This window comes from Heteronotia binoei, chromosome 14 (assembly GCF_032191835.1).
Source record: "Heteronotia binoei isolate CCM8104 ecotype False Entrance Well chromosome 14, APGP_CSIRO_Hbin_v1, whole genome shotgun sequence".
NCBI classification, from domain to species: Eukaryota; Metazoa; Chordata; class Lepidosauria; order Squamata; family Gekkonidae; genus Heteronotia; species Heteronotia binoei.
Window position 1 is genome coordinate 32362569 of NC_083236.1, and position 60948 is coordinate 32423516.

The following is a 60948-nucleotide window of genomic DNA, read 5'->3' on the forward strand; positions in this document are numbered from 1 at the left end:
AAAAATGTGTGCGCCAAAGGCTAAAAAACTGTGAGCTAGCTCACACTAAGTCAGCTTAGATGGAACATTGGTCCTAGCACAGATGCACATGAAGCTGACTTCTACTGAATTGGACCCTCCATCCACCTAGTCAAGTATTATCTGCTCAAACTGACAGCAGCTCTCCAAGATCCTGGGGATTGAACCTGGGACCTTCTGCATGCCAGGCAGAGGGTCTGAGCCACAGTCCTTTGTGAGACCATGAGTGGCTTGCTGCACAATTTTTAAAAAGAGGGCTGGCAGCAAGTGCATAGACAAGGAAGACAGTCTCTTCTGGATCCCCAGGAAGAGGGAGGTGTTGTTGGATGGGATGGGGGGTTCCTTTGCCCCCAAATCCCACTGCTCAAGGCTATTGCCTCAGTTGGCCTTGTGACAGAACCAGCCCTTCAGGTCTGGGATGGGAGCAGTTCAAAAGCTTGGGATTGGCTCTCCTCCGTGTGCCCTGCTGGTTTCCATGGAGATAATGTTTCTGCAGTTGTAGAATGGAGTCCCTTTGCCACAGCTCCCTGCTGGTTGTCCACAGTGAGGAATCAGCTGTGTAGCTCTTTATCCTTTCTGACTTCATAGGCTTATCTTAGAAAAGAAAAGAGCCTGTCAGAATTCACAGGCTCAGCTTCGCAATAAGAGAATCACCAGGTGGTTTGTGCAAATAAAGACATTCTGCGAGGGGATTGACTGTGGCTTTTCTCAGCATTCCATCTCCCCACCAGCTCTTGCGACACCCCCCCCCCCCCAATCCCTTTTCCCCTTGTGCTTGGCAGAGAGCATTCTGGCTGGGAGGGTGGGGTGTCTCCCCAGTCAGTTCCTGCTTCCCAGCAACAAAATACAGTGGTGCTTTTGTGCCTGTTGCCTTTGAAATGCCTTCCTTTCGCCTGGCAGAGAGGAGAAAGCACAAGCGTGGCCACATGAGGCTGTCTGCAGGTCCTAGTTCATTAATGATTGTGTAGACAGTGGCAGGGCAGCAGGAGCTGTTGCACCTATTGAAATCCTCACCAATCTAATTGTTGGAGGAGGGAGTGTTTACAATTAGCGTCTCCACTAGGGTTGCCAGGTCTGGGTTAGAAAATACCTGGAGACTTTGGGGGGTAAGTCTGGGAGAAGGTGGGGTTTGGGGAGGGGAGGGGCCTCATCATGGCACAGTGCCATAGACCCCACCCTTCAAAGCAGCTATTTTCTCCAGGGAGCTGATCTCTGCCAGCTGGAGATCAGTTGTAAAAGCAGGAGATCTCCAGGCCCCACCTGGAGGCTGGCATCCCTAGGACTCCACCCACCCCAGTTGCGGTTTGCCCAGTGGGAAACAACAACAGATGCCCATAGAAGACAGTAAGTCTGAAAATCATGGGAAGACCATGGGCTAGATGGAAGAGCGCACATGGTGCAGTTCTAGATTTGTAGCTCAGTGGCAGAGGATCTGCTTTGCATGCAGAAGGTTGGTGGTTCAGTCCTTGGGATTCCCAGTTTAAAAATGGATCTTGGAAGAGATGGCTAGGGAAGAGTCCTGAACAGGTCATTTTTTGTAGAGAAAGCCCAGCAGGAACTCATTTGCATATTAGGCCCCCTGACATCACCATTATTTCACACAGGGCATTTTTTGTATAAAAATCGCAGCAGGAACTCATTTACAAATTAAGCCACACCCCCTGGCACCAAGCCAGCCGGAACTGTGTTCCAGTGTGTGCCTGTTCAAAAAAAGCCCTGGTCCTGAAACTGGTAAAGTAGTGTCAGTTGAAGCAGACAAATATGAGGGGTAAATATTTGACGAGCTGAACCAGATTTTTATGTTCTTCAGAGCCTTTTCTGTGTCTTTAACAGTTGCAAAGAAAGACTTCTGTACTTTTAGTAACTATGTTGAACAGGGAGTTGCGAGAGGTGACCTTGTAATACAGATAGTACATGGGAAGAACAGTGAGTGACCCTCCTCCCAGGGCCCTTTGCATAACATTTAAGATAAAGCACATTGAGGCTAGGCTTTTAAGTTCCTTCCTAGCAAATGGCCATAGATCTTGCCACTGTCTTGCCATTCTGCTGAGCAAAGTCTGAAGCCTCCTTTCCACCTGAGGAACTGTCCTCCAGTACTGTAGGGCCACTTAAGTTGGAGGAGGACTCTTTAGCTGGGAGGAATTTCAGCCAGCCTAAGGTGGGGGCCATGCCGAGAAGTCCTTCTGAACGACATGGGACTCAATTCTGCTTACACCTGTTCAAGAACAGGCAACTGTAAATGCCTACGAGCACACAAAATTGCTTTATGCTGAATCAGACCACCAGTCTGTCTCGGTAGATATTCTCTGCTCTGACTGGCAGCAGCTCCCAGGCTGTTCAGACAAGGATCTTTTCTATCACCCACTGCCTGATCCTTTTAATTGGAGGTGCCAGGGGTTGAACCTGGGACCTTCTGCATGCTTAGTACGTTCTCTGCCCCTGAGCCTTTGGCCTCAGCTCCCAAATGCTAACACAGCAGCTACAATCTTGTCCACATTTATGTAGGAGCAAGGCTTTTTTTCTTTTAGCAGGAATGCAGTTCTGGCAGGTTTGGCATTAGGGGTGGGGCCTAATATGCAAATGAGTTCCTGCTGGGCTTTTTCTACAAAGAAGCCCTGCATTTAGACATCATGATATATCATTCTTTGAGTGAACCCCAGTTAAATGTGACATCTGAAATGAGATGGTCCAAACAGGTGGGTTGGTTGGCCTAAGGGTTGTTGCTGTTTTGTGAGTCATGGTTTGTACTGTGGCTTCTTACAGCAGGAGTGGCCAGTGATAGCTCTCCAGCTATGCTGGCTGGGGCTGATGGTAGTTGTAGGCAAAAAACACCTGGAGAGTTACTGTTGGCCACTCCTGTCTTACAACATCAGAATTCATGAACCACAGTTTGTGTAGCACCACCCCCCCTTGTGGTCACATGCCCTGTCTACTCTCCTCTTCCCCCTTGCAGTTTCTTACTCTCTACAGTTGTTCTGTGCCATTTTGGATAGCTGTGGCCACCCAAATGGTGCCTGACCTCTGGCAGTAGGCATTTTGTAAATTCCCTGCCAGTTTTTTCCTGGCGTGGATCTGGCAATCTCCAATTGATCTAGCTGTTCGCTCTTAGTGCTTAGTGACACATTACAAAGTCCATTGGGGAACAACATGAAGACTTTGCATCAGATATGGGATGGGAGTTTTCTTCCTCCCACGCACACACTGACCTTTACCTGCTTGTGACAAAATTGGGCAGGGGAAAACTGCTTTAGCCTCCCCACTCCACATCCTGCTACTGTTTTCACCTTTGCAAAGCACCCCATGGAGCTGCTTTTAAAAATCAAGTTATTTAGGTGTTTATACATAAGTCTCGCAACAGATCCACAAGGCAGTTTGCACATGTGAAGACTGTAGGCGGAGGGGGAGGCTAAAGCTGCTTCCCTCTGTCTGGTTTGATTTCAAGCAGAAAAGGACCAGTGTGCATCTGGGAGGTGGAAGACTCCCATTATATTTATCTTGTTGCAAAGTTCTCTTGTTGTTTCCCAGCAGCCATAAGCACTGTGTAATGTGGTGGACCCTTAGCTATCAATCTGTCTTCCTTCCTCTTTGATGATAGTGCGGGGTTAGGTTTGTTTGCACAAACTGTGGTTCAGGCAAACCGCAGTTTGCTGCGGTTGTCTGCCATAGCATGATTTCCTTCTTTATTCACACTATGAGTTCAGCAGAAGGCTATCTGGATAGAACCATGGCATCCAAGGATGCTTTTGAGAGTGCCTTCTATGCCTTACTGTACGTGTTTCCTTGGGTGTTCTTGCCTGGGCAGGTTGGGCCATTCTTGCACAAAACTGCCTGTGACTGCAAGATCTTACCTATTTGGCTACAATCTGAAGAGGCAGTCACAAGGAGAAGAGGGGAAACTCGGCAACATCGAAGTTGGGACCAGGAGTGGGTGGCAGGAGGGATGATAAGAGTCTGTTTAGTGATTCTGCCATGTTCTTTCTGGAAAAATGCTTCCTGGTTATTTCTCTGAAAGAAATCACTAAGGGGAAATAGCCTGTTGCCCCCTGAGCATCCAGCTCTTCTGTTTGTTTGTTTTTTTTACTTCTCTGCTCAGCCCCAGAGCAAGAGAGTGGATTAATCTTATCTGTTCCTGTTTTGTTGTCACCTAGTCTCCAGACTTGTTGCTTGTTTCCCATGCTGTACCTGGTGGCAGTTGTATGGCAGCCGGGAGGGTCAGCGACCTTTTACAACCAAAGGCCAAACAATGTCAAAATTCAGAGCAAGAGGTCAGCAAAGAGCCAGTATAAGAAATTTTATGTGCATAATTTAAAAAAATGCAGTACTGTTACCGATAAGTGATTGATCATTAATAATCTATAAAGTTCCTGTTCAAACGCTGGCTGTTGCAAGTCCATTATTAGGAGGTCTCATGATAAGTTAGCAAAACAATGTTCGAGTCCAGTGGCACCTTTAAGACCAACAAAGTTTTATTCAAGGAGTAAGCTTTCACGTGCTTGCACTCATTTTCAGGAACTGAGATAAAATAGTTTTAAAGTGGTGTATTAAAGATGGACACTGAGATTCAGAAAATGTGGTTGTGGGGGGGGGGAGGTTGTAAGTTTGTGTGTGTGTGTGTGTGCGTGCAATTCTTCAAAAGTCCAGGCCATGAGTAGAATCCAGCATGGACAGCAATGCCTGGCATAAAATTCTGAGAATCATGTTTTTTTTGCTTTCTAACAAATAGTATGCTGGATAGTTAAAACCAGACAGAGCACTGAGGCTCAGGCTCCCAAATGCTGTGTGTTCTTCTGACCAGCTTGCTACTGAAACAAGATATTCTGTAGAACTAAAAATACGAGTGTTGGGTTTGCTAGACTTTCTTATGACATGGTTTCTGCATTTTGTTTGAAACTTCTTTATTGTTCAGTATAAATGTTATCCATATGCAGCCTACCCTCCTTCCCACTTCACATTTTGTAATGAAATAAAGTCTAGGTACATATAGACTTAGGTGTGGGATTGTTCCCTTACAGATATTTTCTTATTGATTATTTCTCTCTAACTAAAGTCAGAAGGGGATGTGGTTCAGTGGTAGAGCATCTGTTTTGCATGCAGAAGGTCATGCAGGTCCCATCCCCAGTATCTGCAGCTATCAGGATCAGGTACTAGAAGATTTCAACCTGAAACCCTGGAGAGCAGCTACTAGAAGAGTTGTTAACTCTGGTTCGGGAACTTCCTGGAGATTTGGGGATGGTGCCTGTGTAGGATCTTTCGTTTCTCCTATACCCTATGGAATGCCATAGAAGACACCCTCTGAATCTGCCATTTTGTCTGGGAAAACTGATTCCTGCCATTTGGAGATCAATTTTAATTCTGGAAGAATTCCAAGCCCAACCTGAAGGATGGTAACCCTTGAATTCAGGCAGAACTAGGCACTGCGGTGGTCCTCATATCCTCTCAGATGGCCAGAGGAAAGGATGGCAAAGCTTTCTGTGCCTTCCCTAGCTGACTAGAATCTACTCCAGATTCACTTTTTTGCACAAACATTAAAGTTGTTTTGTGTTTTGTTAGGTTTTGTATTTTGTTAGCTTACCTCAGTTCTATGTCCTATTGTGTTGAGTGATCTGTGGTTTATAGAGCATGGGCCTATTGGCAGGGATTATCCTGCCTCACAGCAGTTAGACAAGATAACCTCAGGATTTAGGGTTGCCAGCCTCCAGGTGAGGCCTGGAAATCTCTCGCTTTTACAACTGATCTCCAGCTGGTAAAGATCAGCTCCCCTGGAGAAAATGGCTGTTTTGAAGGATGGACTGTATGGCATGGTACCACCCTGAGGCCCCTCCCCTTCACTCACCCATCTCCAGGTATTTTCCAACACAGACCTGGCAACCCTAATTGCCCCCCCCCCCGGCATGTATCAACTCAGCCTTCATCTGTTAACAGTGGTACCCAGTTTGCAGCTGGCTTCTGTCTTTTTAAGGCAGGTGAAGCGGTCGGAACATTTTAGGCCCCTTGACTTCAGCAGCTGCATTCTAGGAAAGGAAATGTGTCATGTGGCTATAATTGCTTATTTCAGAAAGCTGGCCTGTTTGAATACTTCTGTGTCTTTTTTTCCCTCAGGAAATTATGGTATGCACCCGCGGGCTGTCTGTCCCCCCACAAACACACACACTTCCACACACAGCAATTTTTAGTGTTCACTCAAAGTTCTGAAGTGAATTTAAAAAGTATTTTCAATCCAAGGCAGGCAAGAACTCTTGCCTCACTTCTTCACATGTGCACAAATATATGCATCTGAGTTGTTGTTTTTAAATATATGCCTTGAGTAATTCTCAGATTACACTCAACCTATGTACAGTTGAACATGAGATTGAAACCCCACATTATCCAGGTACCAGTCCCTGATTTCAGCTGCAAAGTGAACACGTCTCTTTCTTAAAACAGACATGTGCATGTATAAGCAGGAGATATGTACACTCACTGTAACCTGCAACAGTGATAAAGTAAAACTCCCTTTCATATGGGCTCTTTTAACCACTGACTTCTGAAGGCAAGTGGACTCCCCCCAGAACAAGGATAAAATGCTGTCCTCCTGCAGTTAATAAAGCTTTAACCTGTTTTGGTACAATTTTTGTTTGTTTTTACTGCATTTAATCCTAAAGGTATGTGAAACCTTACAAAAAAAACTCCCAACAAAAAACAAAAACCCACCATCAAAAGCCAAAGAGTCAACTTGCCCTGACCTAGATAGCCTAGGCTAGCCCAATCCTGTCAGATCTCGAAAGTTAAGCAGAGTTGGTCCTGGCTAGTATTTGGATGGGTAACCTCTAAGGAATATCAGGGTTGTGATGTAGAGGCAGACAAAGGCAAATCACTTCTGAAATGTCTCTCACCTTAAAACAACTATAGCTTTCCACCTAGTGGCGCATAATTCTAAAAAAGAGCTAGAATGTCTGGCTGCCAGACAATCTTAGGATCTTCTGTAAATACTATATACAATGCCATAAGATAATTTTTTATTATTATTCCCACTTGAAAATGACACTAGTATTCTGTGTATATTTCAGTTTCATTTGTATCCTGCCTTTCCTTCAAGGGGCTCAGAATAGCAGACCTGTCTATCTCCTCATCTAGGTAACACAGAGAGAGAGAGAGAGAGAGAGAGAGATCCAAAGTCATCCAGAAAACTTCAAGCATTTCTGAAGCAACTTTTCTCTTTCTTTAAAGAGAAGTAAATTGGGTGTCAGGCCCAGGCTAGCCTGATCTCACCAGATCTTAGAAGTTAAGCAGGATTGGCCCAGATTAGTCTTTGAATGGGAGACCACACAGGATCAAACACCATGACAAACCACCTATGCACAGGAAGTTAATGGCAAACCAGCTCTGTTCAGGTCACCATACATTTGCTGCAACTTGACAGCACTTTACACACACAAATTGGGTGTCAAGCTTTTTTGTTAATACTCAGAAAGAGGGAGAGTGTGGAAAAAAATGGAATGGGCAACAAGGCCTGTATCTGTGACATCACTGGTCTTTCGCATTTCTTTCCAAGCTGTTTCATGGCTGATTTGGCACCAGAGTGGGACTAATACTGTTAGGGACAGGAAGATGGGGGGTGGCGGCTTCATTTGCTGCCACATCCCTGTTCTTATCTAATCCCCTTGGGGAGTTACACTCTGTTCTCTGTCCCTTACTAACGAAGAGGGACTTTTCGAATATCCTATTGTTCTAAGTGCAGTCATTTGAAGTAACTGGTTTATGCTCAAGAAATGTTCTAAATATACCCCAAGGCTAACTCGGAACTGCGTGCTGGGGCGGAGATAAGTCTGTTTGTTCTGCCACTGAGGGAGAAAAGCCCAAGTTCAGGATGTGGGAGCTGTAGAAAATAAGAAATCTTGGCCTTACTGGCTTCATCAGGAGGAAGGACCAACCCTGCCTGACTTTGTAAGATAACTGTGGGCTCCAGAACGGTGCGTGGGTGAGTGCGCATGCACTGAGGGAGCCCATTCTGAGGCAGGCTTGAGACAGGACCCTCTTCAGTTTCTAAGAATAAGGAAGTTTCTTGAAGCAAAAGATGTAGTCAGGATTTTACATCAGAAACCACAGTGGGTGGTTGGCAGCAGAGATGACGCCATTTCTTCACAGTAGTCTGGCACAAACACTGTGGATGAACAGCTTTGGGTAAAGTGTTGGGCATGGGAGCCAAAAGGAGCCTGGCTTTAAACTAGGATTGCCAACCTCCAGGTGGTGGCTGGAGATCTCCAGCTATTACAGTTGATCTCAAGACTACAAAGATCAGTTCTCCTGGAGAAAATGGCTGCTTTGGAGGGAGGACTCTGTGGCACTTTACCCTCCTGAGGTATTTGCCTTTCCCAGGATGTATCCTCCAAATCTTCAGGAATTTCTCATCCCAGCGTTGGCAACCAGTGCAGTTTAGGGGTTAGCATCAGGGTAGTATCTGGAAAACTTGCGTTCAAATAACCGCTTGTGCCATGGAAACTCGCTGGGTGACCTTGGGCCAGTCATACTTTCTCAGCCTAACTTACCTCACAAGTTTGTTGTGAGGATAAAATGGAGGAAAGGAGAATGATGTAAGCTGCTTTGGGTCCCAGCTGAGGAGAAAGGCAGGGTACAAATGAATTAAATCCATTAAAAATGCCATGAAGAGATCAGTAGTGATTCTGAGAGAGCTCCAGGCTCCACCTGAAGGACAGCTGCTCTCTGCCCCAAGTGCCCTCAAAAGCTCATTGGTTTTCTCCTCTCCTTCCCTCATGGAAGTCCATTTTCTGCATCAACAACAAAATCAAATCACATGTTTCCCTTCAGTCTCTTGAGATTCTAGTTTCAGACAGTACAAAGGGCCACAATCAGGGCTTTTTTTGTAGCAGGAACTCCTTTGCATATTAGGCCACACACCCCTGATGTAGCCAATCCTCCAAGAGCTCACAGGGCTCTTAGTACAAGGTCTACTGTAAACTGCAGGAGGATTAGCTGCATCATGGAGGTGTGGCCTAATATGCAAATGAGCTCCTGCTACAAAAAAAGCCCTGGCCACATTTATTACAGAGTGGCTCACAATACCAAGCATAGTTCAGACTGCTGGTTCTTACCTTAAATATAGTAAATGTCTTAAAGATGGAGCATTTGAAGGGCCCCCATCCTTCTGTGCTGCCCAGCCCACCAATTAAAATCTTCCCAAGCTCTACTCTGTGCCCCTGCCTGTAGACTAAGGGAAAGCTTATAATGAGTGTGACTAGAGAGGGCTTTTTTGGTGGTGGCACCTTCCCTCTCGAATGTCCTCCCACTTGAGACTCACCTACTTTCCTTTTCTTCAGATGCCAGGTCAGAACATTCCTCTTTACCCAGGCTTTTAATTAATGGGTTTCATATATTTTAGCTATCATCACCCTTACCTGCATAGCCCAAGCTAGGCCAATCCCATCAAATCTTGGAAACTAATCAGGGTTGGCCCTGACTAGTATTTGGATGGGAGACCACCAACAAACACTGGAGTTGTGATGGGGAGTCAGGCAATTGCAAACCACTTCTGAATGTCTCTTGCCTTGAAAACCCCATGAGGTTACCATAAGTCAGCCATGACTTTGAATACAAAAAATGACAGCTACTTTGTTAGCGGTTCCTACCCTGAGGACTCTTGGAGGTGAAAGCCAAGAAATATGTTGGGAGACCCTGATGAAAGGCAAGTATCTGCAGCCCCAAGGTTTTTTTTTAAACTACTTTGCTACATTTGGGAGCTTTGCAGGCCAGCTTGCTTCTCCTTTTCAGTGCTCTCTGTTCAGTGGGGAAATAGAAGCAAAACCTGGCTCCTCTGCTCCGCTCATTGCTTGGGGAAACTATCTACCAGCTGTCATTGGATTCCAGCTTTTCAGGATCCCTAGCACCCTAGCCAATCCTCCTGGTACAGTAGGCCCTGTACTAAGAGCCCTGTAAACTCTTGGAGGATTGGCTCCATCAGGGGTGCGTGGCCTAATATGAAAAGGAGTTCCTGCTACAAAAAAAGCCCTGCCTAGCACTGTGTGCTTATTGATGCTCCGAATGTGTGTAGAACGTCTTAGACAAGACTGTTCCATATTGTACAGGCTAAAATTACCAACTGCAGCTTGGGAAATTGCAGAAGATTTGGAGGTGGTTCCCAGGGAGGGTGGAATTTAAGGAGGGGAGGGAGCTCAGCAAGAATGTGATGGCTTAGAGTCTGCTCTGCAAAGCTGCCATTTCCTCCGGGGGAACTGAATTATGTAGTCTGGAGATCCGTTGTTATTTTGGGAGAATGTCAGGCCCCCACCTGGATACTGATAGCCCAAGTGGAGACATTTCCTGCAGCCAGAAGGTATTATTTGTTCAAGCTTGTTTTCTTAGAAAAAAAACATTCCTGGGGTGACCACTTCTGCCTAGAAGAATCCTGAATTTTTGGTGTGTTTTCAGACACATTCTTTTCTCAGCACATCTACCAACCCTTGCTCCTGGGGTGGTAAAGGGGCTGGGTGGGTAGGATTCACACACTTTCAGCTCCATCCATTTGTTTGGCACCTTCCCACTACTGCAAATAGGAGTCATCTTGTTTGATCCCATGAAGTGATGAAGGGGGGCTTTGAATCTATCATTAGACTGTTTTGGGTTAGGCACAGTCTTTAGAGTGGCCTGTAAACATTTTCCAAAAATTGCCAACATTTTATGCAGCATGACATCACTTCTGGGGGAAACTTTGCTCTAGGAATCAACAGAAACTCAGTAGTTTTACCATAGAGTTTCCAGCAATTCCTAGAGTGACTTGATGTTGCTTCCAGTTTTCCCAGGCAGCGATGTCACACCAAACATGATGCCCAGCTCTCTTTTTCCTCCCCTCCAATGCCCCAGCAGTTATCAGCAAACTGTCAAACAGTTTGAAGGACTGGCATGAAGGTAATTAACCAGATATGAGAGTTTTCAGTGACCGGGTACTATGTTTTTCATAGCTTTTAGCAGGGGTTTTTTTGAGCAGGAACGACGTTTCGGCTGGCTTGGTGTCAGGGGATGTGGTCTAATATGTAAATGAGTTCCTGCTGGGTTTTTTCAGAAAAAAGTCCTGTGTGAAACAACTGGTGATGTTAGGGGGTGTGGCCTATTATGCAAATGAGTTCCTGCTGGACTTTTCCTACAAATAAGCCCAGGCTTTTAGCCATATAAGAGACCTGTGTGTCCAGCCTGATATTAGAGAAACTGTAGATCAACACTGCTGGTTTTTCTGGTTTTTCATCGGGAGGTCTCCGTATTTTGCTGTTTGTTCCCCAAAGGCCAAGGGTGCAACCTAACATCAGCTCAGTTTCACATCTGCACAGCTGCTCAGCATTTCACTTTAGGATGCTTGCAAGAGAAGGGCTAAGAGTTCTGGAGAACTCAAAGGTTTGCATGATGTCTTTGTCATTCGGGTGGGTCCTCATAAAAGGTATTTAGTGGTCTCTCATCTCTGTCTTGAGATTAAAACTGTAAAACACTTTTTAAAAAGGTAAAGGCAAGCACCAGTCATTTCCAACTCTGGGGTGATGTTGCTTTCACAGCGTTTTTACGGCAGACTTTTTACAGGGTGGTTTGCCATTGCCTTCCTCAGCACTTAGTAGGGTGCTATAGAAAGGACTTGTCAGTTGTGAGAACTTGTGTATTCCCACAGGTGTGGTTTCTGGTTTCCCTGGATTGGTTTTCTCAGTTCCTGTTAATTTTTTGTGCACGTAGTTCCTCCCCCACCCCCGACAGTCACTTCGCCCCCCCCCTTTTTTTGCACCTTGCAAAGGCATCCTCTGCATTGCAAGTCCCCTCCACATGTTCTTTCTCTGGAAAACCACCACAGACTTGTGATTGGTCAATTCTGTAGTAGCTTTGCAGTTACTGATCTCCAAAGGCAAAGATTTCATCACTGGAAAGGGAGAGGGAAGTCGCTCTCCACATCATCGGGTTTCAACACCCATCTCATGCCTGTCAGCAAGCTCCACTCAAAAAAGCATGTGGTCTGTGAGCCGATAGGACTTTTCTAGCCAAGCATGTGATGTGGTCTCTGAGCCAATAGAACTTTATGTATCACCAGAAAGGCGGGAAAGAATTGTAGTGAAAACATTTGGTGTGGGAAACCAGCCTTTTTATCTGGCGTCAGTTGCTGGCACTTTCTGATAATGCAGCAACTGCCCTGAGAAGAAGAAAAATGTACTGTCAGGTTGCAGCTGACTCATGCTCCCCCATCCACAGGGCATTCCAGGCAAGAGACAAACAGAAGTGGTTTGCCCTTGCCTTCCTCTGCATAGCAACCCCCATCTTTTTGGGTGGGATCCAATCCAAGTACTAACCATGGCCCACCATGCTTCGCTTCCAAGATCTGAGAAGAACAGGCTAAGCTGGACTATTTTTTAAAGTGTGTATGTGCATCTTAAGACACTGCTGAAGAACCCGCCTCAGGCATCTGTGGGACTCAGACCAAATGCAGCTGGAAAGCTGGACCAGCCCTGCCACTAGGCAAACTTAGTGATTGTCTAGGGTGCTGGTCTTCCGGTGCACTGAATTGGCACCCCCCCCCATGTGACTCTGTGATGATTTCAGGGTGGGGGTGTGTGCCAGAAGTTAGTCTTGCCTAGGGTGCCAGACAGTCTAGGGCTGGCCCTGCAAATGCACACTCCCCTGAGGGTTGCCAGCCTCCTGATGAAACCTGGAGTTAAGGAAGTTACAACTGATCTCCAGACTACAGAGATCAGGAAATACTCTATGACATTGGATCCCTGCTGAGCTCCTTCCCCTCCCTGGGCACCCCCTCAAATCACAGAGAGCCAGTTTGGTGTAGTGGTTAAGTGTGCGGACTCTTATCTGGGAGAACCAGGTTTGATTCCCCACTCCTTCACTTGCACCTGCTAGCATGGCCTTGGGTCAGCCATAGCTCTGGCAGAGGTTGTCCTTGAAAGGGCAGCTGCTGTGAGAGCCATCTCCAGCCCCACCCACCTCACAGGGTGTCTGTTGTGGGGGAGGAAGGTAAAGGAGATTGTAAGCCGCTCTGAGACTCTTCGGAGTGGAGGGCGGGATATAAATCCAATATCTTCTTCTTCTTCTTCTACTAAGAAATTCCCAATCAGGAGTTGGCAACTGTTTCTCTTTCCTCCCCATCTCTCCAGAATGGGTTTCTCTCTCTCTCTGGCTTGAGAGCCAGTTTGGTATAGTGATTGGGATTGGTGGACTCGAAATGGAGTCTTTATCAAGGGCCCAGAGTAATTCTCTTAATAGAATCAATCCTATGCCTATTTCCTTTTTCTTCAATCCCAAAAAACTTCTTATTGCTAGCAAATAATGCGGAGTGTTCTCTGTGGAGAATGGCAGAATCACACATTATTTGCTAGCAGCAATGAGAAGTTTTTTGGGATCAAAGAAAAAGGAAATAGGCATAGCTGATCCAGGATTAATTTTATTAAGAGAATTACTCTCAGCCCTTCATAAAGACTCCATTTCATTTGTCAAAACAGCTGTTGGGCAGTGGAAACCTTGGAAAATATTTAACAAGCACTTTTCAGTCTGCTGGGGTCTGGTGAAACGGATGGACTTATTTTTGTACACCTGAGAACCCCTTTTGGAAGACTTTACTGCCTCTATGTATAGAGTGCTCTGTTAGAGAATATATTGTATATGTTTTCTATGGCTTCAATATCTTTGAGACTGATTATCATGTACCTTTAAGTATAAAGGTAAAAGTAGTCCCCTGTGGAAGCACCAGTCATTTCCGACTGGTGATGTCGCATCATGACATTTTACAGGGTGGTTTGCCCTTGCCTTCCCCAGTCATTTACACTTTACCCCCAGCAAGCTGGGTACTCATTTTACCAACCTCGGAAGGATGGAAGGCTGAGTCAACCTTGAGATGGCTACCTGAACCTTTAAGTGTTCCGCATGTTTGTAACTACCGGTATTTTGTTGCCAGTGAGATGACTTTTCAGCTTACCCACCTGGAGCTTGGCAACTTGACAGGGAGCATCATCTGAGCTACGCTTAAGTTTGTGAGGTGAATCCATGATGATTAGAAGGTCCCTGATTAGTTTGTGACTAAGCAATTTATGCATAAGCAAAAGGGAACAAAAACTAGCTGTGTCAGGAAAGCAAACAAAGCCACAGCATCAGTCTGCTAGTTGGTTTTAGTGAGTAGTTAACCTGTTCTCTTATTAAACACATGCCATTCCATGATTACAGCAGAGGCTTGGGAAATCCCCAATGTGCAAACATATTGGTCACAGCAATTTGGGGAAAAAATTTTTTTTTTAGTTCCCAGACAAAACATGAGATTTTTCTTTCCTAGTCAAAATGAAAAGGTCACGTTCGAAGTTTCAGTAAGTTTCATAGCGCTCTTAAAATATCAGTCGAGCGACTGCCTTGTTACTCACATTGAGACAATTTCTGTGGTGAATCTGAAACTGTTTTGGGAAATGTGTACATGAGATCAGATGTGCCCCTTTGATATGCCACTGTCTCGAATAAAGCTGGGGTGCTTCCTGGTAGAGCCAGGCTCCCAAGGCATTTGGCATTACCTGATAGGCCAAATGAAATCCTGTGAGTATTATAAGATTGCAAGGCTCTGGATCTCATGAAACCAAAGCTGGTGCATTGCATTAGAAGACAGGGCTTCTTGAGGGCTCTGCCTTCTGTCTCTGCAATGGCTTTCTTTTGAAGATCTTGCTGAAAATGAGACTTTTCCTCTGTTGCGTAGAATATTCTGGAACAGGAGTTTAGAGTGCTGGATTAGCATGGGGGAGGTGAGAATTCAAAGACCCAGCCTGCCATGAAGTTCCCTGAGCGATTTTGGACTGTCTGTCACCCTAACCTACCTCCCAGGGTTGTGTTGCAAAGATAAGCGTGTGTATGTGGGAGAACAAAAAGGAAGGATTGGATTTTTAAAAACCTGTATAAAACAGCTGCATCACACATTAGCAAGTGAGTACGTGCTTCCATGTCATAAAACATGTGCCACAATGTGCTGACAGTGTCAGTGTTCTGTAGGTTGTGTGCTCCATAGGTTGTATGCAGTGGTGTAGGTCTAAACTCATGCCTCCTGGGCCATATTAAATTCCTGTCCTGAGTTCAGGGGGCTGAAAACTGCTGAGGCCAGGAAAGGAAGGTCCAAATAGAGGACGTGCCTGATCTTCTGCCTGTGTCCATGCCTGCACACATCTCCTTGAAGAGTTTTGGGCTTGCCCTTCAGATTGTTTAGATACCGTTGGTGCATGGTAGTTTTTCAATATCTCAGATTGAAACTTCACATTTCTCATAAAAGGACATTTTTTTGGTTTGATTAGCTCCCTGTGGGGAGGGGTTATTGTGAGACAAGTGGTGAGTTCTTTCTTCTGATCTCCACAGGACCCCCTTCGTGGCTAGCAGAACAGGATCATCCCCACCCCCCACCCCGCCCCAAACAAGAGACCAGTGTTGGGGAAACCATCGGAGTACTGGGATGCAAGGCAGTATGAATCAATGAATCAGTGTGCATGCATTTTTGTTGCGTAGCCTACTTTTCTAATAAGTTTAGAAATGATGTGATTCAGTATAAGCCTTTGGAAGTTATCAGTTCTAAAATGAATGATGGAAACTTCAAAGCGTTTTTACTGTGGGTTACATTATGCATGTGAGAAATGTGATTCTCTTTTTGGCTGTTTCCCACACAGCAAGCCAAAAGGCTGTTAGGAACCGATCCTTAATCCCTTGGCATTGTTTTGCTCTGTTAGGATAACCACAGCTGCTCATCTTGGCACCTTATGCCACCCAGCATTGGTACACCTCCACATTGAACTCTGTTTGTCACATTGCAAATGGAAGGGTTGTGAGAACAACATGGTTGACTCAAACAACCCTGAGAAAGAGACATTGCGCTGTCCAGTGTGGTGCTTTGTTTTGGGGAAGTGTTGCAGACTAAATGTGAATGGGCAGCCTGGGAACATGTCATGTGGAGGTACTTGGCAGCTGAGCATCTGCAAATCCTGCCACCCCCAAACTGTAAAGTAAAAATCAACAACTACAAAGTCCTCCACGATGCAAAGCAGATGCACTACCAGTCGCTGAGCCACCTTCAGTGATGGACTTTAACTAATTTGACTGTAAAGAGTATAGGGGAGACTATGAACGGAGATTTCATCTTTAGTTGAAGAACAATGCATTGTGTTGTTAGTGAGATCGCAGATGGAGTGGGTGACGGGAAATCAACTGAAGCTCAGAGCAGATAGTGGAGTTATTGATGGGTGGTCTGTTTGATCAAGAGATAGGGCTATTTTGTTTTTGGGATTACATTCCCCTTTAAAGATCAAAGATTCTCTGTGGATATACTCCAGTTCAGCTCTAATGGATGCCCAGATGGCAGCGGTTGTCACCTGGTGTGCCTTTTATTGGCTTTGGCTGTTTTGCAAGCTGTGCCTCCTCTTGGAAGATGGAAATCTAAGTTGCCACAATCAGTTGTGCTGCCGAAAGAGGTTGGACTGGACTATTATAACGGGCTCTTGCCTACTGTTAAATTCAGTCTAAAAATGTCCAAATAGTCCAGAGTATGGTAGCACAAAATTATTAACTAGCCCCTGAAACAATGCCAGTTTTAAGAAAATTTGGTTGGTTGCCAATGTGTTTCCAGGCTGAATCCAAAGTGCTGGTTTGGATCATTTCCATACACACCCTCCCTACTCCACAGTTCTTTAGAAAATTATTTCTTCTATGAAAACCTTCCTGGGCCTATTTAGATAGAGCTGTGCCTGCAGTGGGGCCTCTCCAGTAATAGCACCTTGTTTGATGGGAACCCACTTCCGCACAGGATTAGATCATTGCTGATATTGTTGTCTTGGAGGACAGGAGCTTAGAAAGAGCTCTCCTGAATCTGAGCATAGTCTTATCTAGTCTTGCTTCCTTTCTCTCCACAATGGCCATCATGTAGACCATAAGCTTAGTGCCCCGCGGTGCAGAAGGGTAAAGATGCAGTACTGCAATCAGAGCTCTCTGCTCACTACCTGAGTTCAGTCCCGGCAGAAGCTGTGTTCAGGTAGTCGGCTCAAGGTTGACTCAGTCTTCCATCCTTCCAAGGTCGGTCAAATGAGTACCCAGCTTGCTGGGGGGGAAGTGTAGATGACTGGGGAAGGCAATGGCAAACCACCCTGTATAAAGACTGCTGTGAAAACATCGTGATGCAACGTCACCCTAGGGTTGGAAACAACTGGTGCTTGCACCTTTACCTTTTTTTAGACCATAAGCAGGGGCAATAAGGGGTCTGTTGCTGTCCTCTGCCCCCCATTGAAAAAAGTTGACAGGTCAAGACTGGCAACCAGTGAGGGCCTTTGGGGAAGGGGGGCAGAGAGCAATGTTGCTTCACCCAGAGTGATGTCTTGGATCACTATTAATTTACTCATTACTATGGTGGTGGTGGTTTTTTTTTTACCATGAAGTTGTGTGAATTCCTAAAGCATCATGGCATCATTTCCAGGTACAAACTGGAAGTGACGTCATGACACTGTGCATCATCATATGCTGTTGCTCCCTGCCCTTTGCTCCTGCTGCAGCAAAGAAGCCTGGCGGCACATCAAATCCAGAGATGGGGTCTTGCCCCTGGGAGGATGTGCAACTGCCTCTGAACATTCCATTTAACTATTTAACGGTTGATAGCAATTGGAACCTCCACTGTGAATTTTAAAGCTCTCTTTAATGCCTCTGCATTATCAGTCATTGGTATTGTTACTCAAAAGCCAGTTCTCAGAGGCTCTCTAGAAAGAAGAGGTGGAGGATTTGTGACCATTACTGGAGAAGGAGTTAGAATTGCCTAGCTGTGGCCTGGTGTCATGCACTACTTCTCCAGTAAATGTCATAAACCTTTCTTTTCTTTCTTTTCTCGGGAGCCTCTAGGAGTTGCCCTTTAAGTAACATCCAGAGGTCGCATGTTATGAGTTGTGTGAAGAAGCACTTCCTTCTCTCTGTCCTGAATTTAAAAAGGTAAAGGTAGTCTCCTGTGCAAGCACCAGTCATGTCCTGATTTTACTGCCCATCAAATTTCCGGAGTGTCTCCGAACTAGGAGAGGAAGAACAAATTCTCTATTGACGTACCAGTGTATAGTTTTCTGAACCTCTGCCCTGTCTCCATCCTCTTCAGTTCTCTCTGTTAGACAAGCTTAATCCAGTTGCTGCTTTCCCCTGAGAGTTCTGCCGATGTTTTATTGACCTAACTTAGCAGATTCTTGTTATTTTTTATAAAGCACTTGGGAGTGCTTGAGGCGGTTATCTTTATTATTTGCTCCAGCAAGCCTCCATCAATGGACAGAAAGGCTGGAGGGGAGGAAGTTAATAAAATTTAGAGCAAAATAACTTCTTTCCCACTCCCTCATTTTCTTTTTTAGTCTTGCCCAAATGATATTTCTTCCTCTTCGGTATGTTTCTGCTGCATCATGGTTATCCCACTATGTGCAATTTGCATGGTCGTTCCAGACAGAAAGCAAAACAGTGGCTTTTTTGGTTTTTTGTTCTGAAAGCAGCCTACAGTTTCCGTAAATGTACTGGCAGGTTTTTTTTTGTTCAGGTTGACAAATGTCTGCTGAAAGTTGCCTGTAGGGCTTCTTGTCACCCACAAGTTCGTAAAACAAAGTTCTGCATTCAGACCACAAGAGTGTTAATGTTTCCATGTTCCTTCTTGTTTCTGAGCTGTAGCAGTGTTCAGGAAGCTGTTGGTGGGAAGTCTCCCAGCCCAAGTTGGACTCGATGGGCCATTGGTTTGACCTAGCAGATCTCTATAGATGTTCATGTGCTCGTCTGCAGGGGATGGCAAGAAACAAAGCAAGGCATCACCCAGCTCTGAACTAATTCAACATGGCAACTGAATGGTTCAAGGCAGGCTGCAGCATCACTCATGGGACAATATTGTTCCCTGATAGGACAAGTTCTGAGGCCAGAAGGAATATGGAAATGGCAACAACATCTAACCTAAAATGCCCACCATTCTGCTGTTTGCTAGTTGGCACAGCATTCTGATACAAATCTCAGTCTGACCTGAGCTGCTTCGGGAACAGAGAGGTGGGAATGCCATTCATGGAGTCCCCAGCATGTCTGGTTTTACCCATCAGTTCACTTGGTGGCCTTGGGGAAGGCAAATCGCTACCCCTCCAGTTTTCACCCTCCTGTCCACAATCTAGAGATAAGTGCACTGATTCTCCTTGCCAAATGGTTGTAGATAATTGCACTGAATCACCTTGCCTTGAGCTTTCCTGAAGCTCATATTGAGGCTGTAAGGGACTGGTTGAGAGTAAACAAACTGGAATTAAATACCCATAAAATTGAATTGCTCTGGGTCAGAGTAAGGGAGATCTGGTACAGGTGTTCAGCCTGCCCTAGAATGGGATTGTACTCTCCTGAAGGGGTGGGTTTGCATGTATGGGCATGGTTCTCATGCCTTGTTGATATCCAAGCTAAAGGGGTAGCCAGGAGTACATTTTCCCAGCATGCATTGGTTTATATTTCTCTAAGAATCTCATATCTGCCAGACCTTTGATTCATCAAGGCCATTATTGTCTACTCAGACTGGCAGCGGCTCTCCAGTGGTCCATGCAGTAGTCTTTCTCATTACCTACTGCCTGGTCCTTTTAACTGGATGTGCCGGGGATTGAACCTGGGACCTTCTGCATGTCAAGTGGATTCTCTAACACTGAGCCACAGCCCTCCTCAGCTGCATCCTTTTTTAGGAAGGGCAAAGCTGAGGGACCACAGTGATACTTGCCTTGGTAACATGCATGGTGGACTACTGCAATTCTCTCTGTGTGGGACTGCCCTTGAAGACAGTTCAGAAGCTTCAAGTGGTTCCAAATATGGTGGCTAGGGTGCTGACAAGGACTGGGCCACAGCAAAATTAGTGGTTCCACTTTGTGCTGATGTAATTGACTGCCAATGCACTTCTGGGCCTAACACAGAGTTCTGATGTTCACTTTTAACAGCATTGCCAGCCTCCAGGTGGGGCCTGGGGTTCTCCTGCTTTCATAACTGATCTCCAGCTGGCAGAGATCAGCTCCCCTGGAGAAAATGGCTGCCTTGAAGGGTGGACTCTGTGGCAATGCACCATGCTGAGGCCCCTCCCCAAACCTCACCCTCTCCTGGATCCATCCCCAAAGTCTCCAGGTGTTTTCCAGCACAGACCTGGCAACCCTAACTTTTAAGGACCTGAAAAGCCTGGCTTCTAGCAACCTGGTGGACTGCGACTTTGTCCAGCCACCTAGACTGGCTCATGTTCTGCTGTAAACCTCACCCCACCCTCCTTGCTGGAGAAATCCTGTTGATGGGAACTTGTCTGCAGTCTGACCTGGCAGCTGCCTCCTCTCCTGCATTAAGGGCCTTCTGGCACCAGTTGAAAACATCTGTATCACAAAAGGTCTTTTTAAAGTTAAATGTTGTCACTGGAGCACCCATAGATTTGAATGGCTCCTGTGGTCTAACTTTTACTGATTTTAACATAAGCTACCTTTTCAATAGAAACACCGAATATCTGTCTTCAGGCAACAACAACAAAAAGGCAGCGAGCAGTGCAATAAATACTAAATCACTTTTATTATTTCCAGCTGAGGGGAGGAAGAGCGGAGTGTTCATGGAGTTGCACTGACAAGCCTGAGAGGTGTCGCCTTCTGTTCCCAAAGAAATCCCTTCCAGAATGGACCTCATGACTGAGCTACCAAGGATGGTTCTTTTCCTGATGTCTCTACTTTTACAGCTCCAAGGTAATATGATGCATTTTGTTGGGCTGTCCCCATGGTTGGATCAAGGTCCCCCCCCCCCACACACACACACACATGCACTTTGTCTTCTGCAAAACGACTGTCCTGTATAGGGCATTATTTTAAGAAAAAACCCAGCAGGAACTTATTTGCATGTTAGGCCACACCCCCTGATATCACCAGAAGTGACACCACCTGTTCAGTAGGTTACTTTCCTCATATTGACACAGAACAGTAGAGTGCCATCAGCTGCATTTCATGGATGCAGGTTCTCACACAGCCCAATCACCTTGTTTCACCCCCCACCCCAACAGAACCAGCGAGAGAGAGCCACGTGTGGCAGAGCAGGCAGTGGCAGGCCCAGCTTCTTCCAGGAGGCGGTGTTTATGGGTGGGTCCACGTCTCTTGCTCTCTTTGCAAGCCCGTTGAAGGCTGGAGGTGGCAGGGAGGACGGAGCACACTGTCTTGGAGCACATGGCTACCTAGTGCTTTCCCTCTGCCAGAGACCTTTTTTTGAGCCAGAGCTAAGCCTGTAGCTACTTCCTGTCAGGTGTGTCTACTCAGGTGTCCATGACCTTCCCTTCCTTCCCCCTGCCACCACCACAGGAGTGAAAACTGAGAGGCTGAGGCCTGCCCTCTCCCTCCCCCCGTGATTTAAATCACATGAGAGGGGTACCTAGGAGCAGCCAATGCTCCTCTCAGCCCTTTAAAAGGCATGGGGGTGGCAGCGGCTGCTCCTGGGTACCCCTCCCATGCAATTACAGGGGAGGGAAGGCGTGGCCCCCAGCCTCTCAGTTTTCACCCCTGCAACTCCTCAAGCAGTGGTGGCAGTGGAGAGGATGGGAGGCATCCTGAGTTGAGTGCCTGGATCATGGCAGCAGCCAGGGGAGGGGAGCCATTAAGTGCCCCCTGACTTTTTTTACATGCTCCTCCCCCCCCCCTTTTAAATCCTGGCTATGGGCCTGGCCAAAGCACTAACCAAGCCAGCCGGAACTGCATTCCTGTGTGTTCCTGCTTTTGACTATAAGCACTTGACTGCTGAGCTCCCTGCTTGCCAGATTTCATTGCTAACTGGCTGCCTAAAAAGAACTCCTCAGAGAGATTGCTGGTAGCTTAATCTGTCCTCAACCTTCCTGCTTTGAGATAACGAAGCACCACTAATTCTGATAATACTTTCTTTTAAATTGCTCTGTTCTGGATAGCCCAGGGTAGCCCAATCTCATCACAATTTGGAAGCTAAGCAGGGTGGCCCTAGCTAGTATTTGGACGGGGAACCTCCAAGGAATACCAGGGTTGTGATGGCAAACCACCTCTGGACATCTCTTGCCTTGACCGTTCCACTGGTTCTCTGCAAGTCAGCTGTAACTTGATGGCCCTGTTCATCACCAATCCTTTTATTCTGTGTGAAGACTTCGGAGATATCTCTCTTGGGCAGAATACCACATGATTTTTTAAAATATATGTGTTTGTGTCCCATAGGTATTCAGGGGCTCACAGCAGAGGAGGAAGATTTCCGATTTTGTGCTACAAGAAACCAAACTCAGAGAAGTTTCATCTATTACAGAAAGCATACAAACATCATCAGCATTGTCAACGATGCCTTTGGACTGTACATAAGTGCGCCATTCCCTCCAGATTCCAGAAATTATTCTCTGCAAAACCGTAATGGACTTTACCGCTTTTGCGTTTATGGGCAACAGGAAACTGGCCTTTTCATGCTTCAGTATGGAAACCTCAGCTACAACCTGAGTACAGAGGCCAAAGGTTTCCTCTGCTCTTCCAATGTGTCTGGGCAACACAGTCCAGGTGGCACCTCTGTTCTTCACAGTGTCTCCTACGCCTATAACAAAGGAGCTCACAACAAGTCCCTCCCAGACTCCTCCGCCTACAAGATCCGCTTCCATGGTGAGACTGACTTTTAGAAAGGGCTGCAAGGTCACATGGCTAGTCTTGTCCCCTCCAGCTCAGCAGTGCCACCCAGAGCTCAGTAGAGCCAGGCACAAAGTTGCCATACATCTGAAAATGCCTTGAATTAAGCAAGGCAACTTACGTGCCAGTAAGTTTATCAAAAACTTGACTGAGATCAGCGGCGTCACTAGGGCGGGGCCAAGGGGGCCATCGGCCCTCCCCCAGAGCATTCTCATTGGCCCCAGGAAGGGGCTGGCCCTGGACAACGGAGCCTCCAGCAGCCCGCCGCATCGCGGCGTGGCTGCCGGGGAGATTTCCCCCCCCCCTCTGGAGGAGAGAGCGGGCAAACTAGCGCGCTTTTGGCAGGGGGGCGGGGCTTCTGTGTGCCTTTGGAAGCCTCCGCTGGATATCCGTCCTGAGGCCCGGCGCACCCCCGCCAGCGCGGCCCGGCCTAGAGGTGTGAATGCTGGGAAGCCGGCCGTGCCTCTCGGGCCGCAGCTGCATTTCCGTCGGTATATCCTCTGATTGTGTGCGGCGCGCTCCTGGGGCCTGCCGGGCCAAACAGGAACCCCGGGAGCCGAGAGGGGTTGTGTGCGGAGGGGGTGATGCAGCCCTCCAAAAGGGGTGATGCCCAATGGGGGGGGGTGACTTGAACCAGTTACACCCCAGGGTGCAACCCACCCTAGTGACGCCTCTGACTGAGATCCAGCCTGTCCATCTGTGGAGTGCAGCCAGTGACCAAGATAATCATGAGAAGCAAGCAGAAAGATGTGAGAAAGTCTGGCTTGTTCCTCTGCATTCTCACCTTGTTGGTTCTCAAGATGGAGCATTAGAACATAAAGAGAGCCCTGCTGGGTCAGACCACTGGTCCATCTAGTCTGGTATCCTGTTTCACACAGTGGCCAATCAATTGCTCTGGAGAGCCAGACTAGCAGGGCACAGAGGCCAAGGCCTTCCCCTGGTGTTGCTTTCTGGCACTGGGTTTCAGAGGTTTATTGCCTCTGAATATGGGCGGTTCCTTTAACTCACTGTGATGAGTAGCCGTTGATGGATCTGTCCTTCATGAACCTGTCTAACCCACCCCCCCACGCCAGTAAAGCTATCCAGGCTTGTGGCCATCACTACATCTGCTGGCAGTGAGTTCCACAATTTAATGGCTCACTGAGTAAAGAAGTATTTCCTTTTGTCTGTTTTGAATCTATTTTTCATCAGCTTTATCGGGTCTCCCTGAGTTCTAGTATTATGGGAGAAGGAGTAAAAGCTCTCTCTACCCACTTTCTTCATCCCATGCATATCCCTAAAGAATCATCGTCTTTTTAGCTTTTACTCATAGGAAAGGTAATCCAATCCCTTGATCATCTCAGTTGCCCTCTTCTGCACTTGATAGCTCTTCATAGCAACTAGAGGAGCATGGGTGCATGTGGAGACTGATGGAAACAACATTGTGCGCTTCGGGGCAAGCACCCAGAAGTGACATCACAATGTCAGGCTCTAGGAATTCCCCCAATCTCTATGTTTTTTACTATAGAGATTGGGGAACACATAGCATGGTGACATCACTTCTAGGTACTCCTCTCAAGTGGCATCTCACAGTATTGTCCCCCCCCCCCCCCTTTATGGTCCCGCCACTCATTTGAGCAGTGGAAGGTGCTGGAGGCTGGAGACAGAAGTCCAAAGTGGGCAACGTGGCATCACTACTCCTTGCTCAGGTGACCTGGGTCTGGATTGGAGTCCTGCAGGATACAGGAGACCAGGTTCCTGCTATCAGCCTGAGTGAGAGAGGGGCTCTCTATATGCAGGCATGGACTGTAGGGTGAAGGGGAAGAGGCTGGGAGGGAGAGTAGTAAACCCTTGATCCCTAGAGAGGGAAGGGCTTTTGTACTGGAGGGAATATACAGTGAGGTGTCCTGGGCAGGAAGGGACGGGGCCCAAATGGTTGGCGATAAAATGACAAGGATGTGGTGGCTCAGTGGTTAAACTCCAAAGTAGGCACTATGACCAAAAATGTCTGTTGTGCTCAAAACAGAGAAAAATCGATGGTTTATTATTTATTTACTTAGAAAAGGTATATGCCGCCTTTCCAGACACCGGCTTGAATACACATGAAGCTGTCTTAGACCAGTGGGCCATCAAAGTCAATATTGTCTACTTAGACCAGCAGTAGCTCTCCAAGGTCTTTGCTAGAGGTCTTTCACATCACCTACTGCCAGATCCTTTAACTAGAGATGCCTGGGATTGAGCCTGGGGCCTTCTGCATGCCAAGCAGATGCTCTACCTCTGAGCCAGTCTGTTTGAGGCAGCTCACCACTGAAACTGTGCGATAAAACCAAACAGACCTTTTAAATATAAGCCAGAGTCTTCAAAACAGCAGTTTAAATGATATCTATATTATAGTCAGGCAAGAATTGGACCATAAAACAATGGAACCCCTCAGTTAAAAGCCTGGAGTAAAAAGAAACATTTTGGCCTAGTGCTAGGGTTGCCAGGTAGTCACCACGTGTAGGGGTGGGGCGGGGTGGGGTGGGTTGGAGGGAGCCATCTGGGAGTAAGGCAGAGCTGTGCCCTCAAACAGTGATGTCATTGACTCAATGATATCAAATGAAAGTGACATCATGTTGAGGATGCTGCACAGAAACACTCGGGTTTGAGGGCAGAACTCTAAGGTAAAATTGGTCTAAACCATAGAGTTTTGCCTTCAAACCAGAGCGTCACCATACAGCATCCTCAACATGATGATATCAATTCCATGTGACATCATTGTGTTGGGAACATCACACAGTTACATTGTTGTTTGGGAATGGGGTTTCCCCTGCTGGCCCCCCAAAATGAGGGGGATCCCCCACCCCCACCTGGGGAATAGGAACCCTATCTAGTGCCTAAAGAACAAGAAAGGTGGGCACCAGGTGAGCGCCAAGGGAGGAACACATTCTGAAAATAAGGTGCCGCCATTGAAAAAGCCTCATCTCTGATTAGCACCTGCCTCCCTTCTGCAGGCAAGTAAGCAGGGCAATATATATACAGAACTTTTTTAAAAAAGAAAAAACCCAGCAGGAACTTATTTGCATATTAGGCCACACCCCCTGACATCACCATTGTTCCACACAGGGCTTTTTTGTAGAACCCAGCAGGAACTAATTTGCTTATTAGGCCACACCCCCTGACACCAAGCCAGCCGGAACTGCATTCCTGTGCATTCCGGCTCAAATAAACCTCTGTGTGTGTGTGTGTGTGTGTGTGTGTTTATGAGTTGTCTCTGGGTTTCACTGCTTTGATCAGAGTCACACATCAGCTCCAAGAATGTCATTTTAAAAGCCTCAGGAACAGATTTCACTGACAATAGTTGGCATCGGGTGAGGAGGGAGCTTCTGCTCCCCCCCCACAGCCTTTTCCCTGAGCTTGAAGAACCCCCAGCGGCAAGTTAGTTGCTTTACTTTGTAATGCTTAGCAAAATCAGCTTTTAAAGTGATATTCTTGGAGCTGACTTTTGACCCTGATTGAAGAAGACATTGGATTTATATTCCGCCCTCCACTCTGAATATCAGAGTCTCAGAGCGACTTACAATCTCCTTTTTCTTGCTCCCCCTGTGAGGTAGGTGGGGCTGAGAGGGCTCTCACAGAGGCTGCCCTTTCAAGGACAAGCTCTGCAAGAGCTATTGCTGGCCCAAGGCCATTCCAGCAGCTGCAAGTGGAGGAGTGGGGAAGCCAGAAATGACCCTTAAACAAAGGTATTGTGCATTTTTGCCCAAGACTTATTGAGAAAAGATTCTTAACTGGAAGACTGGACAATACTGGAGGAGGCAGTCCTCTGAGAGAGTCAACATGCTGACTTTTCCCTCCTCCTGACCCCTCCCCCCCAAATTCTTGTATATGCATAGTGTGGCTGAAGAATAGGGCTGCCAAGCTCCCACCGGGGGATCCCCTGGTCTGGAGGGCCCCAACCTGTTGGCAGGGAGCAGGCTGCCAGAGGGATCTCTGCCCCCGAAGAGCCCCGTCACTGTGCACCATCCCTAGTGCGATGACATCACCCAGAAGTGACATTATTGCACCAGGGATGCTCTAGGACTCGCGGTAAAACTCTATGGTACTATAGAATTTTATTGTGAGTCCTAAAGCATCCCTGGCATGATGACATCACTTCCAGCTGACATCATTGTGCCGCATGCACATAGCGCACGAGAGAGAACAGTCCCCCACTGCAGCGGCGGAGGGACCTGGCAACCCTACTGAAGAATTGTGTAGTTACGATTCTAATCCTAGGAAGAAGAGCGGTTGGAGATCAGTAAAGTGATTTTTCCTTTGATTTTCTTTCTCTGCATGTTAGATCCTGAAAGTGCTCACCAAAAAATTTCTCTCCAAGTGTGTGAAGTGGAAAAAGAACTTGAGAAGTTAGCAAATGGCATGGAATATCCTAATCATGGCAGGAGAAACAATTCTGGAACCTTCTATCAGTGAGTATTGAAGGAAAGGTCTTCGCTTGCATTGGCAAATTGGGTCTGGAGGATTCCAGCCACTGGTTCTTCCTTGCAAGGTGACTGGGCCAGTGTCAGGGTTTTTGGAGCCCTAGGCCTCTGATCCCCCTGCCCCTGCTTCTGCCAGAAACACAAACATGGGAAGGCTGAGTGGGGTTGGTGGGGCAGAGCATGCACTCAGAGCCTGGCTCTGAGTGTACCCACTGACCCCCAACCCTGGTGCCCCTTCCCTGCTGCCCACCCACTTACAGGTAGGAGGAGAGGCAGAGGATGGCAGCAGAGAGGCGGGCAGCAAGCATGAGCATGGCAGCGGCAGGGAAAGGGCACCGGGGGCAGCAGGGTTTGCACGCAGAGGAGGCAGGGGTGCTTGACAGCTGCCCCTGTGGCCAGGTGGTGCCCTAGGTGGGCATGGTGGGTGCAAAGTGGGCAGGGTGGCAAACTAATTTTAAGGGGCTGATCACCACTTATATTGGCAACTTGGCTCTGTCTGGCTGCATCTCTTAAGAACTCTTGGTTTTGTTTTCCCTGACAGCTACCTGCAGCGCTTGGAGACATATCTGGAGAAAATGGACTTCAAGGAAGAGAACAGGACTTTGGGGAAGGGCCCGCGGCTGCGTGCCAGTGTCTGGAAAGTTCCACCCCGCAAGGCCTCTCAAAACTTGACCATTCATTCTAAACTAAAGGTGCAAAAAGAGCTCTCAGGTGGATTGTGCAAGGGAAGGGGGAGGCACAGATGACCTGCCCTAAATTTCACCATCTGTTCCTGCCATGCAACTGGCTTCTTTCTGCTCCATTCATTCCCGGTCTGTTTTTGCAGGAGAACAAAGAGATCCGTGGCTTTGATGTGACTCTGCCAGGTGCCATCTTTGCAATGCCTAGAGGACGTAAGCAAGAGAGGCCGTCAAAGGTGGTCTTGATGGAAGTCAGTAACCAGACCCTCTTCCAGGTACTTATTTGGGAGGGAACTGTGCGTGTTTTTACAAGTGAAGCTACAGGTGCCTTTCAAGACAAAGGGAAATAGGCAAAGGGAATCTGTGCCACTGTCTAGGTCAGCAGATGCACGTAGCGTGAGCTTTTGTAGCAAAACCACCAAATGCTCTAAGAAGTCAGGAAAAGAACCAAACGTATCTATATGGTATGTGAGGGAGGTGGGAAACTACCCATTTTAAAATCTGAATAAGATGCCCAAGAAATGTAGCGCCATGCAGTGGTTACTAAGAGCCAAACTAGACATTGCGTTTTCCCTGGGGAAGCCCCTGGGTTGGGTGGAGAGGCATATTCTGAAACTTTGTATATTGCAGGCCCATGGGCCTCAATTCAGTTCAGGACCATGGTGTGCAGAGCAAGGGTGCTTAGAAGAAGAAAAGAAGAAGAGATTAGATTTATACCCTACCCTTCACTTGGAGTCTCAGAGTGGTTTGCAATCTCCTTTCCCTTCCCCTCCCCACAACAGACACCCTGTGAGGTGGGCGGGGCTGTGAGAGCTCTTGAGAGAACAGGTCGGAGTCTGCACACTTAACCCCTACACCAAACTGGCTCTCCAAACTGGCTTAGACCATTCCTTCTCCTATGCTATTTTCCCAACCTGGGGAACTGCTGTTTGCCCTACTGTGGGCTCCGCATGTACTGATGGGCCACATATTACATTTCCATAACAGCATAAATAGGAACCCCGCCCCTGCTATTTCAGGCCAGGAAGGTCTAAGCTCTGTGTTTGCACATGATGTAGTTCTGGTCCAGGGTCTCCCCTGGGGGTAGGGATGCCAGATCTAGGTTAGGAAGCTCCTAGAGATCTGGAGATGGGTACAATGCCATAGAGTCCACCCTCCAGAACATCCATTTTCTCCAGAGGAACTGATCTCTTAATTCTTGGGATGGGGGTGGTCCCCAGGTCCCACTAGGAGACTGGCATCTCTAATCCAAACTGAGTCTGTGAACAATCCTGGGAAGTGTAGAACATCTGAGTATGTTCCTTCTAACCTGACAGCATTCCTTGGAGAAAAGCAACCTGTAGTAAGGCTCACATCTGAGAGTCTGTGAGATTCTGTTTTCTCTCCAGTACAAATTTGGCATCCATTTCAGTGGATTTGTCCCTTGGCCTTGGGGCAAGTGCTAAGGCAGAGAGCATCCAGAAAGCAGTCCCTTCCAAAATTGGGAGCACGGTCAGTGCTTTTAATCTTTATGCTCCAATATTTGGGAGAGATTTAGCTCATGCTGGTCCTTCTTAATCTGTGTGTCGGATGAGATGGCATCCCGTACTTTAGCAAAGAATCCTGCTTTGCCATATGTGGGGTTTCCTGCAGATAGTGGGTTGAATCCAGCCAACATTTCCACTTATCCCCTGCCAGTTCTGCTTATTATAGCCCTTGTCACTCATGTCTTTGGTCCATGCAGGTCCCATGATCCTGAGCATAGCCCCTTACCTTTCAAATCTAGTAATACCATCTCACAGAAGGGCCTTTTCGATGACCCAATGCAATAGTTTTCCATCTGCAGTCATAGAAGGCTGTTATAGAAAGGTGCCAATGGCAGAGCAGGTTTGCCCTTGCTGTACAGATAAGGTGGAGACGACTGACCGTGTTTTGCTTGAGTGTGGACTATACAAAAGCATACGTGCCAAATATATTCATCCTTTGCTAGAGAGATGTTGGGGCCTTTTGGTCTCCAAAACTAGAAATATATTGTTAGCAGACTCTAATCCCCAATTTACATATGATTGCGCCAGATTTCTGGCAGCTGCCAGGGGAATTCGTGATGATTTTGTAAAGGAAGGACTTTGAAATTGATCGTTTTTATCCTTTTTGTATATTTAAAAATTTTGCAAAGCTCTCTTTTTCGAATATTTTTATGCTACTGTAACAACCATGCCTAAATGTTTGAGTACTTTGTACATTGGATTTGAATGGATTGGCTTCTTACATTGTTTTTATTGGTTATGCACCGTAATAAATAATCTGAATCTGATCCTCAGCATACCCTTTGTCTGTTGTTCATCAATGGAAAAGCTGGTTGGATCCAACATCTTTGAAGCGTGTCAGTGCACAAAAGGAGAATGGACCAGTGTCTCTCCCCCCCCATCCCTATCTCTCAGTTGTTGCGTCCAAACATCCCTCTCATTTTTGTCTAGAGCAGGGGTAGGGAACATTGGCTCTCCAGATGTTTTTTGCCTACAACTCCCATCAGCCCCAGCCAGCATGGCCAATGGCCGGGGCTGATGGGAGCTGTAGGCAAAAAACATCTGGAAAGCCAATGTTCCCTACCCCTGGCCTAGAGGAACTGGACTGAAGGGGTGGGGGACACATGCAAAGGGACCAGAGGAGGAACGGGGACAGGCAACTGTGTTTTTCCTCTGAGCACAGGTATCACTTTAGGCCACTTCCTGTCTTCCTGGTTGTGTGCTAGTAGCCAAACCAGGAGCCTGGGAGGTCACGGTCTAGACTGGACCTGATCTTTCTTGCTCGTCAGGCTTTCCTTAACTGAAAACTGAGCGTAGCAACACCTGCCTGCTTCAGTTCCCTCCATGCTTTAGGGCGTAAACCGAAACTTTCTCTGAAGCTGGGGGATAAATTCCATTGTGAGAGAACTCCAGACAGGTTCCAATTAACTCAGGTCTTGACATGATGATCTGCTCCTGTTAGAGGAAGGGAGCCTCAAATGGTGAGGTATTTGCCTTGGGCAGTTGAGGTCTGCCCACTTCATTTATGTTCTATTAAACAACTTTTAATTGACCGCTGCGTAAGCATCTTGAAAAGTATCAAGGCCACTCGGAAGGCAGGTTCTGGCAGGACTGGGCCTATCAAAGCAATATGATTCCCATCAGCTCCAAGGAGTCTTGATGCAGGGCTGGTGAGCAGGCAGCTGGTCTTTATAGCGTTCTGACAATGGCTTCATCTTGATGAAGGATGATTAGGAAATGAGGGAGAGCAGCCCTATTGATATTGGGAAGGGGGGGTGCAATGAGAAAGTTACCTGTTGTGAACTTCACCATAGGCAGTGGCAAGACCTGAGGAGAAGACTAGGTGGCAGTGGCAGAGCTAGGACACCAGCCTGAGGCCAGTGTCCCAGGCAAGGCACTGCTGCCGCCCCAAAACCAGAATAAGCACAGCTGTAGTGAGGTTCCTGCTGTCAGTGTGCTTACCGCCGCTGCCCACCATTGCTCTGCCTCTTGCATCCGTGACGTGAGAGGCAGAGCGACGGCGGGCAGTGGCAGGCTGCACGCTGACACTGGGAGCCTCGCTGTTGCTTCTAAGCTGACGGTCCTCAGCTCGGTGCTCCCGGCAGGCACCTACTGCAGCTGAATGGACGCACCGGCCCTGCTAAGAACTTGTGATGACACATCTAGAGGGCTCAAGGGAGTGAGCCAAACCGCATGCTGCACAGGGCAAAAGTAGTGCCACTTGCTCACTCACCCAAATGCAAAGCAGATTCTTTTCTCCAAGCAAACTGTTGTATCCCCATGTGAAAGTACAAAAAGGGCCCACCGATCTCTCCCAGCAACAAATACATTAATGTCAATAAGAACTTCTATAATTATTGCTATTATTAATTTTATTCATATTCCACTTATGTGCCGCCTTTCCCTCCAAAAGGGACAAAGTGGCTTACATTGTTCTCCTTTCCTCCATTTTATCCTCAAAACAACCCTGTGAGGAAGGTTAGCCTGAGAAAGTGTGACTAACTGAAGGTCACCCAGGAAGTTTCTATGGCAGAGTGGGGATTCGAACCTGGTTTTCCCAGAAGGAAAATCTGACATTTTAACTACTACACCATGCTGGCTCTGTGATTCGTAAGTACATAAGAAGAGCCTTGCTGGATTAGACCAGTGGGTCCATCTAGTCCAGCATCCTATCTTACACAGCGGCCATCCAGTTACTCTAGAGCGCCAACACCAGGATGTGGAACTTGCCTCCTAGTACTGGTATCCAGAGGTTGACTGCCTGAGAATGTGGATCATTTCAGAGGGTAGCTGTGTTGGTTTGCAATAGAACAGCTAGCTTTGAGTCCAGTAGCATTGTCGAGATCAGCAAAGTTTTAGGGGTTATACTCCTGAAATCTTGTGGGTTTCTAAGGTGCAACTGCACTTGAATCCAGCTGCTCTGAATTTGGAGTTCCCTTTAGTTATCATGGCTAGTAGCAGGGCTTTTTCTGTAGCAAGAACCCAGCCGGAACTCATTTGCATATTAGGCCACACCCCCTGACATCACCATTGTTTCACGTGGAGTTTTTAGAAGAAAAAGCCTAGCTAGAGCTCATTTGCATATTAGGCCACACCCCCTGACACCTACCCAGCAAGAACTGCGTTCCTGTGCGTTCCTGCTCAAAAAAAAAAAAAGCCCTGGCTAGTGGCCTGTCTACCATGCATCTGTCTGATCCCCTTTTAAAGATATGTGTGTTTGTAGCCACATCACTACATTCTCAGGTGTTTGTTGAGTCAAGAAGTATTTCCTTTTGTCTGTCCTGAATCTACTTCATTGGGTGCCCTCAAGTTCTGTTGTTTGGGGAAAGGCAGGGCAAGTTCTCTGTCCATTCTGTCTTCTCTTGAAACACCACTGTATAAACACCAAGAATTACTGAAAGCCTCCTGGAAAAAAATGCCATGATTTGTGGGATCCAGCTATAGTGTGTGACTGTGTGTACCTGGAAATGCATCTTTAGGTTACTTAAGCCTGTTGTTTGGTTGGTCTTAACTAGTCCACTCTTTATCAAAATTCCAGTCCCGCCAAAATTCCAGCTGGATCCTTGGTGGACAGGTGTTCGGCCTCTCTGTGACAGGCAAACTAGTCTCTGGTTTGCCCAAGGAGGAGCGGGTGGCTCTCACGTTCTGGCACAACCATCTTCTGGTAGGTCTGAAACCCCTCCATCCATTCCAAAACAGATAGCAGTCAGTTGATGTATGTTGTGTTGCAGCAAAGATCTTCTCAAAGCAGGACTAGTTTTTGCATGAACTAAGAATTCCAGCCAACACTGCATCCAGGATTTTTATGACAATATCACACTCTTTCCCAGTTTTCTTAGATGAAAATGCTTCCCTTGTTTCACTGTTTGTATGGCAGGATGCATAGAAAAATTGGCACTACAACTTCCCTCCATTTTGAGGACATTATCAGTTGCACATCAGTAAACAATGGGTTAGATCTGGTGCCGAGCAAATGGAAACATAGACTTGGCACAGTTTCACTTTCTTGAGATCTTGTGCAACACCTAGAGCCTTTCTATGTACAAGATTGTGCACAAGATCTCACATAAGCAGAAATGTGCATGGGGATACAGTAGGTTTGGCTCCATGCAAGCAGCAGCAGCTGCAGTCGTCTTCTTGCATTTGTGCAAGAACTCTAGTGCAGCTGGGAATTTTGCGCTGGATCCAACCCAAAGTTCCTAAAGTGCAGTTCTTACAGTTTATGCTTTTCTTCCTGCAAAGCAAGAAATCCCCCAAGGTACAAAAAAATCCCACAAAAATTCTATCAATTTTGTAGCTAGGGTGCTTTTTTATCCCAGTGAAACTTAGGGACGGGGCTGTTGGAAGGGAAGGAAATGTGCCATTACAATATTTTTCAGAAAACACTGACCCAGGGAAACATTAAGTGTTCTGGAAAAATAACAGCCTCTTAATCTTTCCACAGAGAGCTGCAGGGATTTTCTTTTCACAAATAATTTGAATAAGAGGGAAGACCCCTCTAAGGTAGAAGGAAGATCTCTTAGTTTTATTTCTTTAAATTATTGGCACCTGTTTTCCCATCTATCACATTCAAAATGGCTTAGAAAAACACTGAAAAGATTTGAAAATTTAATAAAACAATTTCACTTCTTCTATACTCAGTAAAGGGAGCAGATCAGACAAAGAATAGAAAGTATTAACTAAATTGAAAGTACATTAATATCAAAGACATAAAAAAGCAGGTAAAATGCAATAAAATGTCATGTGAGAGAGTGTAAAAGCTGTCATGCAGAAGATGGTTATCCAGTGAAAATTCTATCTCATCCTTCCTCCAAAGAGCAGCATATGTGGTTCTTCTGGCCCTTGTGTTATTGTCACAACAACCCAGTGAGGTATGTTAGAATGAGAGAGAGTGACCAGACCAGGGTCATGCAGTGAGTTCCATGGCTGAGCAGGAGTCTGGGTCTGAATGCTGGTATGAAAAGCTGATGCGTCCTAAAACGGATTTTTCATCAGCTTCCATGCAAATGTGTTAACTGTAACACTAACTAAAAGCCTGGATGAATAAAACACTTTTCTGGGTGCCTTCGGGATGGAAGCACATTTTGCTTCTTAGCAGAGTTCTCAATTTTTTTAAAAAGTTGCACACTTTAAGTTATTCCTTGGATTTTTGTCCTTCCAGAAAAATGCAACTCCACAGTGTGTGTTTTGGGATACAAGCTCCACTGGTAAGTAACTTCAACTACTGGGACAGACATCCTTGGCCTCTCCTTCTGTGTTCCCTGTACTTGTTTCCACATTGATACATACATATTGGGGGAAGGGCTGTGGCTCTGTGGTAAAGCATCTGCTTGGCATCTAGAAAGTCCCAGGTTCAGTCCCTGGCATCTCCAGTTGGGATCTGGTAGCAGATGATATGAAAGACCACCCAAGACACTAAAGAGCACTGCTAGCCAGGGTACACAATACTGACTTTGATAGACTAGCTGTCTAACTCAGCAGAAAGCAGCTTCATGCGTTCAATGGGGCTATGGCTCAGTGGTAGAGTATCTGTTGATTGTACAGAAGGTCTCTGGTTCAATCCCTGGCATCTCCAGTCAAAAGGATCAGGTCAGATGGGAATTAATACGAAAGACCTCTGCCTGAACCCCTAGAGAGATATTGCTGATCAAGGTAGCATTACAACACAACTCAGAAGTGAAAGTGAAGACAAAGGGGAAGCATCCCCGGACCATGAAGGGCCTTTTGCAGTTGCCGATGTGTCTGCAGATGAGATGGGGAGGGAAGGCAGCAGAACTCCAGGGGACAGGGGTGCTTGGACACTGCTTCTACCTGTACCCAGCCTACTTACTATGCTTTCACACTTGCTGAATAATTCCACCATTAATGGACTTTGCAACTGGATTTTACTGTCCAAAACAGGGGATTCCACTTGGCAAATGATTGCTAAAGTGTACTGCAGGTAGATTATTCTGTTTGCAAGCTCCTCTTCTTCCAGGCTAAGTTACAGAAGGAAAAAGTGACATACTGTACATGCTAAAGATTTTGGTCTCCAGCATCTCTTTCTTGATGAAAGAGTTTTGAGGGTGGGGTGGGCAATAAAGTAGGCCAAGACCTCTACTGGAAGCCTTTAATAGCTAGTCACAAGTAGATGGTAGTAAACTGGTTGAGCCAGTGGTTGGATGCAGAGTTGGGCAACTTCATATGATCATGCTGAAAAGAACTGATCGTTTGCTTAATCTGTCATTAAATAACCCTGGAGGGTCATTAGTTTAAGTCTGGGTGGAGATTAGTTGTGAGCAGATCTTTATGATCTGGGAGTAAATCCCTGTTAAAGCTGGCTACTTTTGCATCGCTTAGCTCTCCTCCCCATTTTAACATGTTAGGGAACATAGCAACAGTGCTAGAAGAGGGTTGGTACTTTTGTCTTCTGCTCTACCTGCACTGCCATGTGGACTGAAAAGCTCACAATTCCATATGGGCATTCAGTGGATACGGTCATCAACCTCCAGCTGGGACATGAGATCTCACAGAATTAACAGCTGATTTGCAGGGCTCAGGGCAGCTTATAATAATAAAGTAAAAACAGTTAAAAACACTTTGTTGGCTAATTCATACAACAATCATAAGTCATCATACAAGATGGCAGATAGGCCTAAGTGCATGGTGCTCTATGAAGATCTGTACAAAGGTGTGCCCATAATTAACCAGCTGGGCAGTGGGCAATCACCACCGGTAATCACTGATGAGATAGCATACTGTGCCAGAGCCAGATGGACTGTAGATGGTGGACTGTATGGCATTGTATCCCACTGAGGTCCTTCCCCTTTCCAGACCTTACCCTCCCAGGCTCCACCCCTAAATCTGCATTAATTTCCCAACCCAGAGTTGGAGACCCTAGCAATGGACCTGTGTCATAGGAAGCATGTTGAGCACATGGCCTTGGAGTACCACTATGCTGGTGGATAGTTATCCAAACCTGATCATCTAAATGAGAGGCCTGTGATGTACCTTGTTTTTCTTGCTGCCTTTGAACTATTCATCGTCCTGGTTTGGGGCAGAAAATACTGAAACTCACGACAGAAATGGCTATGTAGAGGGACAGGGATGAGCTGTAGAAAACTGCACGTTTTGCATTGTTGGTGTTCTGTGTTTTCATTCCACAGTGTTTTAGAATGGGTCTTTCTGCTGGGACTGTTTATTCCCCCATATTATTAGAATCAGTGGATCTTATTACATAGATCTCGTGTTGTTTTGCACTTTCCATTTTAAAATGTAACTGGAAAGATTCTCCCTTTGATCTTAGCTGGCCAGTCTGGCTTCTGGAACATGTCTGGTTCCGAAGTGAAAGCAGGAAGGAATCGCACCATCTGCCTTTGGGATCATCTCACCTTCTTTGCGGTGCTGATGGTGAGTGCCGAGGCTCACTTCTATTTCCCACAAGGCTGTGGAAACAATGCCCTATCTCTGAATTAAAGCAATTTCTTTCTCTCTGCAGACGTCCTCCCCGGATCTTGACTACATTCACAACGACTACCTGACTGTGATCACCTATTTTGGCTGTATCATTTCAGCTCTGGCGTCGTTCTTCACCATCTGCTTTTTCCTTTGCTCCAGGTAAGGGATGTGCTTCTTTCTACTCTGAGGCTGTTTCCATGTGGGGCAAATTGCAGCATGTGCAAAATTGGGCAGAAGAGCCATGTGGAAAAGGAGCATGGAATTGGGACAAAGGCTAGTGAGGAATCAGTCTCAGTTTGGTGGGGAAAGCGGGGAGGTGGCGGTGAGGGGGTGGGCCCAAGCCACAGGAAGTCTGGGACAATAGTTGCCATTTTTATGCCAGCTTGACAGGGGGAAAAGGAGGGTGGCAGCAGCCAGCAGAGCAGAAATGGGTGTTTGTGGGTGATGTTTCTGCCCTGCTTGTTAGACAGTGGTGTCAGACTAGGATTCGGGAGGCCCAGGTTTAAATCTTCGCTTTTCCATGGAAGCTTCCTAGGTGAGCAGACACACACAGTCAGCCTAACCTCCCTCGCAGGGTTATTGTGAGGATACAGTGAAGGAGAGGAGGAGAAAAATGTAATTTTCCTTTGGGTTCCCATTGGGGAGAAAGGCAGAGTGATAGTGAAGGAAATAAATTGCTGCAGCCACAACAAGGGGATGCATTTGTATGGCTGTGGGTGGCCACGGCCTGAAGTCAGGGTACAGCAGAGGTGCAGGACAAGGGAGGAACATATGAAGCTGCCTTATACGGAATCAGACCCTCGGTCCATCAAGGTCAGTATTGTCTACTCAGACTGGCAGCGGCTCTCCAGGGTCTCAAGCTAAGGTTTTTCACACCTATTTGCCTGGACCCTTTTCAGTTGGAGATGCCGGGGATTGTACCTGGGACCTTCTGCTTACCAAGCAGATGCTCTACCACTGAGCCACCGTCCCTCCCCAAAGGAAGGAGAAGAGGAAGCAAGAACAGGAATTGTTGGATTTCCATGGAGAATGCATGCAGGAGGTTCATATGTAAGGCAGAAGGTGGATTGTTCTGGGGAAGGAGACACCAGTTTAGTTACATACAGAGATGGTAGATGTCAGAGTTCAAGCTTGTGGAACTGGCCAATGGCTGAGCACTGGCAATAGGGAGAGTCCCTGAAGCATCTGGGAAATAGGCCTGTGGCTCTGCAGGAGACCAGCTGTTTGGCATGCAGAGGACCCCATGTTCAATCCCGTTAAAAGGGCCAGGTGGTATGTGGCGTGCAAGTCCTCTGCTGAGACATTGGAGAGGGGCTGCCAGTCTGAGTAGAGAATGCTGCCGTTGACAGACCAGTGGTCTGATTCAGTGTATGTATGTATGTAACGATGCTCCTGCCTCAGCCTCTGGCAAACCAGTCTGTTGTAGCAGATGCCATGCACAATTCAGCATGTATTGGGCAGAGACTTTGGGGGGGGGGTGGTTTGCAGTCCTGAGTCTTGTGCCTGATCGTGGTTGCCTGCAGCTAGCTTCCCCCAAGGTGGGACTCATTGTTCGGTTTTCCTGTAACAGTTATGCTTGGAATGAGGAGAATGGAGTGAAATCTTGATACTCCAAGGCCAAGAGTATGGTCTTTGACTCCTGCTTCATTTTCCAGCCTAGCCGTCACCCATGTGACCTCATAAACTGAGCTCAGTGCCAAGAAAACAACCGACTGGCAGAGTTAGGGTAGCATCCTGGGTAATTGAAGGTTTTCCTGGGGTTGTGGCTCCCAGTAATCCCACACTGGTTGCCATCTTCCATACCAAAGAGTATAAGTGGTAGGGTTGCCAGGTCTAGATTGGAAAATACCTGGAGGCTTTGGGTGTCGATCTGGAAGAAGGTGGGGTTCGGGGAGGGGAGGGGCCTCAGCATGGTGCATTGCCACAGAGTCCACCCTTCAAAGCAGCCATTTTCTCCAGGGGAGCTGATCTCTGCCAGCTGGGAGATCAGTTGTAAAAGGAGGAGATCTGGAGGCAGGCAACCCTAACATTGTCCTATAGCTTTCAGGAGTCTGAGGTGCCTTGGATGTATGTTGGGCAAACATACCCTTTTGTTTTGTAGGCATCTGTCATTGACGGAGAAGGGGGCACAAGGCCGGCCTAGACTGTCTGGCACCCTAAGCAAGGCTAACTGCTGGCACCCCCCTCCCCCCCCACACTGATAATGTAACCAAGTCACATGGGGGGTGCCCAATTTAGCACCCCCCAGAAGGCTAGCGCCCTAGGAAATTGCCTAGTTTGCCTAGCGGCAGGATCGGCCTAAGGGTGTGGATGCAATTCAGACCTTCAGAAAAGTAAGATCATATCTTGTCCTCCACAGAAAAAACGAGAGGGAGAACATTGTCCATATCCACATGAATCTTCTCTGGGCCATCTTCCTCCTTGACATCAGCTTCCTCATCGCCGTGCCCCTGTCAGCTACTGAAAACCATGTGGCGTGTAAGGCAGGCGCCATGTTCCTGCACTTCAGTCTGCTCGCTTGCCTGACCTGGATGGGAATTGAGGGCTACAGCCTTTACCGACTCGTGATCGAGGTCTTCGATTTCTCCACCAGGAGCTTCCTCCTCAGGATGTGCCTAGTGGGCTGGGGTAGGTGTTTGGTGTTGAGGAGCTTGGGAACGGCCAACAGAACAGTCCTTCAGGCCAAACAAAGAAACATGGGGGGCGTTGAAGTCACTGGCAAGATCAGGCAGCGGAGATTGTGCAGAGGCAACCAGTGTAGAAGGTGGCTTTGAAAGAAGAGGAAGGAACCTCTTGGTGGAAAGAACTGTAGGAAACGAGCAAGAGTAGCATCCCCTAGTGGCCACTGAATGCTAGTACAAAAATGAACTTGTTGCAAATACTAAAAGCAATAACAAGTAGGGATATATGGATATACTTAGAAATATGCATTCTCTTTATAACAAAATGCAACAGCAAAAAGGATTCCAAATATTAGCGAAGACCTATACATAATTGTTTTCTAATTTTGCAATCCAGGTTTATTGCATTTTGTTGTCTGTTTATACAAAACTGGCCTTTTCTGCATTGTTTTCCAGCTGGCCTTGAGTCTCAGCGAAAAAGGAAGACTATAAATAAAATAAATCAATTAAAACCATTGTCTGCCTGTGGCTCAGTGGTAGTGTTTGGAAACACAAAAGATCAAGTTTAATCCCCAACATTATTAACTAATTAATTAAGGCATTTCTATGGTGCTTTTCTCTCCAAAAGATTTTACAGAATTTTCCAAAGCAAGCCAAATTAAATAATCTGATTTAAACACGCATGATAAGTACTTCCTAATAAGGTGGGCAGGGGTTCTTTGGGGTCTTCTAGGACGAGCAGGGGGGTTCTATGGGTCCTTTGAACTGAAAGATATGCAGCATTGTACTCTCAGACTGAACCATGCTTTTAAACATGAACATTGCAGAAGGCACAGAGGCAGGAAGGGGCACACTGTCCCCAGAACAATGAGCACTGGCCAGGCTTCTGGTGTGAATATAGAAGCTGAGACAGAACCTTAATGTATCGGGATGAAGAGAGAAGCTACAGAGTGGCACAGATATTGGATAGAAACAGGCCTCATTTGAGGCAGGAGCTCACAGGAGCAGAGCTCCAGAACATCTAAATTATATTGTACTCTTTCTTTCTTAACACCCCCCCCCCCAAAAAAAAAAAAAAATTGCTTCTGGGCTCCGTTGTTCAAATTCCCTGTAAGGATTTTGCTGAACTTTGGCAAACTTTCTAATATTTTTCCCCACAGAAAATGGGAAAATAACCAAAACATATAAAGCAGACAGATGGAAATCTTCGTCATGCCACTGTGGCCACATAGGAAAAAATAATTTTAACAGTATGATGGGAATAAGGTTTTATTATGACCATTCTAATTCAAGAAGCATTTTAAGGTAGATGCTGAGCTGATATAATTTAGTCCACCTTCCAGTGATGCCAGGGGTGTGTGGCATATGCAAATGAGTTGTGCTGATGAGCTCTGGCATCTCTTTTTCTATGAAATGACCCCTGGATAGAAACACTCACTTACTCTCTTCCTGCAGGGCTTCCAATATTTCTTGTGATTGTGATCCTTGCGGCTGCTGAATCAAACTATGGACCATACTCGATTAGAGTGTACGAGACCTCTGATAGATATACTAATGCAACCATGTAAGTTGATGGTTGGGGGCCATGGGGAGGGTTGATATGCTGCTACTGTCCTTGCTGTGAACTTAATTTAGGGTTTGGCCTCAGACTGTTACTTATCTCTGCTTCCGTACTCTCCCCTCAGAAACGTCAGTGTGGAAAATGGTCCCACTCAGGCCTGTAGCTACAGTGGGGCCCAGCAAAAGAGGAAGACTATAAATAAAATAAATCAATTAAATCATATAAGACTGTAAATAAAATAAATCCATTAAAACTTTGTTTGTGCTGGGATATTAGCTCTTTAGAGGGTTAGGCCTAGGAAAAGAGAATGGGTTCTACTGTAATCCCATTGAAGTCAAGAGGACTTCTCAACAAGTTGCATAGAGCCTAGTCGCGACTAAGGCAGCATCTAAATTGGGCAGATTAGTGGTAAAATCCATGGTATGCTTTATGCTGCCTACTGGATCTCCAGGCCCACCTTAGAATCCTAGAATCATAGAGTTGGAAGGGACCTCCAGGGTCATCTAGTCCAACCCCCTGCACAATGCAAAAAACTCACCTTCTCTCCACCCAAATAAGGCTCAGAGCATCAAATTCTTTCCCAACATGGGACTGACAACCTTAACTTGGGGGTGAAAATGCCATCAAGCCACAACTGCTGTATAGCGACCCGCGTGGGAGACAAAGATCACCCAGCAAAAATTTATGGCAGAGTAGGAATTTGAACTTGAGTCTCCCAGGTCCGGGTCCAGCACATTAAACCCTACTGGCTGTGTGGCTGTGATCCTTTTTGTGTCTGTAAGAGAGAATGCAAAATGGAAAAACACTGCATTAAAGAATACTAGAGAATTTCTGTGATGAGAAACCTGTTGTTTGTGTTTGAGGAAGGGTACTTTGCATCACAAATCCACACCCTTGTTCTCACCCCCCTCCTTTCTCTTCTAGCTGCTGGATAACAAACAAGGATATTAACAGCTTCCTAAATTTGGGCTATCTAAGCTTGGTGCTCCTCTTTAATAGCATCATGCTGGCTGCTATGGTGCGAGTCATCTTCAAACTCAGGCACCGGGATTACCACCAGTGGCAATACGTGGTGATGCTCCTGGGACTGAGCTGTGTGCTCGGCATCCCATGGGGGCTGGCCTTTTTCTCATTCACTTTTGGGACCTTCCGGCTTGCAGCCCTCTACCTCTTCACCATCATCAACTCCTTCCAAGGTCAGTGAACTGTAGTCCCTTTTCCTTGCCACTTGGTCCTGCTTTCTTCCCTGAATTCTCAGCTTGGAAGTTCCCCAGTGTCAGAAACTGGAGAAGCCCTGGTGGCTGCCACTGCTGGGGGACCAGGGCAGAGAAACTTTCGATGTGGAAACCCCACTGCTGCTGCACTTTTTCAGCAGCTGCACCAGCAGTGAGGAAACCATGCAGGCCTATTCCAGGGCAGAAACATTTAGATTGGTGTGTTTGCAGGCTCCCTGAGTTGCTAAACCTCCTTCAGCCAAACCTGGCTCTGGGCAGTCTCAGAGAAGGGAATTTAATTTTTTTTTTTTTGCTGTCAATTCTCAGCCAACATATGGTGACTCTGTGGGATTTTCCAGGCAAGAGACCAAGTTCAGAGCAGGGCTGGTGCCAGACCCTTTGGCACCCTAGGCAAAGCTAACAACTTGCCCCCCCCCCTCCCGCTTCTCTGGGGTTGCTGCTGCCATATCTTTCCATTCTGTCCTATAGCGCCATAGGATAGAAAGAAGAGATCTGGCCGCCGCTGTAGTGTGACCCCAGAGTAAGGGTTTAAAGTGTAAAACCCCTTCTATAGTGTTGTGCCGCAGTAGCAGCCGATCCCTCCATTCTCTCCTATGGGCCTATAGGCTAAGATGGACTCCATTCTATTTTATGGGTTCATAGGATAGAATAGACTCCAGGGGAAAGCAAGGAGAAAGTCACCACTGTCTGTGCCTCTTGGGAGACTCTGAGAGAGGCACAGGTGGGGGAGAGGCAGCCACTGGGCAGCTGCCTCACCAAGTCAAGGGGGGAGCACCCAATTTGGCACCCCCAGAAGGCCAGTGCCCATGGCAAATACCTAGTTTGCCTAGTGGCAGGGACGGGCCTGGTTCAGAGGTGGTTTGCCATTGCCTGCCTCTGCATCATGACCCTAGACTTCCTTGGCGGTCTCCCACCCAAATACTAACTAGGGCCAACCCTGCTTAGCTTTTGAGATCAGGCTGTTCAGGTTAGGCTGGAAGAAGGATAGAACTAGTAATTAGACTGAGTTCCATCAGTAAGCGGGTGTATTGTGACTCAGTCCATCGTCTCTCCACCCACCCCCTTTCCATCATCTTCTCCAACTGCTGCTTATCTACCAGGTCTCTCTCTTTTTTCTTTCCCCCCAGGCTTCATCATCTTCCTTTGGTACTTGGCAAAGATTGTGCAGGCTCGCCGCTCTGTCTCAGCAAAGCTGATGTCTTCAAACAGCGCAAAGCTTCATTCCAGCAGCAGTATGCTGTGACCTGGTGCGGTTAGCTGAGCTTGAGGTTGTGTCCATGACCTCCTCGAACCCAGGTTGGGAAACTTTTGGAGATTTGGGGGTGGAGGCTGGAGAGCACAGGGACCACAGTGGAGTACAATAATGTCCTTCCTCCAAAACCTCTATTTTCTCCAGAGAAATGCATCTCTGTAGTCTGGAGATGAGCAGTAATTCTGGGGGATCCCCAGGTCCCACCTGGAGGCTGGTATCCCTACTTGAACCTCCTCACAAAAGAGGCCTGTATATATGTATTATTGTGCACATGGGGCGGGGCAGGCACTTGCATCCTGAAAATAATATATTTGTGTGATGTCTTTATTTCTAATGTACATAGATCTCTCATTTTTTTGCAAGCAATGTGTGTAAGTTTCTAAGCGCTTAAAATCCATACTGCAATTATTAAAGAAAAAAAGTCTCCTTCAGGGTCACTGTGAACAAATCCTTGCTTGCACCTGAATTAAATATCTGCAGGGTGGTTCCATTGTTGACTGAAAGACCAAATTTGGGGAGTGCTTTCCGCCTACAGCTTGTCCTTGAAGGCTCCAGCTGGGAGCCTGTTATGGCAAAGTCCCAGCCTTCACACTTCAAAGAACAGTAAAGGCGGTTTTTCTGTGGGAGCGCAGAGTATCAAGCCAAATAAGATTTCATTTGGTTCCATTATGAAACTGCCAGACTGTGGGAATACATCAGCCTAAGAAGGACACCCATGCCACACTCTCTTTTGAGGGGTTTTACCCAGTTGAGGGGAAAATGTTCCTAATACCCATTCTCTCTCACTTTCTCCACGCCAAGTTATGGAAACCACTTTTCACTGCGGCTATTTTGGCTCAAGAAAAAGGCATGGGGATGAGGCATGAACCTCCCACCCACCCACCCACCCACCCATCACTGTCCTCAGACAAAAGAGGTTCCTACAGACGTTTAAAATTTCGTTTCCCACAACTGACACATGACTACGGGAAAAGACAGTCAGGCCTTAGGAAACCAGCTCTTTCAAAAAGTTTTGTAGTTTGACCCTGAAGATACAGTTGACTTTGAGGCAGGGGAAGGCCTTCAGTGCACTGGGGAGGTGAGTAGCAGCTCTCTGGGGTCTCCAAGAGAAAACCAGGGGGCATCATGGGCAAAGATGGTCCGTTTCTTACTCAAGGCTGCAGATAAGGACCCTGGACATAAAAATCCTTCCATAAGGCCTCTTAGAACAGAACAATCAGAGACATGATATGCAAACATCTTCATAAAAAGGCAAACTGCAGGTTCCAGCAGCTCCAAGCCTCCAAACTCTGTTTGGTTTTTCTAATCTCCTGTTTGCTGATTAGCTTCCTAAAAGGCGGGAAATGTTTTTGGAGGGCACAGCTTTCCCCTCTCCTCTTTGAAATGCCAATAACACCACTACAACTTCATTTGAGAATGCAACAAAATAGAGGTAAAACCTTTGATCCCTTCCTCCCCGGGCCCTAATGCAGAGAGGAGCTGCACAGCTTCCATTTTACAGATGGATGCAAGAAAGTTTTTGCTATCAGTCTCCAGTCTTAGAAATAAAGTAGGGCTGTATCTCTTGGCTGAGGAGGGAAGACTTAAAAGACATGATGTAGATATGGTACTGTGGAGGTCTCTTCCATTTCCATGAAAGTTGATCCTTTGCTTCCCAGAGTTTAGCTAGGACTAGAAAAGCCTTTTGGAATAACACACAAATGAGGGCTTTCCATCCCTAACACAACAAGCGTACAAGAACTTTGCTGTGTACCGTGCAAAGTTACGAGAGGGTAAAGGTCTATCTACTACCTCAGCCAATACTGGAAATCAAGCCAGGGTTTGCCATTAGGGTTGTGCACGTGCTGTGGAGAAATGCCAGTAGGACTGGCTTCATTGTTTAGCTGCAAATGAAGTAGAACACCACACTACTCACTGCTTCATTTCCACCTTTTTCAACAGCAGTAAGGCAAAGTTGCCCACCTCCCACTGATGCTGTATCACTGAGCTACAGGAAAATGTATTGACTATACATTGTCGCATCCCAGGTTTACATCACTGCCACTGCCGTATAAAGACCTCTCTGTCTAAGAGCCTGGAAAAATCAATAGTGGTAACTCCCGGTTAGGTGGACTAGTGGGCTGTCTAAAGCAAATGAATTGCCTCTTCTATGGCATAATTCCTGGTATAAATACAATGCAAGAATTGCTCATGGCCACAATAGCTGAAAATGTAAAAATATATTGAAATGTGATAAACAATGCATGAAAATCTGACACTGTTAGTAATGGGTCACGATTCAATTCCCATATAATAATTCCTTGCAGACTCAAAAAAGTTCATCAGTAAGACACAGAATGTCCTGTCTATTTCAGGGAACTCCCGTTCCTTTTCATATGCTGGAATAAAAGTAATAAACTGCCTTCAAAGATCCCTGCACACAAAACTGCTGTGACGGAGGAGCTAGCAAAACAGAGGAGCTAGTATAGCATTGTGCTAAGGACCATATTTCCAGCCCAGCCTTGCAGCTTCATCATGATATTTGGTGGCCCCCCAGGGCAACTAGTTGGCCAGTGTAAGAAACAAGATACTGGACTAGACAGACCACTAGTTTGGCCCAGGAGGGCACTGCTTGCATTCTTATAGTGGAATTCTGTGAATGGAGCAGAAAGCATCTGCTTGCAAAGGATGCTCTGAAAAAGAGGTACTTAATTTCCTTCCTGTACCAGTGTCTCTCTCCAGGGTAGAAAGGTAAAAATGGCTCCTCTAGCCAAGTCATTGTTTTAAGAATGCTATTGGTGCACGTGCTGTTGCAGACTTTGTGTGAAATGGCCAAGTAGTGAGCTGAGGTTGTACCACATGGTTTGTTGTTCATGGCATGCAAGGGTGTCTGTGGGGAGCAGACGACTGTACAGAACTGTACGGTTCTTCCCCAGCTTCTTTGCTACATGGTCTACAACAGGGGTGTTAAACTCATGCGAGTTCGATCTGACATAAAAGAGACATTGTCGAGCTAGGCCATGTTGAGTTGGGTCAAGCCATATCGGGCCGGGCCATGTGTGTATCTATTTAAGATCAGGTAGTAGAGATATAAATTTTATAAAGGACAAAGGCAAACAAACATTTTTTTAAAAACTTAAAACGTGCTTAAAATGTTAGCACTCATTGGTCTTTAAAGATGCTTTCTTTGTATTTCTCCCATGGGAACCAGGGAACTGGGCAAAGGAAGCTCTGGCTCTTTCCTTCCTTCCCCAGGGGACTAGGGGGGAGGTGGGGAGAAGCCTCAGCCAATAGAAGGAAAAGAGGCTTGGCTCAGTAGCTCTGCTGTGCAGCAGAGAGCCTGGCAAAGCAAACTATTCCTCCTCCCTTCCTCCCCAAGGGAGGAGCCTCAGCCAATGGAGAAAACAGAGGTTTTGCTCTGTAGCTCCTGTGCAATTGAGCAAGCCTTGCAAAGCAAGCTGTTACGCAGAAGGAAGCAAGATATAGGGAGAAGCAGATGACATCCAGTTGCTCGGGGGGCCTAATAGGAGCCCTCTGGGGGCCTGATTTGGCCCCCAAACTGCATGTTTGACACCCCTGGTCTACAACATCCCAAGATCACTATATTTACCAATCAATTGACCTGGAATTCCAGACTTCTTAGTGAGGTATATTTCAAGGACCAAACCAGTCCTGATACGAAATGTACCTACAGTTGTTCACACATCTTTTCCACCACAGTGTGCACCATCACTTGAGTCACCTTGCTCCCCAGCTCAGCTTCCTTCTAGCATCAGAGCAGCTGTGAGAACAAGGACCTATCCGTTCATGTTTAGTTTAGCTATAATTGAACAAGCAGACTCAGGCAGCAGCCGAGAGAGAAAGAGGCACACACCCATTTTTCCTTGCAATTCTCAAATTTATTTGGAACTCTGCTGCAGACAAGTTGCTCATTTCTTCATGGCTTTGGCTACAGCAGTCAAAATGACAGCAATACCGATGCCTACTGAAACTACTGCACCGGGGATCCATAACTGTAGGTCTAGAGAGAAAAAGAGAAAGATGGCCATCTGTGTAGTTTGCAGGGGAGGGAGTGGTAACCAAAGACAGAAGCCTAGGCTATTCATTACATGCAGTTTAGCATCTCATGTAGGAAAAGTACATACCCCACGGAGGAGATTTTTGGCTACTCTTGGGCGTAGTGTTCTTTGTTTCCAAGGACGCAGGGGCCAAGAGACGAATGGGTCCATAGGAGACGATCTTACTGTAGTTGTCATCCATTGCTCTCTTGCGTTTCGACTTACTGGGACACTGCTGTAAGCAACAGCAAAAAGTATCAGAGCTTGTTTCCATTGGGTAATACATAAAGGAGGCATGCTCTGATTTAACAATATTTTTCCCTAGGCCATCTAGTTCTTGGAGAAATTGCCACCACAAATCTAAAGGCAGGCAAGCCTCTGTTTTGGAAGACTGCTGATTTATTTTAGAAACTCTTATGTGCTGACTTGCAAAATAAAAGTAAAATAATAAAGCAATGTAAGGTCCAGAGAACAGAATTCAAGTTAAGTAGCTCCTTAACACCTATATGCGATGTTTCAGGCTACCTACCTGAAACATTAGATTATGAATACTAACACAAGTCTAAAAAGATACCATTAAAACCGCCATAAAAACATGATGGAACCCCTCTGTTAAAGGCCTGGTTAAAATTTTGTTTCCAAAAGGCAATAAAATTAAGCATTCCAAAGATGAGGTGCCACCACTGAGAAGGTCTTATTTCTGTTTCCTTCATTTCCACAAGCAAGGGCAGAGAAAGCAGAGCTTGAGAGGAGGATTTTAACTGGCAAAGCTCAGACAGTACTGGAAGAAGCAGTCCTTCATGTACTTCCTTGAGTTACTTTTTGCTTTCCCCCAAAGCTTAGCAGGCTGCAAGCTGGACTCAAACACAGATCTGTAGAGTGCTTGTTTAACCCTTTCCTCTTTTTTTTTTTAGCTCACCCAGGAGGTTTTCACTTGCAGGAGGGCAGGTTCAGCCCAAGAACATTGGAGCCCCTAGGGTAGGGTGTGAAGGCAGGAAGCTGCTACCTGCCTTCCTCACTGTGGGCAGACAAGAAGCTACTGGGGTGTCTCTCAGGGCTGGGGCTTGCTTCAAGCAGGCCCTGCCTCAGTAGGTGGGCATGGTGGCAACAAGGCAGGTTGGCACCCCTTCACCTCTGGTATCCTAGGTGGTTGTCTAGTTGCAACTAGAAGATGGGCCAGCCCTTCAGGAGGGAAGGAGAGACAAACCATTTCTCTGTATTCTCCTCTCCCACCCTACAATTTGGTAAGCTGAACTGAAAAACAAAACTGATCAGCTTTCCCTGGTCTGCCCTTTTCCCTTGTTGATTATTTAAAAACAAAACAGGAATACTTCCAAACTTGGCACCATGTTGCCATTTGAGTTGCCGACCAACCTCTCCCCATCCCCAACAAGGCATCAATGGGAAGAGACCATACCTTAGCACAGGGCTCCTGGTTTTCAGGAATGCATAGGCGCACCTGGCAGTGGAGGTACACCTCTGTGAAGTTTTTGAACTGAAACATCTGAAAACTGAACTTCGCCATGGTGCTGGCACCAATGTCATTAAGGATGATCACAGTCTTGTCATGAGGACACCTGGAAGAGGCCAAGCGCATCACTGATCCAGTCATTGCTGAAAACACATTGGTTCACAGTGGAAGCCAAGATCAGCAAGGAAGGACCTAGGTTAAAATATTGACACTCTGCCCTGGCACATGGTAAAGGAGGAAAAAGTACCTTTGACCAGTGTTCCTTCTAAGCTGAGTTAGCGTCAGCTAGCTCAGATTTTTAGCCTCCAGTTCATATGTTTTTGTCTTAGCTCAGGAAGGATGACCCCAGAGCACACTAATTTATGCAGGAGCTCACAACTTTAATACTAGTAGCTTGCAAAATAGAATTTTCTCTCACAAGACTCTGCAGCTTAGAGGGAACATTGGCTTTGACCATGGGAAGGTTGTCAGGTTTCCCCCTGGCTACCTGTAAAAGGTTTGTGGGGGGCGGGAGTATGGTTGCTAGATACAGGTTGGGAAACTTCTGGAATTTGGGGAGGGAGCTTGAGGACAGGGACCTCAGTGAGGAATATTAGAGTCCAGGGCTTTTTTTGTAGAAAAAGCCCATCAGAAACTCATTTGCATATTAGGTCACACCCCTGACATCACCATTGTTTAGTGCTGGGCTTTTTGTAGGAAAAGCCCAGAAGGAACTCATTTGCATATTAGGCCACACTCCTCAACACCACATCAGCCAGAACTGCGTTCCTGCTCAAAAAAAACCTGGAGTCCACCTTCCTAAGCATCCATTTTCTCCAGGAGAACTGATCTCTGTAGTATGCAGATGAGCTGTCATTCTAGGGGATCTCCAGCTCCCACCTGGAGGTTGGCAATGGCATCCCTAGATCATATCCAAAGAACTTTCATTTCCAGCAAACCATAAGCTGCATGGTAAGAGTTACAAGGAATTTCGGAACTTTATAGATTAAAGGACAATGCAGAAGGGTTGAAAAGTTATTGGGGAATAATTTTTAAAAGTACATTAGCCTTGAAGACTGGGATTGCCAAATTCTGTGTTCTTGGGAAGTGCTCTGTGCTCCTGACAGTTGGCCAAAGACTTCTACCATAGGTATAACATCGCCCACAAACCTGACTGTTTACAGGGCATGTGCACAAATTAATTCAGAATAGTTTGCAGCATTAAAAATACTTTGCCCACAAAACATGAGGGTGAAACTTTTTCACCCTCTTTCATTAACACAGGGGAGGGCTGCCACATCAATTTGAAAATGGCTTCAGAGGCTGGATTCCACCTCAGGTTCCCCTTTGGCCTTTCCTGGTCTTTTTTTTTTTTGCGCATGTTGAAAACAATCATTTAGTTTCTTGGGGGAAAATACCAAGGCAATTTGACAACTGAAATTCATCAGACATGGTGCTTGTTGTACCCTGTACCTAAGACCACATGCATTTACCACATGAAGGGACATGGAATACACAACTGGTCTGGCACAATACACTTTTTTGGCAGCCCTTTTCCAGTTTCCATTCTCCATTTTAAAATATTTTGCACTGTTTTTCTGCCTCTGCCAAGAACTATTTTCCACTCTCAAAGTATTGTTTTGTTTTAAAATCTCCTTCAACAAATTTCTTTGCCTGTTTCTCCCACAGATTCAAACCTGGGTCCTCCAGATCCCAGTCAGTCTAGCCACTACACCATGTGGTAAAGCCTGGCAATGTGGCAGAAGATGCCACCCAAAACAGGCATTACAACATGCCTCTTCCATTACACTAATGCTGTTTACTCTGATGGCCAGTATCGTAATGCCCCTGTATAAATCGATGGTGCGGTCTCATTTGGAATACTGTGTGCAACTCTGGTCACCGCTCCTCAAAAAGGATATTATAGCATTGGAAAAAGTGCAGAAAAGGGCAACTAGAATGATTATAGGTTTGGAACACTTTCCCTATGAAGGCAGGTTAAAACGCTTGGGGCTCTTTAGCTTGGAGAAACGTCGACTGCGGGGTGACATGATAGAGGTTTACAAGATTATGCATGGGATGGAGAAAGTAGAGAAAGAAGTACTTTTCTCCCTTTCTCACAATACAAGAACTCGTGGGCATTCAATGAAATTGCTGAGCAGTCGGGTTAGAATGGATAAAAGGAGGTACTTCTTCACCCAAAGGGTGATTAACATGTGGAATTCACTGCCACAGAGGTGGTGGCGGCTACAAGCATAGCCAGCTTCAAGAGGGGATTAGATAAAAATATGGAGCAGAGGTCCATCAGTGGCTGTTAGCCACAGTGTGTGTGTGTGTATATAAATAAATTTTTGGCCACTGTGTGATACAGAGTGTTGGACTGGATGGGCCATTGGCCTGAGCCAACATGGCTTCTCTTATGTTCTTATGTTCTTACTACAATCTGAGGCAAAACTGAAAAAGACGTTTTTCTTATTATACTTGCCAAAGCCTAAAATACATTTGTGGTTTCCTCCTGTGGGTGACTTGGTCCAGTGTACACTGAAAGCAGTAAGTATGGTAGAGAGTCTCCAAATATGTTGAACCTGTGGGTGCTTAACAGAATTATAACAGCTGGTAGGCACACCGCAGAATACTTCTGTGGTGGGGAAGGCACAGCCAAAATGGCAGCCATCAGGGCTCGGGCGGTCACAAAAAGCTGTGGCGTTCCAAACCAAGCATCATTCTATCACAATAAAGGCAACAGTTTCTGACTGGGTAGTCCCTGAAGACCCAAAATTGATAAACTTCTGGGTTCTTCAGAAGCACCAGTGAGGTGAAGGCAAACCAGGGCTAGCTCTTTGGAGTGGAAATATTTTGAGGAGAAAGGAAGTGGGTGCCAGAAAACATTAGCAGACAACATGGTAAGGGATTCCTGACCTTATTGAATGCAAAAGATTCCTCTGGGGTCAGTTGAAGAAGCCACTTGGACCAGCAGAGGCTCCCATGAGGTCACCCAACCTCACCAACACCCACCACAGATACTCGCAGACGAGACATGACGTGTACATGGAGTTGTCAACTCCAGGCTGGATATTCCTGGATATTTGGAGCAGGGTGGGGTTTGGGGAGGGACCTCAGCAAGATATAAATCCATGGCATCCAACCTCCAAAGCAGTCATTTTCTTCTGGGGAACTGATCTCTGTATTCTGGCTATCATTTGTAATTCCAAGAGCTCTCAAGGCCTCACTTGAGGGGGTGGCAACCCCACAATGTACACCAATCCCTGAAACCAGACCTGCCCAAACTGAATTGGAAAAAGCCAGCCTTTCTTACCCTTTCATAATCAGGTGGTGTTTTAAGCTGTGGTTTGGGTCACTTCTCGGCGTGCCCCAGCAGTCCTCTACGCTCAGAAAAAAGTACTTCACCTGTTGCTGCCCTTCAATTTGCAGAAGGACATAAAGGGTGTCCGTCAGGAGGAGGGAAAATAAGCGCTGTTGGGAGTAGACCTGATTGTAGGCAGAACTTTCATACAATGCCATGGTCACAGTGAAGTCCCCTTCCTTCACCGCAAACTGCACGAGCCTAGGAGAGAGGGAGTCACAGCTTCAATCAGGAATGCAGATATAGGGGAAACTGGTCTCTCTGTATGCAAAGTGTCCTCAAGCTACAGCCAACTTACGGCAGCCCTGTAGGATTTTCAAGGCAAGAGATGAAGAGAGGAGGATTGTCATTGCCTGCCTCTGCCCAGTGACCCTGGACTTCCTTGGTGGTCTCCCATTCAGAGACCACCCAGCTTAGCTTCTGAGATTTGATGAGATCAGGCTACCAACCAGGGGTCATTTTGTAGAAAAATAGGTGGTGGAGCTCATCCAGGGATTGTTATGCAGCTGCACCTACTATTAAGTGGACGAGATAGGAAGGTGGGGAGGAAGAACCCTCAGAAAGGTTCAGGAGCTGTGCTCCTGTGAGCTCCTGCTGAATTTGAGGCCCGGCACTAAATTCCACCCTGTCACCAAATTGTCCGTGCTTATTCCCCAACCCCAGGATTCTTTAAAGCTTATTTCCTACCCCATAATGACCTTCAGGGCAAGTTACAATTTAAAACATTATTGCTAAAGCGAAAATCAAATTTGCTTAGCTTTATCCCACCCCCACCCACAACTTTTCTTCAAATTGCTTCCCAGGAACAGTCTTCCTGGAGGAGTGAAATGCCTTCCACCTCTTAAGATCTTTAGGGAGTCTTCCTCCTCTTTTTCAAAGAGTTTGCTCTAGAAGGAACAAGGCCTTTTTAGTCATGGCCCCAAGAGCTTTGGAACAGCTTTCCAGAGCAGGCTGGACACTTGTCCATGTTTGTCCAGAAAAAGGAGAAAGATTTTTACATCAGACTTCAAAGGGTAAGAGAAGAAAAAAGATCTGGCCTGCTATTACTTTATAAACCAGATTCCAAGCTTAAGGGATTTTTTTTTTTGGTAACACAAATAACTTTTAGAAGTGTAAGCTTTTATGCCCCATTTTCCTCTGTTTTAAGGAATTTCAGAGCAGTTTACAATCAGCTTTTTCTAGAGAGTCAGTTTGATGAAGTGGTTAAGTGCGTGGACTCTTATCCGGGTTTGATTCCCCACTCCTCTACATGCAACTGCTGGAGTGACCTTGGGTCAGTCATAACTCTGTCAAAAGCTGTTTTAGGGAGAGCAGTTTTTATCAGAGCTCTCAGCACCACCAATCTCACAGGGTGTCTGTTGTGGGGAGGGGAAGGGAAAGGCGATTGTAAGCCACTCTGAGATTCCTTCGGGTAGTGAAGGGTGGGACATAAATCGAATCTCTTCTCCTCCTCCCCACAACAGGCACCTTGTGTGGGGGGGGGGGGGCTGAGAGAGTTTTGAGAGAACTGTAGTTGGCCCAAAGTCACCCAACTGGCTTCATGAGATGGAGGAATGGGGAATCAAACCTGGTTCTCCAGATTAGAGTCCATTGCTCTTAACCACTACAACACGCTGCTGCCATTGGCTTTGGTCATTAGGGTCGCTAATCCTCAGTTGGGAGCGGGGGATCCCCCAGTTTGGAGGCTCTCTCCCTGCTTCAGGGTTATCCGAAAGTGAGGGCAGGGGAGGGAAAAGTCTGCTGTATACTCCATTATACCCTATGGAGACCGATTCTCATAGGGTATAATGAAGAATTGAAACACAGATATCTGGAGCTCTAGGGAGGGCTATTTTTTGAGGTAGAGGCACCAAATTTTCAGCATAGCATCTGGTGCCTCTCCTAAAAATATAATAATCCAGCTTTCCAAAACAAGGTGCCCTATCTTCCATTATTTCCAATGAAGGGAAGGCATTTAAAAAGAGCACATTCCTTGTAAATGCAATGGCCAGAACTCCCTCTGGAATTCATTCCTGCTTGTCACACCCTTGCTCCTGGGCTTCTCCCCCAATGTCCCCAGATATTTCTTGAGCCGGACCTGGCAACCATTCTTGAGATTAAGGTTGCTAGGTAGTGCAACTGGCAGGAGGGCTGTGGGCAAGGATGGGGAGGCATGATGAACAGCTACCACATCACAATGCTTGCCCCCCCCTCCCCAGAAGTAATATGGGGCAAAATCATAGTTTCCAGTGATTCCTAAAGGTACCCTATGTCATTTCAGGATTGATGTGACAGGTTCTCCGAATTCCCAGCTTTCTTTCTTTTCTTTAAAAAAATGTTCCTAGTATATCCACAGTGGAAGGTACGAGGTTACTTTACAAAAAAAATGAAAGCTGGAAATTCAGAAAATGTCAGATCGACACTACAATATGCAACTGTCATCAGGAAAAAAACCAAAAGCCCCCTAGTAGCTGGGGATAAAATGGCCACCAGACGGACAATGTTTAGAAAAATGGCTACCATGTGGGTGGGAAAATCTGAGGCTTCCCACCCACATGACAGCCATCCAGCCATTATTGTGATCTACCCCAGAACTTCGGAGCAAAGCATGTTTGAGGAAGACTGGAAAAAACGAAGGGTGGGGAGCTGCCACCGTGACATAAGGGTGTACAAGACAATAGTTACCCTTCCTAGTACTGTCTATAACTTGGAAAGACAAAAAGTGAGGAACATACGTGTCCACAGCTCTGAGTGGGTTTTGCAAGCCAACAACACGTGTGTAGGCATAGATACAGGAGAAGCGCACGTTAAGAACCACTGTCCTTGTGATCACACCATCATCCTCTCTATCTGTCTGAATCTCGTTAGCGTAAGACACGTGAGAACCATTGACCTGAAAAACAGCCAGAAATTATGCTTAGAGAATCAAAACATAACTGGTGTCTATTAAAACACGTAGCCAAGATCAGAATCATTTTATCTACCAGCAATGAAGTGAAGACAATTATCCCCAAACATCCACTTCATATAAGGGAACACTTGGTGAAGAAAAAGTGTTCATTTGGCTTGGATACCCCTTCATCTCCATCTATCACATTCTCCTCCTAGGATCTCAAGATGGTATAGTCCTCCCCTCCTTTGTATCATCCTTGCAACAACCCAAGTTAGGCAGGGAGTGCGCAACTGCCCTGAGGTTACCCAACAAACTTCATGGTGGAACAAACACTCAAACCCAGGTCTTCTCAGTCCCTGTTCAACCACTGCACCAAATTCTTCTTCCACACCTGACTTTGACAAGGAAAGGAAAGGGAAAGTCCCCTGTACAAGCACCAGTCGTTTCCAACTCTGGGGTGACGTTGCTTTCACAATGTTTTCATAGCAGACTTTTTACAGGGTGGTTTGCCATTGTCTTCCCCAATCATCTACACTCCCCCCCCCCCCCCCAGCAAGCTGGGTACTCATTTTACCGACCTCGGAAGGATGGAAGGCTGAGTCAACCTTGAGTCGGCTACCTGAAAACCCAGCTTCTGCTGGGGATCGAACTCAGGTCGTGCACAGAGCTTAGAACTGCAGTACTGCAGCTTTAACACTCTGCGCCACAGGGCTCTCTTTGACAAAGGGCTCCCCATAAGCTTTAGTGTGGTGTGAGAACGGCTGCTTCAGAACCTCACCTGAATCAGAGATCCACACTCGGTGTGATTCTCCTTCGTCAACTTGGCTCCAAAAAATGCTGCACCACCTTCATCTTGCTCAGATACTTTGCAGTTGCTGTTCTTCAAGTGGACCAGTGCCATAGGGATATTGAACATTTTGAACACTTCCTTTCTTACCATCATCCTCATGAACTCTTCCTCACACTGCAGATCTACCACCATTTCTGGTGGGAAACAAGAAGTTTGCAATGACTAAAAACAAAAGGGACTATATATTGATTGCTAAAGTTTTCCTAGGGAAATGGGGAAGAAGGAATCTTTTAAAGGTTGATAATTGTGAAAGATCATTTACTCCCACATCTTATAACGAGCAACAGTAGAGATTAACTGGACAGGATATCAAGATAAACCAATCAAACATGTTGCACTTAACTTATTCCCCATAAAAATTTAGCCTCCACCTGTTTCGACGAGTTCCTAATAGCCTGTTAAGTTAGAAAGAAGCCCTGGTCAACGAAGGTCCCACTTATCTCAACAGATGTCCCTTTAACTTTTGGTTTTTCTCTTTTTCCTAGTACAGCTGTGAGCACTTCCATTTCTCTGTGAAGAATTACTTTCTATCAGTTCACAGCAAGGGTGGCCAAACTTGCTTAACATAAGAGCCACAGAATAAATGTCAGATGTTTGAGAGCCACAAAACACGAATATCAGATGTTTGAGAGCCGTGAGAGAAAGAGGGAGGGAAGGAGAAAAATAGATGAGGGGAGGCAGGAAGGAGGGAGACATGGAAAGAAAGCAGCTTTAACTTTAAATGCATTTAACTTTAAATGTGATTCTCAAAGACCCCACTGTCCCATCAGTCAACTTAGAGAAAGCATTTCTCTCTTTAAATCACTTCGCCAAGCCACCGATGACTTGGAGTAGTGATTTAAGAGAAAATTGCCTTCTCCAAGCTAACTGATGGGGCATTGGGGACTTCAAGAGCCACACAATATATGTGAAAGAGCCACATGTAGCTCTCAAGCTGCAGTTTGGCCACCCATGATTCAAAGTAATCATAGCCTTCCTATATGGATCTTAAGCCATTTCCCTTGCCAGGAACTACTGCTTTCCCCCTTGTAGCCAAAGGCATTGCTCATTCACTGTATTTTATGTTTCCATGACTGCAATCAAGAAAAATGAATGAACAGTCACTTTTCCTGCAAAAAGAAAAGCAGTAATCAAAACCTCTCCACCAGCCAGGTGGACATATGAAGGATTCATTCAAGAATGCCGTGAGAGTGTCCAGAAAATAATTAGACTGAATGAATCCTCCTTTTGTTTGTTGCCAGGAATGATGGAAAAGTTTTAACTACTACTTTTCTTTTTGCAGGAAAAGTGAGCATATAGTCATTTCCTTTAACTTTTTCTTGGTTGTAATCATGACATTCAGCCATGGAAACATCAAATAAAATTAAGCAACAATGCCTTTACCTACAAAGGAAATAGCAGCAGTTGACTTGTTTTTTTTGGTAAACTGTATTAAGTCTGCCATTTTGCAAAGGGCATTTCCTACCAAAATGCTCTTCAGGTGTGATGCTGGACTGAGACTGAAGGACCCTTGAACCATCAAGGCAATTGAAATGTATTGCTATGATTTCTTAGCGTTGAACTGCAATTGTGCAATATCCAACACTAAGAAATCATAGCGATAAAATGTGAGGCATTTGTGATGGTCTTACTATTGAATGGATAGTTCTCAAATCACATAGGGTATTTGGGGGGGGGGGTGTCCCCAAAAGACCTGGCTAGTGTCCCTTGTGAACCCCTGTGTATTGCAGAAGATGCTGGGACAGACACATCACTGTGGAAAGCATTCCCACAAATTTAATTGCAGCTGGGTTACAGAACTCCTTCAGAATATAGAGAGAGGCTGCGTGTAGGCAACAGAGATGCTGTACCATCACAACCCTGCTTTACCTTTGCAGAATGGTCCCATGAATCCCGGCTTACAAGTGCAATTTGGATTGCCTTCGACAACACTACAAACACCCTGGTTCCAACATGGGCTGGAAGAACAAGGTCCCAGGGGCTTCGGAGTTTGCAGGACTGCATTTCCTGTCGTGCTCTGAATCTCTGTAAGCTGACCTAGAGCAGAAGGAATCAGTCAGTGGCTTGGAAGCTTCCATCACCCAACCAGCCCAGAAGGTGCATCCAAAAGACTGGTTCTAGGTTATTTTGGTCACCTCAGTCTCTCTTCCTGCAGGGCCACCAGTTGAACCCAGCAGGAGGCAATGGTCAGGAGGCCTGAGCTGAGCCTCCATGGTGTGACTACACCCCTTGCATTGTGTTCCCCACTCCCAGCAGTCATTTAAGTTGCCTGGCTGGAGAACCCACCCTTTGCACCAGAATAGCAACTTCCTGAACTCCAGGATAGCAGCTGAGAAACTCACCATGACAATTTCCCACACCTGCCAGTAAAAGCACCACAATCAGGAGTGAGGAGCTCATGGCCACTGGCTGGAAAAACAACAACACAGCTTATAAGAACAAGCCAGTCAGCATTATAGGGATGGTTGTATTTGTGTATTTAAAACAGATTACATCGAACCCTCCAAGATGCAAGATTGCTATGTTTTGAATAAACAGAAGCCTTGAAAAAAGAAGCAGGGAATGTGTCAGCTAATTTAGCATCCAAGTAGGAAAGCACATTTACTGGAGCACAGTTGATTCCCAGGAAAAGTTCATCTTGCAAAGTCATGAGCTGCTTTTCATGCCAATTGGGGCCTGTTTCGGAGGTCCAGCCAGAAGGCAGCCAGAGGGCAGCTGGATACTCCCCAGGGGTACTTGCTCAGCGCAATCCTCAGAAGCAGAATTGCCAACCTCCAGATATAGCCTGGAACTCTCCCAGAAACATACCCATTTCCGGACTACAGAGATCACTTACTCTGGAGAAACTATTGAGTCTACGACAAAAGGAGTCCTAGCATTGCTAGAGAGAGTGGAAGCTCTAAGTAGCGTTGCTAACTCTGGGTTGGGAAATTCTTCAATATTTGGAGGTCAGAGCCTCAGAAGGGTAGAATTTGGGGAAAGAGTGATCTCAGCATGTATGTATGATGCCACAGAGTCCAAAACTGCCATTTTCTCCTGGGAAATCAATCTCTGTAATCTGGAGATAGGGTTGCCAGGTCCAACTCAGGCAATATCTGGAGAATTTGTGGGTGGAGCCCAGGTTGTGACAAGCACAACTGAACTCTGAAGGGAGTTGTTAGGGTTGCCAATCCCCAGGTAAGGACAGGGGATAACCCTGAATTATGCTTGTCACAACCTTGTTCCTTGCTCCACTCCACCTCCAATGTCTCCTGGCTTCACTCCCAAAGTTCCCAGATATTTCTTGAATTTCACTTGTCAATCCTACCACCTTCTCCACTCTATACACATTCTACATAGCCAGGACCAAATTCACACATTTAACTTTTCTCCTGTTGTTGATGTGTGCATGTGAAAAGCAGAAAGTTTCAAATGTGTTACTAGCTTTCTGAATCAATTCATAGCATATAGAAAGACTGGATTTAGAGTTGCATTTCAGTTTTTGTGTGTAATAGAACACATGTCCAATTTCAGTCTGGCTGCTATGCTTGAATGCTCTTGGGATGTGAGGTGGGGTGGAGACAAGGCCAGTAGGGGCACCCACAAAATGCATTTTTAATGTCTCCAAGAACGTATGTACAGTCAGCAGTCCACAAGAGAAAACACACAAACTTTCCTTGTTATTTGTAATTCTTTACTTTTAAAAAAAAATTCTAGGAGAATTTATGCTACAGTATTAAATTTGCTTTTCCTTACAAAGACTTTGCAGGCTGAAGAAAGGCAACTGAATTTTCAAATGATTCATTCTATAGTTAATCAAAGAAAGAGCTGGCAAACAAATTCACTACCACAGTCCCCACATGATTCCAAATGCAGGCCGTTCTGTCTAGTTACATAAGTCACACCTGCACTACGCTATACTTTTCAGCCCATGGTTTTACAGCTGCTAAGGACATGGACCTGAGTTTTAAGTGCAAACTGAGTTCCCAACTTTTTCCCCCAGACAAAGCTTTTAAGATCTGGACCACCCCAAATAATTGAGCAGGTCACACTTTTCTTGTTTCTGTATCAAAGGAAACTACAACTGGTACATTTCTACCCTACAAGCAGCTGTTAAAAGCACAGGAGTCCTTCTAGAAAGTAGGTGGCAGCTAAGTTCAAATCAAGAGCATGTTTGAACAATAATATTAAACAGAGGCTCCAGAATGGAAGAACTGCAGTGGGAAATGGCAGAACAAAACAACTTGTCAGCTGAAACCCAGTACCCTAAGGACGCTGCTGAACAAACACCTCTGTCATTTAGAATGATATTTACATTGTTTTCAAATATTGCAATGCAACAGGAAGGTAAATGCAGAATGAGAACTCTTTCACTGGCCAAGGCACTGAGATGCAGAGATAACAGTGCAGGCGGCATTTGTTTTGGAGCTAAATCTCCAAGCAGCTGAAAACTAAAAAACAAACAAAGACAAAACAGCAATAGTCCAGAACAATACAGACATTTTCAGCACTTCTCCATAGTTTTTAAGGACCCATCCCCCTATGAATGCTACTTGGAAGTCCATCCCTTTGAATAAAACTGGACTAAATTTTGAGCAAACCTACAAAGAAAGTTCAAGCTCTGTGGCTTCTAATGCTGAGGTTACTCACCACGATCTGCTTGCCACCTCTTCACACCTGGTGGTCAACAAACTCCTAGACCTTTCCCCCAAGCTACTGCTTATATCATCTCCCAGCAGCTGATCCTTCCTAACCCACCCAGCTTTCCCAGTGATTGTTTCTAGCCCTCAAGGTCTTGTTGTCAGGTTCAAGGTCCTTTAATTGCTGCAATCTGGAGAAATGCTTTTGTGTTCCTAATGCTAATTTCAGCTTCCCATCAGCAACAGTTCAAGGAATGAAACAGTTGTCAGATTTTAAGAAAAACATTTTTGCTATTTGTGATTTAGGGGAAATCTTGATCTTTCTCCCCTAAACTGTTGGTCATTCCTTATACTTTTAAATACAGCAGTCTGAT

At 46.2% G+C, this 60948-nt stretch overlaps 2 protein-coding genes across 2 annotated transcripts; one reads left to right on the forward strand and one right to left on the reverse strand.

Moving 5' to 3' along the window:
• The first annotated feature begins 20568 nt into the window (after window positions 1–20568).
• Window positions 20569–43813, forward strand: ADGRG1 (adhesion G protein-coupled receptor G1). The gene is made up of 13 exons (XM_060254369.1): window positions 20569–20726; window positions 22203–22628; window positions 26953–27079; window positions 27633–27783; window positions 27918–28046; window positions 32815–32940; window positions 34438–34483; window positions 36562–36665; window positions 36754–36872; window positions 39073–39341; window positions 40790–40898; window positions 41820–42091; window positions 43258–43813. Exons 1-13 carry the CDS (start codon window positions 20660–20662, stop codon window positions 43371–43373), a joined length of 2061 nt encoding a protein of 686 aa, XP_060110352.1. The 5' UTR covers window positions 20569–20659; the 3' UTR covers window positions 43374–43813.
• A 3425-nt stretch (window positions 43814–47238) lies between these two features.
• Window positions 47239–60737, reverse strand: LOC132582222 (pancreatic secretory granule membrane major glycoprotein GP2-like). Its single transcript, XM_060253756.1, has 9 exons — window positions 60585–60737; window positions 58298–58364; window positions 57825–57992; window positions 55884–56089; window positions 54948–55105; window positions 52186–52434; window positions 48837–48996; window positions 47507–47654; window positions 47239–47382 (listed from the first exon to the last, which is right to left on the reverse strand). Exons 2-9 carry the CDS (start codon window positions 58353–58355, stop codon window positions 47291–47293), a joined length of 1239 nt encoding a protein of 412 aa, XP_060109739.1. The 5' UTR covers window positions 58356–58364; window positions 60585–60737; the 3' UTR covers window positions 47239–47290.
• Window positions 60738–60948: the final 211 nt, after the last annotated feature.

Coding starts and splice junctions, on each gene's coding strand:
- ADGRG1 (XM_060254369.1), top strand. CDS start 20,660: ATGGACCTCATGACTGAGCTACCAAGGATGGTTCTTTTCCTGATGTCT. Junction 22,629..26,952: donor CTACAAGATCCGCTTCCATG/GTGAGACTGACT, acceptor TCTGCATGTTAG/ATCCTGAAAGTGCTCACCAA. Junction 27,080..27,632: donor AATTCTGGAACCTTCTATCA/GTGAGTATTGAA, acceptor TTTCCCTGACAG/CTACCTGCAGCGCTTGGAGA.
- LOC132582222 (XM_060253756.1), bottom strand. CDS start 58,355: ATGAGCTCCTCACTCCTGATTGTGGTGCTTTTACTGGCAGGTGTGGGA. Junction 55,106..55,883: donor AGTGTGGATCTCTGATTCAG/GTGAGGTTCTGA, acceptor GCTGTTTTTCAG/GTCAATGGTTCTCACGTGTC. Junction 47,655..48,836: donor ACCAGGAGCCCTGTGCTAAG/GTATGGTCTCTT, acceptor TGTTGCTTACAG/CAGTGTCCCAGTAAGTCGAA.